General features: G+C 42.0%; 8 protein-coding genes and 1 long non-coding RNA gene across 9 annotated transcripts; 1 reads left to right on the forward strand and 8 right to left on the reverse strand.

Annotated features, from left to right (window-relative positions):
* Window positions 1-3,297: 3,297 nt before the first annotated feature.
* Window positions 3,298-5,098, forward strand: LOC115792383 (uncharacterized). Its single transcript, XR_004021022.1, has 3 exons — window positions 3,298-3,381; window positions 4,251-4,334; window positions 5,069-5,098. It is a non-coding gene; the product is annotated as an uncharacterized LOC115792383 (long non-coding RNA).
* Window positions 5,099-16,370: 11,272 nt separating this feature from the next.
* On the reverse strand, window positions 16,371-16,739 carry LOC115792380 (histone H4). The gene has a single exon (XM_030746892.1). It carries the CDS (start codon window positions 16,722-16,724, stop codon window positions 16,413-16,415), a length of 312 nt encoding a protein of 103 aa, XP_030602752.1. The 5' UTR covers window positions 16,725-16,739; the 3' UTR covers window positions 16,371-16,412.
* A 10,486-nt stretch (window positions 16,740-27,225) lies between these two features.
* On the reverse strand, window positions 27,226-27,736 carry LOC115792032 (histone H2B 1/2). The gene has a single exon (XM_030746385.1). It carries the CDS (start codon window positions 27,728-27,730, stop codon window positions 27,356-27,358), a length of 375 nt encoding a protein of 124 aa, XP_030602245.1. The 5' UTR covers window positions 27,731-27,736; the 3' UTR covers window positions 27,226-27,355.
* Window positions 27,737-30,759: 3,023 nt separating this feature from the next.
* On the reverse strand, window positions 30,760-31,649 carry LOC115792138 (histone H1-like). Its single transcript, XM_030746551.1, has one exon. It carries the CDS (start codon window positions 31,602-31,604, stop codon window positions 30,993-30,995), a length of 612 nt encoding a protein of 203 aa, XP_030602411.1. The 5' UTR covers window positions 31,605-31,649; the 3' UTR covers window positions 30,760-30,992.
* A 4,588-nt stretch (window positions 31,650-36,237) lies between these two features.
* On the reverse strand, window positions 36,238-36,709 carry LOC115791948 (histone H2B 1/2). Its single transcript, XM_030746257.1, has one exon. It carries the CDS (start codon window positions 36,679-36,681, stop codon window positions 36,307-36,309), a length of 375 nt encoding a protein of 124 aa, XP_030602117.1. The 5' UTR covers window positions 36,682-36,709; the 3' UTR covers window positions 36,238-36,306.
* Window positions 36,710-37,560: 851 nt separating this feature from the next.
* On the reverse strand, window positions 37,561-52,413 carry LOC115791868 (uncharacterized). The gene is made up of 4 exons (XM_030746156.1): window positions 52,090-52,413; window positions 51,008-51,356; window positions 48,606-48,956; window positions 37,561-38,397 (listed from the first exon to the last, which is right to left on the reverse strand). The coding sequence occupies exons 1-4, from the start codon at window positions 52,394-52,396 to the stop codon at window positions 38,070-38,072; spliced, it is 1,335 nt and encodes a 444-aa protein (XP_030602016.1). The 5' UTR covers window positions 52,397-52,413; the 3' UTR covers window positions 37,561-38,069.
* LOC115791745 (histone H2A-like) lies at window positions 38,694-39,255 on the reverse strand. Its single transcript, XM_030745975.1, has one exon. The coding sequence runs from the start codon at window positions 39,236-39,238 to the stop codon at window positions 38,864-38,866; it is 375 nt and encodes a 124-aa protein (XP_030601835.1). The 5' UTR covers window positions 39,239-39,255; the 3' UTR covers window positions 38,694-38,863.
* Window positions 50,161-51,386, reverse strand: LOC115791746 (histone H2B 1/2). Its single transcript, XM_030745976.1, has one exon. The coding sequence runs from the start codon at window positions 51,376-51,378 to the stop codon at window positions 51,004-51,006; it is 375 nt and encodes a 124-aa protein (XP_030601836.1). The 5' UTR covers window positions 51,379-51,386; the 3' UTR covers window positions 50,161-51,003.
* A 3,212-nt stretch (window positions 52,414-55,625) lies between the features above and the next one.
* LOC115792065 (histone H2B 1/2) lies at window positions 55,626-56,000 on the reverse strand. Its single transcript, XM_030746437.1, has one exon. It carries the CDS (start codon window positions 55,998-56,000, stop codon window positions 55,626-55,628), a length of 375 nt encoding a protein of 124 aa, XP_030602297.1.
* Between the last annotated feature and the right edge of the window lie 3,900 nt (window positions 56,001-59,900).

The following is a 59,900-nucleotide window of genomic DNA, read 5'->3' on the forward strand; positions in this document are numbered from 1 at the left end:
TTCATGATGTGGTTGTGTCTGCGTGTGTCTTGAATATCATCAACAGGATTGTTTAAGGCATCATCTGCTCCATCTGAAACAGATTTGGCCTGGTACAACCTGCCTTCTCTCTCCAATGACTGTCTCATTATAATTTTCACTGTCTGAGGCCTGATTGGCCAAAGAATTGTCAAGTGCATTGCCTACCAAAAACATTTCAACCCTTGTCTGTGCAGTTTCTCAGTCATTCAGTTCTTTGGAGCTTGAATAAGGGCGACTGGACTTCCGTTTGTTTCTTCAAGACGTTCCTCCTCTCATCCCAAAGGCTTCTTCAGTTCTCAAACCAAAAGGTAGAGACCCAGGTATTTAAACCCCAGTGGGTGTAGTCCCCCGGAGGTGGTTATGACCCTCTATTGTTTATGTGCATAATCACATGTACCAAAGTGTGAAAGGAGGTGTGGGTCATTACAATCAGTGGGTTTGGGTGAAACCAATTTGGGACTTTGCCCCATTGTATCATGTGACCTATTGAGATCACCTGAACAAAGGTGTAAATGTGGGTTGAGGCACCTGGGGAGGGAGCTCAGAACAGCACTGTAAGCAGGTGTAAGTTGGTGACGTAATCCACCTCGTCTGTTCAATGAAGGTTGTTCACAGTGATGCTTCTTTTACTCCTTCCAGCCCTTTTAGGTATATATTCACATATGTGGGATCATTTTGAAAAATATTCATTGCCTTGTGGTCCCTTGTATTATGCTACATCAGGAATTCCCAAAGTATTGTGCATACATGTACCCCTAAGGGTGCACAAGCTGCCTCTAGACACTGCACAAGAGATATACTACAATAACGCATTATTCATGAGTAATTAATTACAGGGAAAATAACGAATAAAAAAATTTAACGCATTTTAATCGCACTTTGCACCGTGGAACGTTTCTCACTACAGGAGTTCCAGGCATACAGATTATATCGACGCACAATGTGATGAGCGTGATGAGCTGTGTCCAAATTCATGTCGGTTATTTGCAAAAAGTGCTCTGCCGTTTTCGGAGCTGTCCGTTGCCGCTGTTCTACCAGCAGCTCGCCTCGCTAGCTGTCAGCTGACCGGGCTATCGAGGTTCGCTTTAGCCGGAGAGAACGTCCGACTGCTGTCACATCATTTTCAACCTCCCGCTGGTTTTCGCCGCTGAGTGGAAGTTAAACACAGATATAACTCATTCAGACAGGGGCGTGGTGGCCATCGGGACGTTTCCCGAACGGCCAGTGATCAGAATTTATTTATTTTTTTACCCAATTAAGCACAGCAGCTGCAGCTCTCGTGTCCACAGGTGCAGTCCACACCTGCAAATAAAGTTCTCTTGTCTTAAAATTATGGTTTGTCGGTTTGCCTCTCCAAACCAAGATCCCGGGCTGAATTTTAACCCCAGCCAGCCCCTGGTTGTTTATGTATATTCATTCATTCATCAACCAAACTTAAATCAATATTTCTCATGTTAAATTCTGAAATGCGATTAAAATGCGATTAATTTCAATTAATTAATTACAAAGCTTCTAATTAAGTAGATTAATTTTTTTAATCGAGTCCCAGCCCTAATATAAACACAAAAGTATAATGGAATTTTTTGTTATACACAATGTCTAGCTATCAGATTACAATACAGTTTTCAAACTTTCCTTAATTAGATCATGTAAAGTAAAAAAAAGAGGCAAAACCTGTAGATGAAATATTGTTTGAAAAGGCAGAAAAGATTTAACAGATAGCCTGTCACTTGTAACAGCCAGATTGTCTTCATGGTTTTAGCTACTTTACTGACTAAAAAACTGCATAAAAAGATTCATGACTATGCAATATTTATAGCCTAGTCTATATTATACACTGCCTGGCCAAAAAAAAAGGTCACACAGTAACATTTTGTTGGAGCACCTTCAGCTTTGATTACAGCATGCATTTGCTGTGGCATTGTTTTGATAAGCTTCTGCAATGTCACAAGATTTATTTCCATCCAGTCTTGCATTCATTTTTCACCAAGATCTCTCAGTGATGATGGCAGATTCTGACCACTGTGCAAAGCCTTCTCCAACACAGCCCAAAGATTCTCAATGGGGTTGAGGTCTGGACTCTATGGTGGCCAATCCATGTGAGAAAATGATGTCTCATGCTCCCAGAACCACCCTTTCACAATTTGAGCCCGATGAATAATGGCATTGTCATCGTGGAATATGTCCGTGCCATCAGGGAAGAAAAAAATCCATTGATGAAATAACCTGGTCTTTCAGTATATTCAGCTGACCTCATCCTTCGAGCACATAATGTTGCTGAACCTAGAGCTGACCAACTGCAGCAACCCCAGGTCATAATAATATTTTATTCAAAATAAGCTGTTAAAACAAGCATGACACATTTCAACATCAAGGAATACAGCTGAGTGAAAGATTAATTTCCAAGTGAGTTATATCTGTGTTTAACTTCCACTCAGCGGCGAAAACCAGAGGGGAGTTGAAAATGATGTGACGGCAGTCGGGCGTTCTCTCCGGCTAAAGCGAGCCTCGATAGCCCGGACAGCTGACAGCTAGCGAGGCGATTCCCTATATTTAAATGGCTGTAAATGACTTGATGACCTATAATCTGTGAAGCATATATCAAATATATCTCTCATGAATGATATCAGGTAATTTTGAGTGAGAAACAGCATTTCTGTCACAAGGTAGAAGCTGTCATCAACTTTTTGCCAAAGTGACTTTTATATATTAATTTTTTAATGAAGGTAAAAACTGTCTGAAATTAAAATGTCTTTTTAAATATAAACCTGGATCAGAAAGCTGCAGAACTCACAACAAATATAACATCACAGATGTATGAAGATATTTGAAGTGGCCAAAAAGCTCTGATTTGATTATAATGTAGGTACAATAACACAGACTCCTAAAGATTGTTGAAAAACAGGTTATTTCTGCATTTTATATATAAGCCCATCATAAATCATGCTGACTGCACTCTGTTTACCAATATAAACAAAGACATTACACATAAAAACACACAGAAACATCAGGATCACTTTACACTCAAAAAAATGAATTTAGGTTGTCATTACATTAAAAAAAATAGTAACATGTTCTTTTAACAAAATAATTTCATGTTTCAAAGGCAAACGTGATAAAATCATGTCAGATAAGCATGAAATTTAACAACCTAACGTTCATGAAATTCAGTCATGTTGAGATAACATGATTCAATGGAGTCAGAATGATCTTGCGCCGAAGACGGAGCAGCGAGATCACGGGAGATCACGCGAGATCACGCGAGATCATACCATTTGACATACCATTTGGTGTGCCCGGGAAATTTCGAATGGCAGTTATCAAGCGAAGAAGGAAGTTTGCTGGCGTGCATCATAAAAGGTAAGATTCAGTCTTTTTTTTTCTCGTCCGTCTAAATGCAAATGATAATATGTGAATCAAATCATCAGCAGACTTTTAATCATTTTTCGTAATATTTGGTCGCGTAACATGTTTGTTAGCTAAAGTGACGATAGTTAGCTGGCAATTATTCGTGCTTCTCTACCATTTGCGCCAATGTTTTGCCTGTTCCATGCTTGTATGTGGCACATTATTTTATGTTGTGTGGATTAAATAGGTTAATTTTAGGCACAAACAATGCTTCGTTTTAACTCTGCAGCTCCTGGAGCGATGTCGCTCGCGCTCCATTCATTTTTTCCTATAGAACTTGTGTGATGAGGCCACCGTGGCTTCACACAAGTTCCATAGGAAATGAATGGAGAGGGAGCGACGGATTTCCATCATTTGGACAAAACGACCCTTTAACACGAGTGGATCATCGCGTACAAGTTTTTCCACGCCTCCACAGCTCTGTGCTGTGAGCGTGCATGCGTGTGTTGTGCTCGCTGTGCAGAGGTCAGCTGTTATTTTTTCTTTACGTCAGCTGAAGCCACCGTTAGCAGCCATCGTTCAGTGCCGGTCTTGTGCGAAATTCTGTTCCCGTGTGAAAATCTGTTCCCCCTGTGTTGGGAGCACGCACTGCAGCCAGAGAGGTGGATCGAACTGTCTTCAGCAAACCTCATTTGGTATTTTCCCCAGTGATTTATGTACAACCTTCCCTACCACCCCTAACGTGCCCTATATTTCCAGTTGTTATTATCATGTTGCATTCCAGAGACCTATACCAAAAGTTTGAATACATGTATAGATGCACCTCTGCTCAGGATGAATTAAATATTTTAATGGTTGAAAATTTATCTGATCTCTTTCAGAACATCACTTGTCTGTTGTTCATCTGCATGAGTACCAGTGAAGGGGGTCATCGGCCATCAAGTTTTTGATTTCAGTGGTTAATAGTAAGTTTTACCAGATCTGAAGTGACTGATTCTAATGTTGGAGTGCTTATAAAGCTAAACCTGCATGTGAAGAAGCCAAAAAAAGCAGAAGTAAATTACTGCCCCAGCTATCCAGCCGGTGAAACAGCAGAGACACTGGAAGAGTTGAGAGTGACGCTCCTCTCAGAAGTAAAAAAGAGAAACAATCATCAGAAATGATGGACAAGACCTTTGCACTCAGAAGGCAAGAATGTATTTGGAGAGGCCCCCATGATAGCAACAAGGTGGCGAGCTCTCTTCCATGTTTGTGACATAAGTGGATGAATGCATAAAAGAACAAGCCCCACTGCATGCAATGTGTCACAATACATATTGGCAGACTCCGAGAAGTTACTCATACTGATGTGGATTTACTGAAGGCCAGCAACTGTAGCCTAAGGCTACATTCACACTGCAGCCTGAAGTGACCCAAATCTTTTTTCTTTTTTTTTTTTTGCCCTTATGTGACCTGTATCTGATCTTTTCATGTCAGTCTGAACAACATTGGATTTCACAAAAAAATCGGAATTGAGCATTAAGGCCTGCACTGTGAATGTAGCTTTAGTTGGCCTTCTGACAAAGAAAGTTCATGTATAGATAAATACATTTATTATGCATTTACATTTCTTAAACAGAACTGCTATCTCAAACGTTTACCAAAGGTGACGGTACAGTGCCAAACTAAGTTTTGTCTACTTTTTTGGTTTTTTTTGTAGGTGAGTGCAGAGTTCGAGAGAATCACAACAATACATTTGCAGTCAACATTCTTCTCCAGGCTTGATGTTCAATCTGCAAACCTAATGAAGGCGTATGCCAAGAAAGGAGGCGTTCAAGGGAGAAAAATCAAGACCATCCTGGCACCCATAACCCAGGTATGATACCAGTGTAAAAGTGACATTACTGAAAACTTGTCTATTGTAGAAATGACTGAACACCACATCCTTTGTTAAACTAGAAGGATGTAAACTGTTTTGGAGTGGTCTACTTTTCACATATTTCAGGCATAAATATTTCTTAGATGACATCTTCAACTAGGTGGTAAAATAAAATGTTAAAATAATTCATTTTAATCATGGCGTGATGAAAGGAAAACACAAAGTAGTAAAAATAGTTAAGTAATAGATTCTTAAAGATCTTTTAAACAGACTATCCCTGATCAAACAATCTAAGCTGTATAAAATGTTAGCCACTGATCACTTTTATATTATGACTTCCTTTGAATTTAGTTAAGTTTCCAAGTGTGTGAACCTACACTGCTGGATTGTTGAAATTGTGTTTTCACTGCTTTCTTCTTTTTCTGATCTGCATATTAAGAATGAAACTATTGAAGTCAGAAGAGAATACATCCTCAAAGGTCTCTGCATGTACCTGAATGAAGACCCAGAGAAGCTGGTGAAGGAATACCTGGTATGTTAATTTACCTATGTGTTTATGATAGGGATGATCAGAGTTGGAGTTAATTGGGCTTCCTGTGTATTCCTATTAGATTTAAAATTATGTTAAGAGAAGGTCATTAAAACTCTTCTTTTTCTTCTTTCTCTTGGTTAAATTTCCAGTTTCCAATTTATTTATAATGCACATTTAAAAATAACAAAGATTTGACCAGACATTTAAAAACATGCACCATACTTTGGCACAATCACAAACCGCCCTTACCTACTAGACATTTACAACCCATTGTTACTCTAAATTGAATCACTTGCTGTCGTTGAGGGTCACTTGAAGAAGGGGGAAGGTATAAGCACTGACTTGTGGGACGTCTTTACTAGGGCTGGGTGATATATCGAGTTTTTAAGAAATCTCGATATATATTTTTATATGTGATATAAGATGAGACAATATCATTTATATCGATATAGTCATGTTACAGTCATACTTGTTTGTCTCTGAAAAACTTCACACTGCCTCGCCTTTCTCCCTCACCGCTTCACCCATAAATAATGCAGGAAGCGACAGCATGGCAGTGTTGCCAACTTAGCGAATTTGTCACTAGATTCAGTGGCTTTTCAGACCCCGCTGGTGACTTTTTTTTTTAACCAAAAAAGCACCTCGCGACCAATGTAGCGACTTTTCCCGGTGATGTCGCCGATTTTTGGAGAGTTTTGGAAACCTGAAATCCTCCGCTGTCGCTGTGTTTTGTGTACATACAGCCTTCATACTGTGTCCGTTTATATGCTTTGGCATTGCCTGGACCCCCAAGAGTCCCTGGCCATACCACAACTAGATAGCATAATTTGGTTTGTACTGTAAGTCATGTGACCTTAAAAGTGGAGGTGGGTCTTTTTTGTGTGCATGCATTGTCATGGCATTTACTCCATCATGGGAACAAGACAGGTTCTGCACATGGAAAATGTTTGGTTTGTATACAGAGTTGCTATGGAGGGCTTTGTACTCGCCCATAAGTATGACTGGTTTGGAATGACAGGCAATGTGGCAGACCCTCCAAGCAAACTTGCAAATTGAGGGTGACTGGCCATGAAATACTGGGCCTGTTTGGGATTCACCCTCTGTCCTTGTCTTTCTGACAATAACAAACACACATACCCTACTTTAGCTCCTAGGTTTTCCTGTAATGAGACAATATACCTTTTCCAAATTGGAAAATCTAACGCTGGACTCACGATTACCACAGACAGGCCTATGGTGGAGCTTAGTTGTTGGAAGTATTTCACCATGACTCAGTCAAATTTTTATGTTAATTGGTTATTTGATTACATGTGTTTTGTTATGAATATGGATTAGGGTAGTGAAAGCTGTTTTACATACTGTAAAGATTGTGTACTGTAAATATGAATGCAGTGCAAATCAATTTAAGAAATCTTTATTCTTTTTTGCAGGATGTCAATGAAGGTGCTCAAACGGCCATAGCAGAGACTGCGTTTGAAATCTTTGTCCTTCAAGCAGAAGGTGCAGAGCCTGGTGATGACCCCATGGATGTTGGGAGTGGAAGTGATGAGTAACTTGGACAGTGTATCTTTTGCTGTAGAGATGTTGCTGGGTCTTGTCTATGTGCTAAGAGAGGCAAGAGAGTTTATTCCTTGTTTAGTAGTCAGCAAGCATCTGCACTGCCCATGTAAAAGTAAATGCATTACATTTTTGGAAATACATTTTTTAGAAATACAATTCTATTGTATTTTTTCCTAATTTGTTGTGTATTCTTTCCACCCTTTCAACCAGTACTGTTAAAACACTTAATTTATTAACACTAAAAAACTATTCTTTAAGGTAACGTAATTCAATCATGGAAAGTATTTCCACAAGATTAAATTGCTTTCTTTCAGCATAAAGCAAATTTGTTAGGCTAACTTAATTTCCATGAATTGGATCAACTTAATTAAGTAGTGTAGTTATACCACTGTAAAATAAGTTGAATTCAACTAAATTTGAATTCATCTGAAACAAGTAAATTCATTTAGTTGGTCCAAAACATTACAAATTAGTTGGGCTGGCTCTATTAAATTAAATTGGGCCCAACTATAGTAAATAGGTTGAATCAACCTTAATAAATTAAGTTGAACCAACACAGGTGCTTTAAATTGGAGCAACAGAATTACATAATGCTGAAATAAAGTAAAGTAATCATGTGGAAATCTTTTCCATGATTTTTTTATGTTAATCCAAAGAGTTATTTTTTTGAGTGTATGACAGACGATCACTTTTTGGCACAACACCGGCCGCTGTTGAAAGTAACTAATAAAGTAACTTGTAATCTAACTTAGTTACTTCTAAAATTAAGTAATCAGTAAAGTAACTAAGTTACTTTTTAAAGGAGTAATCAGTAATCAGTAGTCGGACTACTTTTCCAAGGTAACTATACCATCACTGGGTATATCCTGGACACTTGGCTGAAGACAGGACCTGAGCTGTCAGCTGCTGCAGGATACTGGACAGACCTGGGAGACCTACCTGCATTTCATTGCACTGTGCTTGTGACGTTTGCAATGACAATAAACATATTATGAGGGTGTGCTGGGACCACCTGGCAGAGGCCCCTGTCTTCAGTTTCTATGCCATATGTCAGAACAAGATCCAGAGTATGATTAAAGTGGTGGGTGGGCTCCTTTACATTTTTAGAGAAGCCAATTGAATCTAACAATAGATTAAATGCAGTGTTGAGGCTGTCATTCTCAGCATCTACATGGATGTCAAAATCACCCACTATAATTATTTTATCTGAACTGAGCACTAAATCAGATAAAAAGTCTGAGAAATCAGACAGAAACTCTGAGTAAGGACCAGGTGGACGATAGATAATAACAAATAAAACAGGTTTTTGATTTTCCCAATTAGGATGGACCAGACTAAGAGTCAGGCTTTCAAAAGAATTAAAACTCTGTCTGGGTCTTTGATTAATTAATAAGCTGGAATTGAAGATTGCAGCTAATCCTCCTCCTCGACCTGTGCTTCGAGCATTCTGACAGTTACTGTGACTCGGGGGTGTTGATTCATTTAAACTAACATATTCACCCTGCTGTAACCAGGTTTCTGTAAGGCAGAAAAAATCAATACGTTGATCAATTATTAAATCATTTACTAATAGGGACTTGGAAGAGAGAGACCTAATGTTTAACAATCCACATTTAATTGTTTTATTTTTTGGTGCAGTTGATGAAGCTGTATTATTTATTGTTTTTGAATTTTTATGCTTAAATAGCTTTTTGCTGATTTTAGCTTTGGTTTTTGGTGGTCTGGGAGCAGGCACCGACTCTATGGGGATGGGGTTTTGGGGGGATGGCAGGAGGAGAGAAGCTGCAGAGAGGCGTGTAAGACTGCAACTCTGCTTCCTGGTCTCAACCCTGGGTAGTCAGGTTTTAGGAGGGTTCATAAATTTGGCCATATTTCTAGAAATGTGAGCTGCTCCATCCAAAGTGGGATGGATGCCGTCTCTCCTAACAAGACCAGGTTTTCCCCAGAAACTTTGCCAATTATCTATGAAGCCCACGTCATTTTTTGGACACCACTCAGACAGCCAGCGATTCAAGGAGAACATGCGGCTAAACATGTCGCTCCTGGTCTGATTGGGGAGGGGCCCAGAGAAAACTACAGTCCGACATTGTTTTTGCAAAGTTACACACCGAGTCAATATTAATTTTAGTGACCTCCGATTGGCGTAACCGGGTGTCATTACTGCCGACGTGAATAACGATCTTACCAAATCTACGATTAGCCTTAGCCAGCAGTTTCAAATTTCCATGAATGTCGCCTGCTCTGGCCCCTGGAAGACATTTGACTGTGGTCGCCGGTGTCTCTAGCTTCACGTTTCTCAAAACAGAGTCACCAATAATCAGAGTTTGTTCCTCGGCGGGTGTGTCGCTGAGAGGAAATAATGCAAATAATGATGAAATCTCTCAAATTATCAGAAATGTAAGTGAAAAAAAATTTTCAGAAAACTTAAGAGATCCTGTTTGGCTCATTTCTGTTGGCAGACTTCCTGTTAGAGCAGTTGTACAGTGGAGCTGTTATGTCACCACAAAGAAATGTCCTATGGATAATTGTGATGAAGATGAAACCCTGCAACATTTCCTCCTGGATGTTACCGAACAACAGAAATAAGAACTAAAATGGTCGATGTCGGGTTTGAAGTAGATATTAATGAGAGATCTGTAATGTATGGATTATTTAAAGAAAGAAGGATCGATAGTAAAAAAAAGTTGTTTTGGTTAATTATGTGCATTATCAATACTCACATTTTTAAAACAAGCATCAAGACAGTTAATGAACAAAAAAAATGATCAACAGTGATGTTTTTAGAAATATTATCGTGGATCTGAGGAGGAGGAAAACTATTGGACAGATGAATAACAGCCCCCTCCCTTGGAATATTTTAAAGATATAAAAAGGAATTTAATGATGGATATGTAATGTGAATTCATGTTGTGATGTAACTATTTAAGTTATTTGCCAAATAATCTGAATAAATGCTTTAAAAGAAGGAAAGAAAGAAAGAAAGAAAGAAAGAAAGAAAGAAAGAAAGAAAGACTGGCTGCATTCGGGGCGGGCTTCAGTTCCCTGTTGGCCGTGTCCACAGGCCACTGAGGAAGGGGAACTACGCCAAGCGCGCTGGTGCCGGAGCCCCAGTGTACCTGCCGGCTGTGGTGGAGTTATTGATGGTGCGATGAAGTATTGAAGCTCCAGCCAATCAGTGAACCCATGGGTTGAAGCTTCACAGTGCTTCATTTGCTCTGCTGTGCCATCAAGTGGACAGTCAATGTAAAACAGACAGTGATTATAACACAATGTAACAATTTAAAAAAAAAATTTTGTTCCCAGTTGTTAACTGTGTTTTCCTAATTGTTTGTGCCTTAAATGAACAGAAAAAAGTTATTATTCCCTGTAAACATTGCTTTTGTGGTCAGCACAATGATATTTTGAAATTTATCTATTTTTAAGGATATTCGCGATATTTCAAGAGACTTCAAGAAGCTTCTGGAATTGTGAGAACTATCAAGAAGTTTCTAGAACTGTCCAGAATTATGTAGAACTTTCTGGGACTGTACAGAATTGTACGTAGCTTGTACGTACACTTGTACGTACACTTCACCCCACACCCATTACAGGAGGAGCTTAGGAAGGACCACTACTTTCAAATGTATATATTGTGTGTTATTCTGGTACCAGGTGATCAGTCTTGCTCCGCTGAATCCTCAGTACACTCTTGTACTTTGATACTGCATGGAATAAAGATTGACCATTTTTATCAAGTTTGGAGAGACGTCCTTTTTCGTTACAGTACACAGCAACTCAGTCAATTTAGATGGCATCAAGAGGTTGCATACATCCAGCAGACGCATGTTGCTACGTATGTGGCCAATTTATAAAGACAAGAGCGAAAAAGTACTCTGTGAAAGCATATGCTAAGATGTGTGAGGCCTACAAAGCATACTTCGGCATGCCTGTTGGTGACCAAGACAAACCATGGGCTCCTCGTTTCTCATGTGAGCACTGCAAGAAAACTCTTGAAGGTAAGTGGATAAATGCTACTCTCTTAAATAGCAGATTTTAATTTTAATTTTGCAAAATTCTGAAATCAGTTATAGTTTAAAAGAGCTTTAATTAACACCTTTTCACAAATTTCAATGTTGTAGTTAAATATATCAAACACTACAATATATACGGATGTATTGTATTGTTTGATATATAACACAGATTTCAAATTGTGTTAATATCGTACATATCACTAGTCATTAGTGTGAAATAGGCCTAAATCAAATTCTCAATCCAAATCTTATTTTGTTTTTTGCTTATAGGTTGGTACAGGGGAGAGAAGAGAGCCATGCATTTTGCTATCCCAAGAATTTGGCGTGAACCGACTGATCACTCAACAAATTGCTACTTCTGCATGGTGGACCCTTCCAAACGTCGCACTGGCAAAAATGCACTGCCTGTAACGTATCCTGACATTCCTTCATCTATCGCCCCAGTACCACACTGCCCTGAACTTCCTGTACCAACTCCTCCAGACAGAGCTCAACCACCTTCAGGAGAAAGCAGCAGGTCAGACACTGAGGAAGACGCTGGAGATCCTGATTTCTCTTCATATGCAGCTGAGGAGCGGAAGCCATACTACCCTAACCAAAAAGACCTCAACGATCTGATCAGAGACCTTGGTCTCACCAAGTCCAGCGCTGAGCTTCTGACCTCAAGGCTCAAGCAATGGAACTTAATAGATGAAAGCGTCCAAGTCACAGATCAGAGGAAGCGTCACCAAGTTTTTTCCAGCTTCTTCAGTCATCAAGATGGACTGTGCTTCTGCAACAATGTGGCCGGTCTATTCGAGGCTATAGGTATCACCTGTAACCCGAAGGAGTGGCGCCTCTTCATAGACAGTTCATGCAAGAGCCTCAAAGCCGTGCTGCTTCACAATGGGAACAAGTATCCGTCTCTTCCTGTAGCTCACTCGGTGCACCTGAAAGAGGAATATACCAGTGTCAAGATGTTGCTAGGTGCCTTGAAGTATGATGAGTACGGCTGGGAAGTTATCGGAGATTTCAAAATGGTGTCATTCCTGATGGGCCTCCAAGGGGGTTTTACAAAGTATCCTTGCTTTATTTGCCTTTGGGACAGCCGGGATACTGAAGCGCACTACCACAGGCAGGACTGACCTCAGTGGACAGAGAACAACGTAAAGTGGGAGCCACTGGTGGACCCACGCAAGGTGCTGATGCCACCACTACACATCAAGTTGGGGCTCAAAAACAATTTGTCAGGGCTCTAGATAAGGAGTCGAGAGCTTTCAATTACCTCCAAGATCTTTTCCTTAAGCTGTCTGAAGCAAAGATCAAAGCTGGTGTCTTCGTCGGACCACAAATCAAGAAGATCATAGAGTGCAGTGAATTTCCCACGAAGCTGAATAGGAAGGAGAGAGCGGCTTGGAACAGTTTCGTCACAGTGGTTCACGGCTTCCTAGGCAATCATAAAGATGAAAACTATGCACAACTGGTTCAGACTCTGATAAAGAACTATGCTGCAATAGGCTGCAGGATGTCACTCAAAATCCATATCCTTGATGCTCATCTTGATAAGTTCAAAGAGAACATGGGAGCTTATTCAGAGGAGCAAGGCGAGCGCTTTCACCAGGACATTATGAACTTTGAACGCCGTTACCAAGGACAATATAATGAGAACATGATGGGTGACTATATTTGGGGATTGATTCGTGAAACTGATTTGCAGTATAGTCGTAAATCTCGGAAAACCACACACTTCTGAACAGTTTTTGTAATCTGTGTAAATTTGCAATGCATATAGTGTTCTTAGTCTGACTGTATGAATGAGAAGATGCAAAATTGACTGTTTCTATAGTGAAAATGCATAGCTTTCGTTGTCGTGGTCACAGAAGCGAAGTTTATGATGAATGTAAGCAATTTTGCATTTGTGTTAGACATAAGCAATTGGAATATAACACTAAAAGGCTGGGAACAAAAATTGTGTTACGTTGTGTAATCACAATGTGGTTTTGCTGTGTGAAGCTTTGAACAGAATAAATAAATTATTTTTTGGACCGACTCTGATAAACTTAACGCCTCTTTCAAGCCGAAGTCTCAGACACGAAGTCTCAGAGCAGATACTTCCTGGGTTTAACATGCAAAACCTCAAAACGTTTTTAAAATTCACTTGAGCATTTAAAAAGCAAAATTGCTTTCATGATCCCTGAAAACTGCTTGTGTAACAGTCAAATTTCAGTGGCTTGTCACCACCTTTACTATCCGGTTGTTAAGTGATGACGTAGAATTCCATTTCCGGGTCCAAACTGTCACATGATCAATATGCTGTGTCCCTGGTTGTTTTAACCAATCTGACTCGAAAAAAAACACACTCAGCTGTCATTTTACCGATGAGAAAGAGAAGCAGGAATGGCTGCAGTTGATAAGGTATGTTACAATCATCTTTAATAGTGAACAGTCATTGTGTGTTGTTATCGTGCATGTCTGATGCAAAGGCTGTTTAATACCTTTTTCATATCACAACTCTGAAGACTGAAGACCATTGTCAGCAGGTTTAATGACATTCAAAAGGATGAAACTGAAAACGAGATAAACAGTATCATAAAAATTTGAATATATGCAGCATAAAATGCAATTTATAATGAATTTCCGCTGAGTGCCATCCTAAATACTTCTATATGTATAAACCTACACTACCGGCACCATCTTGGACAACCTCGTAAATCGCAGGTAAGTTGCATAACAAAGGGACTAATTTTACTGTCAAATAATGCATACATGAACTATAGCTAACACAAAAACAATGTTACAAAATTATTCCTTTGGTACGCACCGGCAATGCAACCTTGAACAAAGATATATGCAGTAATTTCCTCCAACCGGACATCATGAACTGGGAGCTGCCGCCATTACTGTTTTGCTTGACTGCTGTTGAATAACGTTTCGGTTCAAATAAAATAAAGTTTCAATACCTGTAGGGGAGATCGCTTATCTCTCAGCGGACTGTAAGGTGCTGGACGTGTTTGGATCCCACCTTCAACCTGGAGTGTCGGCCAGAACACTACTTTTAGGCTAGGATGATAACTGCTGACTGATGTGACTAATCTAGTTGACTTCACTCATAGAAGGCAGCAATCAGGGAGACAGAAGTGCAGCTTCACATATGGGCTTTATTAGTTAGCCCTGGTTCTTACAAGGTGCAGACCTAGCTCCGAATACACTGGGCTAGGTGAAGATCCACATCTATACATGAAGGTGTGTGTGTATGTGTGGTTCTGCAACACAGAAAAATAAATAATAAGTATGACTCAACACAATTAGGTGTACCAATAAACATCCAAGAATACAGTATGAGCTATATATGTTTGTTAATCTGGGACTAACATAGCTACATAAGTAGCACACAGCTAACTCAGACTGCATAGAACAGGAGCTAGCCTCCATTTGCTTAGCTTATACCGATCACACCACTAACAAGCTTAACTTATAAACAGAGGAATATAACCATCTCTAATAACATGTACTTACTTTGGTCATAAACGCACACTTGTCTTATGAACAAAAACTCGCTAAGTGGCACAGAACATCCCCAGCTCGCATCTGTCTGATCTGACGTTCGGCTAGTGTAAAAATGCGAGACTACTTCAAGGAACACAGAACTGTGGGAAATCTCAACTCTCCACACACTAGTAACATAACTAAATATGAAGACAAACTATGGGGCCTTTTGTACAATACCAGAATAGAACACATGAGGGCAGGCTTTTCACTTTTTGTCCTACATGGCTGAAATTAGTACCTGAACGCATAACATTAGCAACTTCATAACAGAACACAGTGGTTATGCCATTACTCTTTATTTAGGAGCATTTGGACCCGGAAATGACGTCAGACTTAAAGACCGGATATTATACACTATCTAGAACAGGGGTGTCCGATACGTCGATTGCGATCTACTGGTCGATCGCAAGAGGCGTGCAGGTAGATCGCATGGCACCCCCAGTGGAGTTGGGGGGAAAACGAAGTAGAAGATGATTGATGAACTGTCATCCATCCGTTTCGTTACCACCCTACACACGTGCATTTAACCATGCTAGCTTTGCGTGTAGCTCGCGAGCTGAAAAAGTGTGGGCACCCCTGATCTAGAATCAATTCTACAAAAATTTTTTACAGTAAAGTCAGATTTCCAGTACTTTTATTTCAGCATTCAAATCAGAGAATTTAAATGCTAATTAATGCTAATGATTATAAAACCAGCAGCAAAATGAACACAAACTGCTGAATTTAACTTGCAGAAGTTTTTTTTTAATATCAAATCAAATCAGAGCCTGCAATCTGAAATACAGTTAAGGTGCTTTTGACTCACCTTATTTGAAGTGGAAGATCATCTTCTCTTCTATGCTGATGAAGCTCTTCACAATCACCAATCACCCTGAAGCCTTTGTCCTCACAGTTTCACTTTAGCTGCCAGAGAGTCACTGTGCTAGCCCACATCCTTTTAAAGCAAACTGACTGTCAATCATTTGGTGTCATATGGAGTTTGTTTGATGCTGACCTGCCATCAGAGTCTAAGATCCTGCTGAAGTTTCAGTTTATAATTGTTTAGAATAAAAAAAACTCCAATCTTCAGTCACATTCAGTTCAGTTACAGGAATCAACTGTCATCCTGTTAACATGTTATGATTCATGACATCAAAGGATGGCTGAACAGGGCACACTCCCGGTTACTATGTATAATGCCCCCAGAAACAAATACGCTTCCACCTTTGATTTTTATGACCAGTGTGTACAATTTAATAAAAAAATAAATAAAAGGACCTGTGAGTATTTCCATCAAGATAAATTGATGTAATCATGATAAATAGATGTGATTTATTTAAAATAGTTTGATGTATTGGTTTTGTTTCTCATTTACCTTACATTGTTTCTTTCATTTTAATTTTTAAACCTTAAGCTGTTCTTTCATAGAGAACATGAATGAGTTGAGTTCAACATTAATTACGATCAGCAGTTTTCACCAGAAATAAACTATGAGACACCATTAAGAACAGAGCTCTTTATCTGAGATGTGTGGCTCTTAAAAGAGCCGTTGTTGTCTCGGTTGCTGGGAGTGAGTTTAGCCGCCGAAGCCGTACAGAGTGCGGCCCTGCCTCTTCAGAGCGTACACCACGTCCATGGCGGTCACGGTCTTCCTCTTGGCGTGCTCGGTGTAGGTGACGGCGTCACGGATCACGTTCTCCAGGAACACCTTCAGCACACCGCGGGTCTCCTCGTAGATCAGACCCGAGATACGCTTGACTCCGCCACGGCGAGCCAGACGGCGGATGGCGGGCTTGGTGATGCCCTGGATGTTGTCGCGGAGAACTTTACGGTGACGCTTGGCGCCTCCTTTTCCGAGTCCCTTGCCTCCTTTGCCCCTTCCACTCATGGTTACAGTTTCTTCTTTGAACGATCAAATTCGAATGAAAGTCACGCTGCAGCCTCTGTGTGCTTATGGCTGCTCTGCGGACGTAATAGAGAACAGGCGGTGTGACGGTCGCTGGGCGGATCGAAGCTCACTGGCTCCGCCCACTCTTTTCTGGCCTGAATGTGGAACCTGATGATTTTTTGCCTTATTTTTTTAATGATAGATGATGTTAATACTAGGGGTGGGATTCTTTAAAAAAAATTAATCTAATTAATTAGGAGCTTTGTAATTAATTAATCGAAATTAATCGCATTTTAATCACATTTCAATATTTAACATGAGAAATATTAATTTAAGTTTGGTTGATGAATGAATCAATATGCATAATCTTAAACTTCAAAATTTTGTTTATTTTCCCACCAGTCTACTACCCAGACCAATGAAGGGTGGAAGTGCTCCTGTGATAAGCAAACACCTGAAATTAAAGTTAAGCATCATAACTGGATAGTTTTATTCTACATTAATGTCTCACTTAATATAGTTGGTAATTAATCATTCACTCAGCTGTATTCCTTGATGTTGAAATGTGTTATGCTTATTTTAACAGCTTATTTTGAATAAAGAATTAAAATTAAACCACAAAAAGGAGAAAAAGTTCGTTCCCAGTTTAACCAGCTGCTTTTCCACAGCTGTGCCTGGCACTCAAGGTTGCTAGGCGACATAAGCTACGCAGAGGTGAGGGCAGGTGATATGAAGGCTAGCCGCTCACTTCCGGCCTTTGTGGTGTTCGTGGGCTGCGAAGGACGTGGGCCGGGTCCTTCGAAGGATGCGGCCGCTGAATTTTTGACATCGTGTGTCGATATAATCTGTATGCCTGGAACTCGTGCACTGAGAAACGTTCCACGGTGCAAAGTGCGATTAAAATGCGTTAAAATTTTTAATTCGTTATTTTCCCCGTAATTAATTAATCGAAATTAACACGTTAAAGTCCCACCCCTAGTTAATACACATCGAAGCCCCTTCATGACAGTTTGCATTTTTATTACACATAATAACTTAAATTTAAACCAAAGTGTGCTCATGAGTCACAAAGTGCATAAAAAGTCTTTCCTGATGGCTTTACTACTGCAGGCTCCAAATTTGAGTAAAATGTATTCATGTACAATGGTGGGTGGCTGTAGCTGAGGAGGCAGAGCAGGTCACCTACTGAGTGGAAGGTCAGCGGCTCAATTCCTGGCTGCTCCAGGCTGCATATCAATGTATCCTTAACCCCAAGTTGCTCTCTGCCTCAAGTGTTGGAGTGTGAATGTTAGATAATAAGAAGCACTCAGCTTAGTTACTCATGGAAGTGCTTATATCAGTGGGTAAATGTAAACATGTGTAAGCGCTCAGACAGAGTAGAAAAGCGCTATATAAGAACTAGTCCGTTTACCATACAATAACAAATGTAGACAAACCCACAGGTATTTTTAATGCAGTTCATACTCTCTAAAAAAAAAAAAAAACACCTGTATGTCATGCAATTAATACAATGTAAATGTTTCTGTTACATAAATATGCAGGATGACACAAATATAGAGCAAGTGAGGTCACTGTCTCTAATTTATAATATGAAATTTAATTAAAAGGGACAAAAGCATCAGAGAATGAGAAAAATAAGCATATAATAAATCAGGGTGCTGGATTTATTCTCATTTCACAGGTCGGATAATAAAACGCACCAGTGTTGGTGCCTTCAGTAAGTCAGAAAAGACTTCATGCAGTTCATTCATTTAACCGGTCATGATGCTGTTTAGAAGTGGTGGGCGGATCGATCCAAGTATCGATAATATCGATACCAACATCGGTATTGATATTGATCAATACCAGTGTAATGAGATCAATACTTTAGCTTCAGTTTCTCTCCTGCATGCAGCGCTGCGGTTTCATCAAAGATGCGAGCCGACTGCTCCGCCCCTCCTCACAGTGCCCGGCCGGCAGCAGTTTTTACAGCACGAGCAGCGCTGAGAGGCAGCAGAGAAATGGCAGAGAGGCTGTGTGGCTATATTTTCAGGCTGAAAATGAAACAACAGCAAGCTGTTTAATTTGTAAAAAGGCTGTAAGATACACTGGTAACACAACAAATTTATATAAGCATATGAAAAATCAAGTGGAAGAAAACGCAGAGTTACAGAAACGGAGAGAGGACAGAAATGCCCCGCCCCCTGACCCCGGCAGACCCAAATCCTAGACCCAGAAGCAGAGGTCACTGGCAAAGGTCATTCAGGTGGGCAGAGAATATCCAGGTAGATAATAGTGGTGAAATTAAGATATTAGTAATCTTTGCATTACTAGATATTAATTTTCAAAGTTCAGCTGGTCATTTGTTACTTTTAGCCCACTCAAAAAGTGTAAATGATGCTAAGACTCAGATATAATACATTTATCCCACTGAAATGTGTTATTTAAATGAATATATTTACTAAAACTTATAAAAAAAATATACTAAATATAATCTGGCTCAGATTTGATTAAAAGTAATTACCCTTTTGTGTTAATTGTGGAAGGGATACTGAATGATTACTGTATTTAAACTAAAAGTGCTACAGATTTAATTCTTCCCCAAGAGCAGTGGAGATGACGAGGAGCCGGGCAGAAATGATTGTGAAGGACCTGCAGCCTCTTTCCATGATGGCTTCAGGAATTTTGTGAGGATACTTGACCCACGGTACAAAATTCCAAGTAGAAAATCTTTAATGGAGGGAAAACTACCAGCTCTTTATGAAGACTGCTGCTCCAAGGTCAGAAAGGCACTGAGTGGTGTGGACAATGTTGTGCTTACAACTGACATGTGGACATCATGAGCATCCTGCAACTACTTCAAGCTGGAGGGGCTGCTGCATCCACACCTGCAGCAAAAGGTAGGATATGGACAGAATTTGACTCTTGCATCTCAGCAGCATCAGACAACTGGCACTGATGCCGTTATTGAAATGCGCAGGTACTCAGAAGAGAGCTCGATTCCTCGGGACCAGGATCCACTGCTTTGGTGGAAACACAATGCACCAGCGTTCCCCGCTCTGAGCAACCTTGATTGACAAAAAACACCTGGGAGTGGTTGCAACATCAGTGCCAGCCGAGAGGATGTTTTCAAAGGCAGGACAGTTACTGAGTCACAGGCGAAGTGCAATAAAAGTGAAAAACAGGATACTGTTCCTGAACAGGAACCTCTAACCAGAGCTCCTGTTCTGCAAAGGCAGGCCGGCCCACAGAAGCCTTTCTTTGAACTCAAGGCTTTGGAGGTTGTTTAGTTATTTGCACTTTATTTATTACATTTTAACAAATTACCTTTGATTTGTAATTATTTTTTCAAAGCCAGAAAAGAAGTTCATTTAAAAGGAGAAATTGTGTTTTATTCCTGTATACCGTATTTTCCGGACTATAAGTCGCACTTTTTTTCATAGTTTGGCCGGGGGTGCGGCCTATACTCCGGAGCGACTTACAGTCCCAAAAATACGGTACTCTAAACATGATTTACTTGGAGAAAAAAGGAATTTGCTTTAACTGTTTAATAACATTTGTTGCAGTGTGATAACTTTATACAGTTTAAGAAAAAAAATCCAAAAAGTGCAATAATACATTTAATTTTTGTATCATAGTTTCTGAACACAATATTTTAATTTGTTGAGTGATCATTTTGTGTACTTTAAGGAAAAAAAAGTTATTGTTCTATTGTTTCAGGAAAAATAAAATTATATATGTGACCAATGTCTGTCTGGTCATATCTCTTTGCTGCTCAGTCATCCACTCCACATCTGTTGGTTGTGACAGCAGTTTATTATCTGCACAAAATACCACAGAAATTCAGTTGTGGATAGAGATCGTGTGGACACTTAGCAAGAGCTCTGTTTTGCCTGGAAAACAGCGCCACCACTAGCTGCTAGCTCAGTTGAACGCATGGATATAAAATCATGGCAGATACAAAAAAATCCAACAATATCTAGCAGCAAAACATGGTGAAAACAAAACAAGGAGCATAGTACACAACATAAAATAGTTAGCTTAGAGTACCCAGAGTACTTGAGAGCTAAAATTTTAGCTCTCAAGTACTCTGGGATGACTCAAATATTATGTTTTGTCCACACACTCGCAGCCCTGTTAGCTCGTCTCGAGCAGTTCTGTGCAGTGAGGCCGATCCACAATTCCCACGACTGCTATACAGTGCAGATACGAGTAGCGACAGCAGATGGCGCTGTTTCATGCCCAATTTAGTGTGATTTAACAAAAGCTCATTTTACCTGTTATATATATATATTTTAGGGCTGCAACTAAAGATTATTTTGATAGGCAAATCTGTCATTTTTGTTATCGATTAGTAGATTAGTCAATGATTATTTCAATCTTAACTCACCTGTTATCACCTTGTTCTCTTCTCACAATTAAAATAATGATCCATAAAAATACGAGTTTGAAACTAATCAAATGTATTTTTAACATTAATGTGCCCGTCACAATAAAATGCATATTTAAGTAAATGCAATTTTTATTTTTAAATGAAAATGTGCAAATAAATAAAAATGACCTCTGTCCAAAAGTTCAAATAAGGCTTCAAATTTAATCAAAAAGATTTTTCCATCCAAAACAGCTGAAAAGTTTACAGACGATTCAGTTCATACAGAGGTTTATTATTCAGAATGAACGCTGATATTAATATGAGGAAACAAAAATAGGAGCCAGCATAGCTGCTCTTATTGTCCTTCACTTGTTAGCTAACATCACTGAAATGAGGGTGCTCAGCAAACATCATCCATGAGAGCTTGTTTCCGACAGGTAAGCTAACAGAAACATACCTGTACAAACATTAACAGGTATCATCGACGCACTAACGTACCATCCAGAGCTGACGTCACAGCTCCAGGGTGCCGGCGTTTTAAACACTCAGCACTGCAGCTGGAAGGAAAGCTCTGCTCTGCATTCAGCTTTATTTTAGGTTTCTGTCACATGCTGCCACACCTTTGACAGTCTGTCTGCGTTTTCTTTCATTTTCTCCACCGTCCTCTATGCTCCACTAGCATTACGCTGTTCTGTTTCTTCTTCGTTGGTATTGTTGTTGCTGGCAGACAATAGAGGCAATACTGCCCCCGTATCTTCTTGTAGTGTATTGCAATTACACAAAAAAAGTCACCATAAGCAGAACAAAATAGATGAATGGGTTTAATAGTACTGTAATGATCCATGATGGACGTTATTGCTAAATGTGTGTCACAGTTATTGTTCTCTTTAAGTTAGGTTGTTTTGGGGTTGAACCGGAAGGAGATGTGGGGGGTCGCTCTTGGGAGGGAGGTCTCTTTTTTTTCTTGTGTGAGTTAGAGTTGGCTGTATCCGGCGAGAGCTGTTCTGTGTGTGTCCGGCCTGATTAAATGGTGTTAGTAACGAAACCTCTGCCTGGTGCTTGGGTGACATAACGGAACGTTACACTGGTGTCAGAAGCTTAAACTACGAACTACCACGCCTGGATCTATTACCAGCGGCTCTGCTCACGGCTCAGGGACACAACTCCCGATTATGCGGAGGAACACTGTTAAGAAGGAGGAGCAGGAGATGGATATCCGACCCGCTCGCAGCGTGAGGGAAGCGGTGCTCCAGCTGGCTGCTGAGGCTGGGTTCTCCCCAGGTTTGTCTCGGCTGGAGGGCCGTTCGCGCCATGATCGCCATTTCGGCGGGACGGAGCGGAGGTCATGTGATGTAAACAATGATGGCAGCGCCCATGCACAGCCGGCTACGGTAAACATAAAGACACCCAAGTTCAGCGGTAAGACGCCGTGGGAAGTGTTTATTGCTCAGTTTGAACTATTAGCTGCTGCAGCTGGCTGGTCTGTCGAACATAAAGCATTGCAATTAGCTCTGTGCCTGTGTGAGGATGCAGCAGCATGCCTGCTGCTGCTGAGTGAAAGAGAGAGGGGAGACTATACTGCTCTAGTTGGGGCACTCCAGAGACGGTTTGGGCAGTATAACCAGCCTGTGCTACTGAGGTCAGAGTTTCACAACAGACGGAGACTGCCTGGAGAACCGCTGCGTATCCTGGCCCATGACATTGAGTGCCTCTGCAGGCGGGCCTATGACAACATGCCCCTTGCAGTGCAGACAGAGCTCGCCCGTGATCAGTTCCTACAGGCCCTCAGTCCCAAAGAGCTCCGTATTCAGACACAGCTTGCTCGTCCAACCACACTCAGTGCAGCTCTGGAGTTGGCGTTGGAGAGGGAGATGCTGACAGGACCTCCTGGAGGGGCTGAGGATTCACCAGTGGTCAGAGCAACATCTGCACCTGCTGAGCGGACGGAGAGGCAGGGGGGACCACACAGCATGACCCAGGCGGCTGCTCTTCAGTCACCTTCTCCCCGTGCTGGCACACGCCGCCGACCACAAAGCTGCTGGGGATGTGGACAAGCTGGACATCTCATCAGGCAGTGCCCCAGGTTTGCAGCGGCGCAGGGAAACGGTCAGGGGCCCGTGTAGGTGGGAGTACACGGGCCGTCGTGACCAACACCCCCACACCACCCACATTGTCACCTGGCATGGTCATTACTGTAGGCTGGACCCAAGTTGGTGACTTTTGCCACATTCCGGTGGTGGTTGATGGGGTATCCTGCACAGCACTCCTCGACACAGGGTCCAACACAACACTGGTCCGACCTGACATCATTCCAGCTGGGACTGCCATGCAAACAACCAATGTGCAGCTTAAGACAGTGACTGGTGACCTGGCCCCCATAAAAGGGAGGGGGATGTTTCAGTTTAAGGTTGGAGACCTAACCATGCCTTTTGCTGCCTGGGTGGCTGACGTCCAGGATGCCTGCATCCTGGGGCTGGACTTTTTACGAGCCATTGATGGTGTGCTGGACCTCGGGGAAGGCTGTCTGTTACTCCCGGGAGGAGAGAGGGTGCAGCTTAAACCCCCACCTTTAAACCCATCCCCTGCTGTAATAGCGGCTTGCACCTCGGAGTCCCCTGTATTACCACTAGTTGAACAGCGAACTGATGAAGAGGAGAGGCTGTCAGCAGTGAGAAACGTCTGGTCCAGGAACTGTGAGGGCCTGACTCAGCAGCAGCAAGGAAGTCTATGGCAGGTGCTCTTGGACTTTAAAGACATTTTTGCCCTCACAGAGTGTGATGTAGGCCTGACACACTTGGTGGAACACGTTATTGACACTGGGGATGCTCGCCCTGTTAAAATGCGTCCTCGTCGCCTTCCTCTGGCTCATCAGGAGGCGGCTGACCAAGAACTGCGTGAGATGCTAAAGATGGGCATCATAGAGCCATCTGAAAGTCCCTGGGCATCTGCTGTGGTGATGGTGCCCAAGAAGAACAGTCCACGAATGCGCTTCTGCGTGGACTACAGGCCACTTAATAAAGTTACTAAAAAGGACTCTTATCCCCTTCCCAGAATCGATGAGTCTCTCGACCTGGTGGCAGGGTCTTCCTGGTTCTCCACCCTGGACCTGCGAAGTGGTTACTGGCAGGTGCCTCTGTCCCCAGATTCTAGACCAAAGACGGCCTTTTGCACGAACAGGGGACTGTGGCAGTTCAGAGTCCTGAGCTTTGGCCTGTGCAACGCCCCAGCCACCTTTGAGAGACTTATGGACGGTGTGCTGGCTGGTGTCCCAAGACAGCAGTGTCTGGTCTACCTGGACGACCTCCTGGTGCATGGGACCTCTTTTGAAACCACCATGGATACCCTGAGACAGGTAATGGAGAGAGTAAGGGCCGCAGGCCTTAAGCTGCACCCGGACAAGTGTCACTTCATGAGGAGGGAGGTGGAGTTCCTTGGTCACAAGTTGGGTCGGGAGGGCATCAGCACTTTGGAGGAAAAAGTGCAGACCATTAGGGACTGGCCAACTCCCGCAGACCAGGTGCAACTAAAAAGCTTCCTGGGACTGGCGTCATATTACAGGAGGTTTGTAAAAGGCTTCTCCTCCATAGCTGCACCACTCTTTCGCCTGCTGCAGAAGGATCACGACTTCAGCTGGACCCAAGACTGTCAGCAGGCATTCGACACCCTGCGCAGATCCCTGACGGAGTCTCCGATCCTTGCCCCACCTGACCCCGCACTACCATTTGTCCTGGACACAGATGCAAGTAGTGTGGGACTGGGAGCCGTGCTGTCGCAGGTCGGACCTGAAGGTGAGAAGGTGGTGGCATACTTCAGCCGGGTCCTGAATAAGAGTGAGCGACGCTATTGTGTCACACGGCGAGAGCTCCTGGCTGTGGTGATGGCAGTGAGACACTTTAAGTACTACCTATGTGGCATGCCTTTTATCATCAGGACTGATCATGCCGCCCTCCAGTGGCTTATGTCTTTCAGAGAACCAGAGGGGCAGGTGGCTCGTTGGCTGGAGGAGCTCCAGGCCTTTAATTTCACTGTGGAGCACAGAGCAGGGGCACACCACTCCAATGCGGATGCACTATCCCGCCGCCCATGTGCCGCGACAGGCTGCCGCTATTGTGGGAAGCGGGAGGAGAAGGAGAGGGAACTCACAGCAACAGATAATCCTGCACAGCTCTCCTGCAGGGCACTCCTAGTGGTGGACATGGCAGAATGGAGGGCCCAGCAGGAGCAAGACACCGACCTGCTACCAGTACTACGATGGCTTGAGAACGAGCAGCGACCTAACTGGGATGAGGTTACCGGGCTCTCTATCGCCACCAAAGGGCTGTGGGCCAAGTTCAATGCTCTAAGGTTGGACAAGGGAGTGCTGCAGCGCGGCTGGAAAGATCCTGCTACAGGTGAGGAAAGGTGGCAAGTTGTGGTACCCAAGTCGCTAAGGCCAGCGGTGCTGGAAGCCTGCCATGGGAGTAGAGGCGCTGGCCACTTTGGCGTGTCAAAGACCCTTCGCCGCCTGCGCCAGGGTTACTATTGGGGCCAGCAGCGTAGAGATGTGGAGGGCTTCTGCCGAAGCTGTGACTCCTGTGCCGCCCACAAAGGTCCGCTGGACCAGTCCCGTGCTCAACTTCAACAGCAACCAGCAGGTGCACCGATGGAGCGAGTGGCTGTGGACATCATGGGGCCATTTCCCCGGACTGATAGGGGAAACCGCTATGTGGTTGCTGCTATGGACTATTTTACCAAATGGCCGGAAGCATACGCCATCCCGGACCAGGAGGCGGAGACAGTGGCTGACACATTAGTGGAGGGAATGCTCAGCAGATTTGGAACGGCAGGGGTTCTTCACAGTGACCAAGGCCGTAACTTTGAGTCCAGGGTGTTTGCTGCCATGTGCGAACGCCTTGGAATTCAGAAGACCCGCACCACGCCACTCCACCCCCAGAGTGATGGCCTGGTGGAAAGGTTTAATAGGACACTGGCCCAGCAGTTAGCCATCATCACGTCCTGATGCTCCGGATGCGCCACCGGGTCAAAGCTATGCCAGGAAGCTGCAGGACCGACTGGAGTCGGCGCATTCCTATGCTCGGGACCAGCTGGCAAAGGCGGGACTGCGGCAAAAGAGAAACTACGACCTGACTACTAAAGGGAGGCACTTCCGTGCTGGAGAGCTGGTGTGGGTCTACAGCCCGAAGAGAAAAAAAGGACGGTGTCCTAAACTGGACAGCAACTGGGTTGGACCCTGCAGTGTCCTGGAACGAGTTGGGGAAGTGGTTTATAGAGTACAGTTACCACCTAGAGGCAGGAAAGTGGTCCTGCACAGAGACAGGATGGCCCCTTATAAGGGTCGTTCTCCTTCCCCTTTCTCTGAGGGATGCGTGCAAATCCCCCACACTCCAGCTCAGCTGGACTCCCAGCTGGACATGGCTCCCTCCCCATCCCCTTGTTCTCCCCCTCAGTTTCCTGTAGTTCATGCCACCCCTCGGAAGCCAAAGAGGCGACGTCAACTGCCTCCCCGCCTCAGAGACTGTGTTTTTCCCTCGAGGACGAGGAACTTTTTGTTGGGGGAGCAGTGTAATGATCCATGATGGACGTTATTGCTAAATGTGTGTCACAGTTATTGTTCTCTTTAAGTTAGGTTGTTTTGGGGTTGAACCGGAAGGAGATGTGGGGGGGTCGCTCTTGGGAGGGAGGTCTCTTTTTTTTCTTGTGTGAGTTAGAGTTGGCTGTATCCGGCGAGAGCTGTTCTGTGTGTGTCCGGCCTGATTAAATGGTGTTAGTAACGAAACCTCTGCCTGGTGCTTGGGTGACATAACGGAATGTTACAGTACGATGCTTCAACGATGAAATTTCACGTCGACATGGATAAATCACTGCAGCTCATACAGAAAATTTTCTATTTACCTAGAAACTGGGTTTTAACTATCAAGAGAAAAAAAAATCCCAAATTCACTTAAAGTTCATCAAAATTCACCTCAATTATTAAAAGGTATGTGATATTGATCCTGTGGTTACTTGTATCAGTAACAAACAAAACTGTTCAGTGCTGCTGACCGTTATTAAATACAGAAGAATTTCTCTTCACTACCCGAGGAGATAAAAACACAAAGATCACATAAACTCAGCCGTGCTGAGAACAAAAACCAAGAGAAACGGTGGAGCATTCGCTACTGGAGGAGAAAACTAAGACTGCATAAAGACAGTCGTAAAATAAACGGTGGAGAATCTGCTCTGAGCAGAGGTGTGTGGCTCTGAAAAGAGCCGTTGGGTTGCTGCTTGACAGCAGGATAGTTTACTTGGAGCTGGTGTACTTGGTGACGGCCTTGGTGCCCTCGGACACGGCGTGCTTGGCCAGCTCACCGGGCAGCAGGAGGCGCACGGCGGTCTGGATCTCCCTCGACGTGATGGTCGAGCGCTTGTTGTAGTGAGCCAGGCGGGACGCCTCACCGGCGATGCGCTCGAAGATGTCGTTGACGAACGAGTTCATGATGCTCATGGCCTTGGAAGAGATGCCCGTGTCGGGGTGCACCTGCTTCAGCACCTTGTACACGTAGATGGCGTAGCTCTCCTTCCTGGTCTTTCGCTTCTTCTTGCCGCCCTTGCCGGCGGTCTTAGTCACGGCTTTCTTCGAGCCCTTCTTGGGCGCTGACTTGGCGGGTTCAGGCATTTTCTTTCTTCGCTACTTCACAGCAGAGAATGAGCTGTGCTGACGACAGAGCGGCTCTTCTTATTCTCCCTGTATGCAAATGACGCTGTGCGATTCCCCGCCTGTGATTGGTCGAGTTTTTGAACGCGTTGCTGGATCAGTCTAAAGGAAAAAGGAAACCTGGTGTTTGTTCCACTGTTCCTTATTGAATCTGTAAAAAGTGGCGCCCTGTCATAAATACTTTATCCTAAACATTTTTAAAAGCTTACAGAGTTCATAAACGTATATATACAAGTGTAAACTCTTGAATAAGTGTTCAGTTTTGACTGATTAAAGGGACATTTGACCTCTTTATGTGGATGGAAATGTAAAGGGTGAAAACAACCTTTTAATATAAATATAAAACAAATGTAGGCCCGTGGCACTGACAGAGTTAGCAGCTGCACATGAAGGGCATGAAGAAGTGAACAATAAACAGGACCAGGTCTAGCCTGCTTTGTTAGGGTGGCCACTTTGGTGAGACTAAGGTTTGATTCCCTGTTCAGACGCTACCATCTCTGAGATGATTGTTTTTGCATGTGATCCCTGAAAAACATAAAAATAACCATCTTAAACATCCATCCATCCGCTTCCGCTTATCCTGGTCAGGGTCGCGGGGGGGCTGGAGCCTATCCCAGCTGTCATAGGGCGAGAGGCAGGGTACACCCTGAACAGGTTGCCGGCCTGTCACAGGGCCAACACAGAAAGACGAACAACCTTTCACGCTCACATTCACACCTATGGGCAATTTAGAGTAGCCAATTAACCTAACCCCAGTAAGTGCATGTCTTTGGAATGTGGGAGGAAACTGGAGTACCCGGAGGAAACCCACGCAAGCACGGGGAGAACATGCAAACTCCACACAGAGAGAGGGAGAGGCCTGGGCCAAGGTGGAATCGAACCCAGGCCTTCCAGATGGTATTCTATCTGTGAGGCAGCAGTGCTAACCACTACGCCACCGTGCTGCCCACCATCTTAAACAACTTGACTAAACATGTTACAAATACATATTAGTTCTAATGTATCTGTAGCAGCACCCTGAGACAGACTGATGCTCTGTCCAGCAGTGTGTGAGGAAGAGGAGGAGAAAGAGGAGCCAGCACCAGGGGGAGAACAGATGGGCTCTTCTCTCTGGTTGAGGGACTGGTAGAAAAGTTTTGAATGATTAGATAACTGTTCATAATTCAACTTTTTATTTCATATTGAGATAATGTTGTCATCAAAGCCGGTTTGTGGCTGTTTCTGTGGTAGAAAAGCTCTCAGGTCCTTCAAGAGACATTTTAGCTTATATTTACTGTCCTGGATTTGTTATAGAGAACAAAACCTCATTCAAAGCTTATAACACTGACCAGGTAGTTCATTTCTGGGTTTTCTTTAGGTCTCCAGATGGTTTTTGTTTTATTTTTTCTCCCTTCATTACAAATCCTGAACAGCAGCACACGTTCACCAGCACCAGACAGGTTACTTATTATTTACAACCCTTTCATTGCAGCTATTACTGCTATCTAATCGAAAATCTTACTGAAACTATTTTCCTGCTCACTAACAGGATGAGTAATATCAGTTAACCATCAGGTCCTGTCACAGCCTTATAAATGAGTGGCAGTATTCATTCTTGTGACCTTTATTGAATAAGTCAAAAGTTTGGACACGTTCATATGAGTGAGTCCAAACTTTTGACTGCACTGCATAACAAAATCTTGTTTAACAGACAGAAATATAAAAATCTTGTCCAACAATAAAACATGACGAGATGGCACATTATTGATTCCTTGTAGTGTAGCAGGTCTCCCACACGGCTCAGTCTTCAGACTGACAAATAAGATCTCCCTTCTTCAAAGATTTTTAGAAGTGAATGTTTGTGTCTGTTGCATCTCTGCTGATGTTTATGGTTTCCAGACAGCTCAAACTTTCAGGCATCAATCAAAATGATGAAAACAACTTCACACACACACATTGAAGCTGAATACCAGCCACAGCAGTACAAACAGGTTCAGTGTGTGTTTAGTATTTTTAACTCAAATTAAATTTTAGCAGCATCATTTTTTTTAATTATTTTCTGTCTCCTGCATGATTCCTTTGACAGTCCCATGCAGCCTCTTTGCAATGCAGACGTGAGCACATCAATCACATCATTATAGTCCAAATGATGAAGCTCTGTGGGCACACCGACAGGGTTTTACCCACATTTAACTGATAGCATGAATCACTTCATCATGTCTGATTTCATCAAGTAGGTGGTGAAGCTACATGAGCTGCTCGCTGGGGAGGAAAAAAAAACATCTTTTTAGAAATTAGCACTCAGTGTTTTGATTTTTAAGGACCTTAGTGATTGTTTTGATCCAATCCCAACAGTTTAAACAAAATTCTTTAAGGCCATCTTAAACTATGTAACAAATTATTTTCATCTCCAGCTCATCCATTTTAAAGATATTATGTATTTTAAAATTTATTTTGCTCTTTAACCATCTTTACGCTTTGCCCATAACTTAAACTTAGTTTATTAGTAAGTTTATTAATGTCAAATCTGTGTTTAGCTTCCAGGTGCCTCTTCCACTCAGATCGTTTCAGCATCGAAGTCAAATAAAGGTCGGAAGCTCTCTGTAGCGGGTGTGCCTCAGCTGCGGACGTAGTAGAGAACAGCCGGCTCTAATTTTTGCTGGGCGGAGCCAAAGACCTGAGGTCCGCCAATGATGTTAATGGATCTTTGTACTGTTTGATAGTACGGTCTGACAGCACTAAAGATAATGTGACTATTTTGTTTTGTGGTCAATCTAAAGCACGTTCCACAGCTCTAAGATAACCTTTGAGTTTAGAGTATTTTGATACTATGATAAGGTTTGTCATTTACTTACAAGGGAATATCAGCCCTTCCTCCAAATTATTTAAGTCAACATATCCTCTTACGCCTTACTAAAACTGAGATGAGCCAAAACTTTTTCTCTAGACACTCAGCTTTAAAAAAAAAAAAAAAACACTGATCAAAGCTTTGAGTGTCAGTCGGTTTTGTTCAGTCTTGAAGATGCAGGCAAGCTTACAGTTTAGGAATCACTCAGAAGTGTAAACAAGTTTTAACTGCCTACTTTATAAGTTAAATTACAGAAAGGTTTATAATAGCAGTGAATTAACATTATCCATATTGTTTCTCAGTGGATATCCACCAGATTGAGAAAAGTGCCCTTTGTGTACTGTGGTGGCTCTTAAAAGAGCCTTTGAGTTTATTAAATACGGCAGAGCTGACCGCTTACTTCTTCTTGGCTGCAGTCTTCTTAGCTTTGGGCTTAGCTGCCTTCTTTGCTGGTGCCTTCTTGGCAGCAGGTGCCTTCTTAACCACCTTCTTTGGGCTCTTGGCAACCTTCTTGGGGCTCTTTGCGGGTTTCTTGGTGGGCTTCTTGGCCGCTGCGGGCTTCTTAGCCTTCTTCGGAGACTTCTTGGCGGTGGATACCGGCTTCTTTGCTGCTTTGGCCTTTTTAGCCGCTGCTGGTTTCTTTGCGGCGGGTTTCTTGGCCTTAGGAGCGGCTTTCTTTGCTGGCTTCTTGACCTTTGGTTCGGGAGCTTTCTTACCTAGCTTAAAAGAACCGGAAGCTCCGATGCCCTTGAGCTGGACCAAAGTGCCCTTCGATACCAAGCTTTTGATGGCGATCTTGCCGCGGGCATTGTTCTTCTCCACATCGTATCCCCCGGCAGCCAGAGCCTTCTTGAGAGCTGCGAGCGAAACGCCTTTACGCTCTTTAGAAGCAGTGACGACTTTAACGATGAGGTCGCTCACGCTGGGCCCGGTCTTCTTTACCTTGGTGGACTTTTTCTTTGCTGGTTTTGCCGGAGCAGCGGCTGGAGCAGGAGCTACTTCTGCCATGTTTCCTTCTTGTCAGTTCTCTGCGGCTTTTGTAATCCAACTGGAGTGAGAGCGGCGAGGTATGGAAACTCGCAGCAGGACTCTGCCTTTCAATACAACATGAGAACCGTGGAGAGTCAACCCCGCGCGGCGCTGCCCGCTGCAGCCTGAGCGCCTTCTTTGTGTTTTCTCTTCCAGATAAACGCGTGATAAAATAAATGAAGGGTAACGCTGCGGGCTGACAGTAAACCAGCCGACAAGCGGACATTTGTGTCTTCATATTTAGCTCATGTTGAGCTCTGCTGTTTTCCCCAGTTTGTCCCTGAAGCCCCGAAACCTCGGCGACTCACAGCGGAGCTCGGCGGCTTCTCCCCTTCTTTTACCTCCTAAAAGGATTTTAGAAGCAGCAAAGTTGCACCAAAATCCGTTTTGTTGTTGAGCCACATGTTCGTTCACACACTCAAAGTGAAATCATCCACCTGCTGACGGTCAGTTTGGGATAAAGTGGCGATAATGTGGCCGCAGCAAACACACTGATGAAGGAGGAGGCTTGTGGCAGCCAGGCTTCCTACCGGAGCTTCTTGCTTTAACAGTTTGTCTTGCTGAGGGTCTTTAACATTAATAAATATAATAACTGGACATTAGAGCTGATTTATAACATTTCTTTTTATTACCAAGAGCCCCTGAGAGCCCTGTTGGAGTCCATGATTTAAAGGAACGGATTAGCCTATAGGAAGCTGTGACAGCTCAGACTGGACAGACCGGTTTGTGGGCGCTCTTCTAACTTTCTGCTTCAGTGTTTGTTGTTTTCTCTGGCTGTAGATGGAAATGTGTGGAGAGATAAAATAAAAGAAAGAAATGGCCCAAAAATGCTGATAAATAAGTGCCAGCTATGGTGCAGGTCAGTCCCTGTTGAGCTGTTCTGGCTTCTGTTCAGTTTCACTGCTGTTATGAATGCCTGACCTTGAAGATAAGCATGTGAAAACTTGCTGGATCTCACTGTTTGGAAAGCTTAGATAATTATTTTGAGTGTGTCTAGTTTGGCACCAGGTTTGTGTTTGTGCTCTCATTCCTGGAGGGTTTCTAAAGGTGTGCCTGCACCTGCTTTCAGGACACTGTCAGTTTCAGGACTGCGTTCATAACTGAGATCATATTAATCCCAGATGATGACAGTGTGAGAGGTGTTGCTTTATACCTGCTATTAGTGGAAGTGACTGTGATATTTATATTTTATTTTGTGATATTTGGTATTTAAAAGTGAAAAATCATGTTAATATATTATATCCCAAAGACAGCATAGGCAAACTACTGTTTTTCTATTCAGTTTTTCCAGGGTTATGGATATAGATCCTCTCTGAAATTACTTGAATCATGTTCTTTGGTGAAGAATTTTTGAAGTATTTGGTGAAGTATTTTCTATTCTGAAATGCCTTTAATATCACTGTGGACCTCTGGTGTCTATAGAGATTTCTGTTAAAGAAATCCAGCTATGAGGTGATATGAGCTATTTCATTGTTGCTGATCTATGTCTCTCATTGTAAAATAATTTGTATTCATCTAGCAATGATACTATTATTAAAGCAAAAAGATACATTAAAACTAAATGTCTCACCTGGATTTGGCTGTTATAAAGGCCTGAATGGGTGAGATGAATATAAAACACTTTTAACCTTCATCAGAGGATGTTCTTTATACTCAAACATGATACAAATATTACACATTTGCACTTCTAGAAGGAAGTCGAGCCACTCGGTGACCTTTGTTTCACTGCGCCTGAAGTAGTTTTTTTATTAAAAAAAACTGATGTATGGATAGGATGACCAATCAAATCTGGTAGAAATAACTTAGAAATTGTGCTGACTTGAACCCAAAATAAGGTTCTGATAGTTATGCCCTCTGATATTTAAAGTGAAATAAATGTACCGAGGCGACCAACACAGCAGAGTGTGGCCTTCAGGAGATTTAGGAAGAAACTGTCCTTTTAATTTATACCCCTAATCTGATCAAGTGGACCCAGGCCAAGAAAAAAACACTGCACAGTATTTAGACACCTTTGCTTTTATTTTTTTCCTTTTAAGAAAATATTACCACCACCGAGAAAATCACTGGTCACCTCCTTCCCTCCCTGAAGGACCTCCACAGCATACGCTGCACATCCCCAGGACATCCAGGGCACTGAGGTCATGCACTCTGGAACAGCTTTTATAACAGGACAATAACCCTAATCAGTGCAAATATCTGACCTTATCAGCTCCCAATTTTGTTCATATACACACACTGTATACATATTTATTGTGACCACCTTTATTTTAGCACCGGTGTGGGACACATTGATGTTAGAGGTGGGCGGATCGATCCTAATATCGATAATATCGATACCAACGCTGGTATTGATATTGAGCAATACTCGTGTAAAAAGATCGATACTCAAGCTTTTTTTCTCTCCCGCACACACCGACTGCTGCGCATGCGGATTCATCAAAGTCTACTCTCTGTAAGAGTAGCGCTGAGCTGTCTCACACAGCACAGAGCAGCGCGCGCCCCCCCCGCCTCGTCTTTTGTTGTTGCACCGTCACGTGGCTCAGCGGCGCCAGCCAAACAGCCCTGCAGGTAGGCTCAGCCTGGCCCACCCACTCAGCGCTCTCCTCGAGTTGACACGTCACAGTACAGAGAGAGACGCCACTGGAGAATCGAAATGTCTCAGGGGAAGAGAAGCGCCGTTTGGCTTTATTTTATTGCAGAAAATGAAACTACAGCAAGCTGTATAGTTTGCAACAGGGCTGTTAAATACAGTGGAAACACAACAAACCTCTGCAAGCACATGAAAAACCAGGCAGCAGAAAACGGAGAGCTGCAGAAACGGAGAGGAGAGACATCCCCCATTCCCTGGCCCTGACAGACCCAGACCCTCGACCCAGAGACAGACGTCACTGGCAGAGGCCTTTCAGTCTAGCAGCAGAGAATATCCAGGTAGATAAGAGTGTTCATCTTCAGCATCAGTTCATATCAACTTTCAAAGTGTATGTTACTTAAGTCATACGTCACTGGAGCCAACTCAAAAATATATAATTTAAGACATTGAAATAACCTAGTACATTTATTCCATTATCTTATCTAAGATAAGATAACATTAGATAAAGCTTTAATTATCCCACAACAGGGAATTTTATAGAATTAAAGCAACATGCAAGTGCACACAATGCAAACCAAATTACATAAGGATTGAAAGATATAATATCATAAGAGGTGGACTAGAAAAAACATTATGAACAGAACAATTTATCTCCAAGGAATATTTACACAGCAAAACAAGTATGAAATTTATAGACTGTAAACATAACAGAGGTTAAAAAAAACCCAAAAACATTAAATTAATGATTTTCTGAAATTGAAACAAATATACTAAATATGGTACAGCTCAGACTTACTTTACACTCTTTATTTAAGAAAAAATGTAGAGAAGTGCACTGAAGGGAAGAAATTCCTTATTTTTGTATTATTTTATTGTATTGTTCGACTTGAAAAACTGAATAAGTTTGAAACTGTTTACAGTATTTGTTGTGTGATTTTTTTTTTTTTTTTACACTCTGTTTAAGAAAAAACAGGATTACACTAAAAGGAAGAAAATTCCTTATTTTTTATTGTTTTTCCTAAAGAACAATTCTATTTGAAAAAATAAACAAAGAATCAGAATCAGAATCAGAATCAGAAGTTTTTTATTGCCATATGGGTGAACAGGTTCACAGCATTAGGAAATTGCTGCGGTACTTCGTGCTTACAGAAAAAAACAAATAAGTAAGTATAAAAACTATAAGACAATATACAAGTATACAAATTGCAAATATACAGAGATATTAGAGCTATAACTATAGCACAATATTACAAAATTACAAAATATACAGTGCAGCACCGGTGCAGCACCAAAGAAAGAAGGAACTAGAAAAGATTTCTAGTGAGGGGAGAATTTTTATTTTATTTTTATATTTTCTACCTCAAAGATTTATTTTCCTAATGTTAAGGCAAACTTTGTTTTGTTACTGTTCCATTGTTTCTAAACAAAGATGTTGACTGTGATAGTAAAGTATATTGTTGTCACGTACAATGTTTGGTGAAATTCTATCCTAGGTCTTTTGGAGCTTTTGGATCTATGAAGCTTAAATATGAAAAAGTATCGGTGTCGAGATCGGCAATACTGGGCCTGCATTTACTTGGTATCGGATCAACACCAAAGGGTGTCCTAGGGACTAACTACAGATGCAAATTAGCAAATATGCTATAATCTGGCTCATTTACAATCTGTACAAAGTATTGATTGTTTTATTAATGTGCATTGTCCCAAATAAATAAAATGAAATTGAAAAAATAAAAGAATTCCCAGTATCGCCCACCTCTAATTGATGTGTTACCAATATTCCTCCATGGAGTCAGATGCTTTGTACATCTGCATTTTAAAGACCCCCCAACCTAGTGGCTCGATGCAGGTATGCTGCATTGTTGCTTTCATTCAGCCGTACTTATTGATGCATTATGTCTGATAGCTCAGCTTGACAATGAACAAACTAAAATATAAGGACGTATTCTGAATGACAGGCAGTTGCATAGCTTAAAGGTCTAATGTACTCGACATACAGTCAGAAAATTTAACTATTATCAGAATCTGCTCTGAGAAGAGGTGTGTGGCTCTGAAAAGAGCCGTTGGGTTGCTGCTTGACAGCAGGACAGTTTACTTGGAGCTGGTGTACTTGGTGACGGCCTTGGTGCCCTCGGACACGGCGTGCTTGGCCAGCTCACCGGGAAGCAGGAGGCGCACGGCGGTCTGGATCTCCCTCGACGTGATGGTCGAGCGCTTGTTGTAGTGAGCCAGGCGGGACGCCTCACCGGCGATGCGCTCGAAGATGTCGTTGACGAACGAGTTCATGATGCTCATGGCCTTGGAAGAGATGCCCGTGTCGGGGTGCACCTGCTTCAGCACCTTGTACACGTAGATGGCGTAGCTCTCCTTCCTGGTCTTTCTCTTCTTCTTGCCGCCCTTGCCGGCGGTCTTAGTCACGGCTTTCTTCGAGCCCTTCTTGGGCGCTGACTTGGCGGGTTCAGGCATTTTCTTTCTTCGCTACTTCACAGCAGAGAATGAGCTGTGCTGGCGACAGAGCGGCTCCTCTTATTCTCTGCACATGCAAATGAGGCTGTGCTGTTCCCCGCCCGTCATTGGTCGAGCTATTGCTCACCGTCTTCAGAGTAAGTCGTTACTGCGCAGTCTCACAATGGAGAGAAGCAAACGCTCCAACGGCGCCTCTGCTTTATGTAACCTGCACAATGCGGCTCAGTGTGAGATCACCTTCAGAGAGCAGATTTTACGACAGCTGCGCAGTGTTTACGGGGAACAGAGAGCGCATTTGGGACATGTGAGAATTTAAAAGAATTTGTGCTGCTTCGTTGTTATTTCTTTACTGACTGCTGCTTCAAATCAAATCCACCTGTTCCCAGCTTATTTTATACATTTAGAATTTATCGATATGGTTCCTGAAATCAAACTGAAAACGTTTAGCTTTAAAGCTTTTCAGTGTTTCTTATGCATTCTAATAAAATTGTTCTACTAAAATGTCCCACATAATTTCAGACAAACAAATCCTTCATTTCACAATCGAGCAGTCACCGGAACATAAGAAACTCCTTTATTAGTCCCACGATGGGGAAATATAAGAAACAATAGTAAAAACAGAAAGAACGACACGTAAACAGAATAAACAAAACGTAAATAATGGAGGACTGTGCTGTTCCCGTCCGGTGATTGGCTGAACGTTTCAGCGTAGTCAAGGGGGGAGTGTACTGCGCAGTCTCTCAACGGAAGCGCTGGAAATCCCCTAAAGCGCCTCTGCATGTCTCGCTTCTTCTCCACGCCATATTGAATCTGTAAAACGGGCTGCAGCTGTTATGTGAAAGTTAAAAAGCGGAGTTTAGTGTGCATATAGTAGTTCCAGTCACCTCACAAGGAAATGCTCCCCGGGAGGCTCCATAAATCCGTTTGCAGTGAAGAGCATCGGATGTAAAAAAACGCCAAAACATACAGCCAGTAATCATTCTTTTCACTAATCTAACATACTGACAAACTGTAGTTATATTTGCTTCCTTTAATTAGAACAATAGTATTTTGGCCAGATTCCCTCGACATTCAGAAGAAACACCTTATAAGTTATTTACAAATCATTTTATCCACACTTTTGAACAAACGACACCAGAACTCTTTAAAGTCAGATGTGTGGCTCTTAAAGGAGCCGTTGTGATTTTTTTTCGCAATGAAATACATACAAGGCAGAAACGAAGTATTAGTAAAGCTTTAGTGTTGTAAAGATTAAAGGTAACATGAATGGCAATAAAATGTTTACTTCTATGAGAAAATAGAATTACTAATAAGTATGGACAGAGCTCTTTATCTGAGGTGTGTGGCTCTTAAAAGAGCCGTTGTGTTCGCGGTTGCTGGGAGTGAGTTTAGCCGCCGAAGCCGTACAGAGTGCGGCCCTGCCTCTTCAGAGCGTACACCACGTCCATGGCGGTCACGGTCTTCCTCTTGGCGTGCTCGGTGTAGGTGACGGCGTCACGGATCACGTTCTCCAGGAACACCTTCAGCACACCGCGGGTCTCCTCGTAGATCAGACCCGAGATACGCTTGACTCCGCCACGGCGAGCCAGACGGCGGATGGCGGGCTTGGTGATGCCCTGGATGTTATCGCGGAGAACTTTACGGTGACGCTTGGCGCCTCCTTTTCCGAGTCCCTTGCCTCCTTTGCCCCTTCCACTCATGGTTACAGTTTCTTCTCTGAACGATCAAAGTCGAATGAAAAAGATGGTAGGGGACTCTTTATGTTACATCTATGGACGTAATAGAGAACACGCGGGTGGTGACTCGCGGCTCCTCCCACTTTGTCAGGGAGTGTTCAGTGATCCGTAAGCGATTAAGACACTGGCCCAAGCAAGTTATTGTGATACTGACGCAGAAACATTCACAGTTTCAGTAACACTTGTACTGTCATGTTAGTTCATGGTTTGTTTTATTAAAGTCTGCATCAGGAATATTTGAATTCAGTTTAGTACATGGTTAACCGTAGTCCACAATATAAAGCGGTCAAATTCTGAAAAGCTTTTTATTCTTATATTTATTTAAAAAAAGATTAAAAATCATTTTAGTATTAAATATAAGTTAAGGTATCTGCTCTGAGGAGTTGTGTTTGGCTCTTAAAAGAGCCGTTGGTTTTTTGTTTGTTTTTTTATAGTCAGCCCGAGCCTTACTTTGCCTTCTCGGTCTTCTTGGGTAGTAGAACCGCCTGGATGTTAGGCAGCACACCGCCCTGAGCGATGGTCACTCCACCCAGCAGCTTGTTGAGCTCCTCATCATTACGAACGGCCAACTGAAGGTGGCGGGGGATGATTCTGGTCTTCTTGTTGTCACGGGCAGCGTTTCCAGCCAGCTCCAGGATCTCAGCGGTCAGATACTCCAGCACAGCCGCTAGATACACCGGGGCTCCTGCACCAACGCGCTCGGCGTAGTTACCCTTCCTGAGCAGTCTGTGGACACGGCCGACAGGGAACTGGAGACCAGCTCGGCTGGAGCGAGTCTTGGGCTTCGCTTTAGCTTTTCCGGTCTTTCCACGTCCAGACATCTTCAGTATTTCTTCTGTTTCCGACAGGAGAAAAATGTAACTCACGCAGCGCGAATTACAGCCTTATGTACCGCTTAAGCCGCTCTCTCATTGGTTAGCAACACCGTGAGAAGAATTGTCCAATCAGAAATGAGATGATGTCAGGCTTCCGCGTTAACTGTAGATGCCGCATTGAGCAGGTTGGGCCGTTGCTGTGATATGTCAGCGCGTCCGCCACATTGGATGTGGCAGATCTACGCTGTGAATTAATACACGTAAATGGGCTGGATTTCGTAAAGCGCCTTTCTACACAGTTCTTTCAGTTAATACGTCTCCTTCACACATGCACTAATATATACTGGGAAACTAAAAGGCACCAAAAACAACGTATCTAACATTCTCTGATAATTCTAAATGTTAAATACTCCATGTGTTTAGGCTGCAAGCATCAAACCAGCGAATTTATGTTTGTAACACTGTTACTGTGATGATAAATGTCTACAATAACCAGATCCTGACATGTAGATGTAACATCTGCAGGTTTATGAATTTAAAAAAAACATTTTTATATTCAGTGATTTTTATCAATTTAAGTATTATTAATGGAAATCTTTAATACAAAAAATTAAAGTTTGCAAATCAAAATAATTCACTGCAGTAGACACTGATCTACTTCACTTTCTTTTAGCAATGAAACTGTACACTAAAATTATAGATCCATGTTTTATTGCATTTATTAAAACTTTATGTCAAAAAGGTAAAACGAAAAAGCTATTGCCAACTTTTGTGAAGTGTTATTATTATTATTATTATTATTATTATTATTATTATTATTATTATTATTATTATTATTATTATTACACAAAAACCAGGGGCCAAGAAGCACAAATGCAAACATAGAGTGATGAACAGACGGTGGGCAGAAGGTTTGGAAGATCTTTGATTGTTTGGCCGATCAGGCACAGATCATCAGAGAGGGATCACTGATCTCCTTTACTTTTTTTTTTAAATAAAGCCTTTATTCAAAATTATTTGGCAAACAAACAGCCACATCACAACAAAACACAACAACATGAATTCACATTACATATTCATCATTTTTATATACCTTTAAAATATTCCAAGGCAGGGGGCTGTTATTCATCTGTCCAATAGTTTTCCTCCTCCTCAGATCCACGATAATATTCCTAAAAACATCACTGTTAATCATTTTTTGTTCAGTAACTGTCTTGGTTCTTGTTTTCCGAATGTGGGTATTGATTATGCACATAATTAACCAAAACAACTTTCTTTTACTATCGATCATTCTTTCTTTAAATAATCCATACATTACAGACCTCTCATTAATATCTACATCAAACCCAACATCGACCATTTTACTTCTTATTTCTGTTGTTCGGTAACATCCAGGAGGAAATGCTGCAGGGTTTCATCTTCATCACAATTATTAGGACATTTCTTTGTGGTGACATAACAGCTCCACTGTACAACTGCTCTAACAGGAAGTCTGCCAACAGAAATGAGCCAAACAGGATCTCTTAGGTTTTCTGAAATAGTTTTTTCATTTACATTTCTAATAATTTGAGAGATTTCATCATTATTCACATATTTATATTTTATCGGTTCCCCATTGTTTTTTTCATTAATTATGTCATAGATTTGCTTTGTACTTAAAGTATTCCAGTTTATATTTAAAATAATCCCAATTTGTAATAAAATTTCCAAACAGAAGTTTATAAAAGGGAGCACCAGATCTTTGCTCTTCCTCTCAGTTTCATCCACTGATTTTCAGTTCCTTTAATCCAAAATGCTCTTCTGTTCATTGCAGATGTTTTTAATAAATGGGATTTTAATGCTCAGATCTGTTGCTCCCAAACCACCATTTCTTTTATTTTTATACTTCAATATTCTTTGTGTTACCTCACGGTTTGTTCCCCATATCAGTTTTACACACAATTTACTAAGTGTCATAATGACTTTGTGTGGGGGAGGAAACACAGTGGCAAGAAAAAGAAGTTTAGAAACGATGTGAGTTTTAACAATTTTAATGAGTGCTTTATAATTAGTGTTTTTATTTTCCCATTTTAAGACTTCTTCTTTAACCAATTTATGTGGCAACTATCGTTTCCAGTAATCCATATTCCTAAGACTTTGATTTCATTCCTAACCTGGATGTCTATGATGGGCCTGTTTAAGCTTCTATCCACACACCTTCAGTTTTGTCCTTGTTCAGCATGGCTCCAGATGCTGATTCGTACTGTTTGAGGTATCATTTAATCTCTCTAGTTCTTCTTGATTTTTTATAATTACAGTGACATCATGTGCATAAGCCATGGCAATCCCTTTATGTGTCTCATCAAGCATACAGCCTTTAAAATGAGGATCTTTATTAATTATTTTTAATAAAGGACTGATGGCTAATACATATAATGCTGCACTTAAAGGACACCCTTGCTTCACTCCACGGGAAATCTCAAATGGTTCACTCAAGGTCCCGTTAACCTTTATTTGCACTATAGATCTTTTATATAACAGTTGGAGCATTTTAACAAACTCTTCATGGATCCCATATTTCCTCATCACTGCCCACAGACAGGTGTGTGAGACAAAGTCAAAGGTTTTCCTCTGATCCAGACCGAGAATGTAGAAATCTGTATCTTTACCGGCATATACAACCTCTCTCAAGGTGCACAAGTTATCCCACATTTGACGACCTCTAATGCCACAAGTTTGCTCTTTATTAGAAAGAGCTTTATTTGTCACATACATTTACATGCAGTGAGATTCATTCTCTGCATTTAACCCATCACACACATGGAGTATGTAGTACACACAGCACAGCATGGAGCAGGGGGCAGCCAAAGGGCGCCCGGGGAGCAACCTGGGGGGGTGGGCTTGCTCAGGGACCCACAGTGATGCCAGCCCAAGGATTTGAACCAGGGTCCTCTCAGTGATGAACCCTCTTCTTCTCTCCTAGGCCACCTGGGGATTATTAGATTATTTAATCTAATATATCATTAAATCTATTCATCATAATTTTTGCCAATATTTTATAATCTACATTCATTAAAATTGTCTCTAATTATTTAAATCACATTTATCCCCTTTCTTATATAATAAACACATAATTCCTTGATAAAAGGAATCACTTAATTTTTCTTTTTGTACACCATCGTTCAGTGCTGAGGTTAAAAGTTTAATTACATCTTCTAAATATAGTTTATAAAATTCAGCAGGGAGGCCGTCAGGACCTGGGGATTTATTAATATTTAATTGATTAATGGCTGCTATAACTTCATCCTTCTTAATTTCTCCTATCAGTGAAGAAAAGGTTGTATCATTGAAGGGGGAGACCACTTTAAGTAAGGATTCAACAGCTTCTTTATCTGAGGGTAAAAACATGGACACACAGCTCTGCCTAATAATTATTCTTTTATCATTTTCTTCATAAAGTATTTTATCTGTAAGATCTTTATTGCTGTGATAAAATTGCTGCTACGCCTCTTCTGACTAAAGGAAATTACATAATTGATGTTACAATTTTCATTACATCCAGTAGATTTTTGCATATTATATAATAATTCATTATTTATCAAATCTTTATTAGTCTTCAAATCATTCAAATCATGTTCCTCTGCTTCAGTTCTTGTTTTTATACATTTCAGTTTTCTATATTTATTAACATATTCATTATATTCTAAATTTTAAACATTTCCTGCGTCCTCAGGAGGAATCATCAGCCCTGCTTTGTTTTTTAGTGTCATCAAATGATGCAGCATCTGTCCATCACAGCACTCACAGCTTATTCAGGGCCTGGCAACCAACAAACCCTGAGATGTAAAAAGAGCGTCGTCCACACACGGCTGCAGGGATGGAGGCTCGTTAGTTTCCTCTGCAGCTGGAGAAAGGGGCGTGGTCTCACGTGGAAACACGCCGCACCATCAGACAGCTGATCGCAAACTGGCCTAATGGGAGGTTGTTATTCCAGACCCCTAAAAACACACACACACACACACAAACACACACACAAACAAACACACACACAGAAACACACACACACACACACACACACGCGTGCGCTTCAAGGTACCTGAAATGTTTTAGTGAGCTCAGTGATGTTCACCTCAGCTGTTGAAGCTCAGGGTCAAACCCATTTACCGCACACAAGCATCTGGACCAGACGTATTAACGTGTCCTGAAGACCTGCGCTGACCAGCTGACATCTGTGTTTTGAAGGAATATATTCATAGTATATGCCATATGTATATCTTATGTACATTTACTTGCCTGAGAAATTTGTCTTGGACTAGAAGATAAACATAGCTGATTAAAATACAGAAGTACATAATGTTTGGTTTCAGCCAAGAACAGCTGGTTCAGGGTTTGTCTCTAACACAGACACAAGTACTCTCTCTGCACAGCCCCTGATGGAGACGATAAAGGAAAGACTCCAAGGTCATCTGAACACCCAGCTGTTGAAATTCTCTGTTTTCCACATTTTGTTTTGTATATGATGTAAACAAGACTGATAAGCTGTGACTATGAAACTGTAAACTGAAAAAGAAGGTGCCAGCACTTCATGTTGGAGCAGCAGCTTGTCTACAGCTGAGAGGAAGAGGATAGACAAGCTCATCAGGAAAGCCAGCTCTGTCCTAGGATGTCCTCTCGACTCAGTGCAGGTGGTGGGAGACAGAAGGACTCTGACCAAAATAACATCACTGATGGACAAGGTCTCCCATCCCATGCATGAAACTGTTGCTGAGCTGGAGAGCTCCTTCAGTGACAGACTGCTGCATCCTAAATGCACAAAGGAGCGTTACCGCAGATCCTTCCTCCCAGCAGCTGTAAGACTTTATAACCATCACTGCTCCCAACAAAAACCACAATAGCCTACACAATGTAGGATAATATATAATATACTGTAAATAGTCCGGCCTGTTAAGGTTCAACACACAGGCACATCATGTACATTGTATATAGTGTTATTATTAGTAGTATTAAGGTTAATATTGTTTGTTGATTTTATATATATTCTTTTCCTAATAGTGTGAATTATTATATCTTTATTTATATTTATAATAACTGCGGCTGCTGTTACACCCAAATTTCCCCTCTGTGGGACAATAAAGGCTGTTTCTTCTTCTTCTTCTTCTTCTTCTTCATGTCATACCCGCGGGCATACAGTCTGACCCAGATTAATCTGTAAAACTGTTTGAAATGGCTTAATTAAATTTAATAATTGGACTCCTTATTCTGTTGTTTGAGTCTCATTCCTGTTCGAACACGCAGAAACCTGAAGGTTTAAGCAGCAACACTCTTATTATTTACATGTCTTCAGTTTACAGTGATATTCAGCCTCTCACTGAAACTGTGTGCGATTCCCACCTGCTTCAGAAAGTCCATCATAGTCCCTAAAGAACCACCCCAGCAGCCCCGATGACTTCAGGCCCATAGCGCTCACCTCTGTGGTGATGAAATGTTTTGAGAGACTCATCAAATCAGACAGATTACAGCTCAGCATTCAGCACCATGGTTCCCTCCAGGCTGGTCTCTAAGCTGCTGGACCTGGGCCTGGGCCCATCACTGTGCAGGTGGGTTCACAGCTTCCTGACCAGCAGACCACAGGTGGTATGAGTGGGTCACCTCACCTCATCCTCCCTCACCCTCAACACCGGATCCCCCCAAGGCTGTGTGCTCAGCCCTCTGCTGTACTCACTGTACACCCACTCTCTCCAACCTGCAGGACATTTACTCCAAGCAGTGCAGACTGAGGGCCATGAAGGTCCTCAAACAGCCCAGCCCCCCCGGACACTCTCCCTGCTCCCATCAGGCCGGCGTTCCCGCTGCCTGAGGACTGAGACTGAAAGGTTGAAGAAGAGTTTTTACTCGAGCCCTAAACTGGACTATTATTGCACAATGTAAATTGTAATATTATATTATATTATGTTATTCTGTGTATAGTGAATTACTTCTTTTTCTTTCTTTTTTTTTCAATCGTTGCTACGTTGTGTAAAAATCAGAGAGGAAAACAAGCTGAATGCCAACATTCATTTATTTATTGTTTCTTATTATTCATTGATGGTAATGTTAATAATGATGGGTGTAGCTATGTTCAGTTATATCGGGATCAAATAATCTGCACAGCTTTCACAGAAACAAAGACTAATATGGAGAGACTTCCTCAGACAGCTGCAGGCTTTCAGACCGTGTAGGTGGAGACTGACAGCAAACTGGTCTTTGCTGTGTTCATGCATCTGTTTGCACAGGAGGAAGATCTGAAACAATGAAGACTCAACACAGACGGGAACTGTCACGGCCTTCTAACCTTCAAACCCAAAACTATTCCAAACACAAGGCCGTCGGTGACAACAGGCCGTTTGCTTCTGGTACGCAATACAGACTTGATTGTTTGATTAAATAACTGTCATTTATTTACAGCAAAATACAGAGAAAAAATGGCAAAAATCACTTATGACTCGATGTAACAAAATGAACTTAATCTGAGTTCACAAGTGCTAAAAGTGGTTCAAAAATGATTTAACAACCTCCCGTCTACACTCCGGACATTTGACAAACAAAAGACTTCCAGCACGCCAGTGCTGACGTGTTTCAGCATGTGTGCATGTCTGAAAGCATGAAGGGGAGGTGGCTGAGGGGCTGACAGAGGTTTGAATATAACTGACGCTCAGTGTGGCTGAAGGAAACGGCTCCATCTGTGATCCTGACTCACCTGATATGTCCTCGGGTCTGAAAGCTGCACAGATGATGACTGCTTTCCATCTGAGAGCTGCTCCCGCTGCTTTCACCTACATACACCAGCAACAATCAGAGGAGTTAGTTCAGAGTAATGTAGTTAAGTAAGACTAACTCCATTGTTTAGAGGCTGGTTTCACTGCAGGACTGTACAGTATCATCTGCAACATCAGCAAATTCTGTTTTCAAAAAGTTACAATGGCCAAATACGATTAAAAAAATAATAATTATTCAGTCTTACAGCACAGTGGTGCCATGTTTGCACTGTTGCCTCAAATATTACACAGTTAACAGCAATGCAACAAATGGGTAGCACATTTATGTCTAATTATAGCATCTAACTAATTATGCAGCTTCATACAGCCTCATAAAGCAGGAATCATCCATATTTTTTTAAACAAACTCAATCCAACATCCACAAAACAAACAGGTTCCTCTTACACAAAGTCCTGAAATTCACAGAAAATAAGATAAACAGCTTCATGTAACACAAACAGTCATAAAAAAGTGCCATTAGACACACAACATTCAGACAGTAAGTATATTATTTGTTAATCAGTGTAATTTCCATTTGATTTTATATATAACATAAACTTATATAGACGTTTCTCACCTACTGGTTTATAATGTAGTTACATTTATAACATCTCACCTTCATATTCACGTTCTCTGCACTGTAAAAGCTAAAGTGCTTCTTGTTATCATCTCTCTGTTCTGTGTATGATTTGCTTCCCTTTAGGCGTCTGAGCCTCCTTTCTGCTCCAAATCACATTTGATAATCACGTCAACTAAACTGAGAAAACAGCCTTGAAGCTGATTTCAGCTCTTGCACATTTTTCATACATTTCTGTTTAAATTCAACAGAGTTCTGATCTGTTTGGCAGCTCGGGCCTCCATACATGTCATTCACATCAGTTCTGTAAGAGCAGCGAACACCGCGCAGCTCTGTTTTGACCTTCTTGTACTTTCTTTTGCAGTGGACTGATCACACTGTAATAATCCAGCTGTGACAGGAAGAAAATAACGGCTCCAAACAGCTACCTGGAGGCGCTCCACGTGTTACATGTCTTATCTTTGACAGAATAGGATAAAAATAAAATACTGTGCCTCTGGGTTTATAATTACAGACACCGTAGGACATCATGAATAAGATCATGGCTCAGGTAAAATCAGGTAACACTACAAACATACATTTATGTAAGTGGTCGACTGAGCGGCCAGCCGATCGTTTACATCCAGATAAAACTGATTAATGCTGCTGAAAGCTGGTTGCACCTGACAGTCGTACCGCCGGATTCTGGCAAAGTGGAATAATTTTTAATTCTGGTGTGCTCATCAACAAACATTTCTCAGTACACAAATTTATGAGAAAAAAACAGAATTTACAATTATTTTTTTAAATTATTCTAAATGACCTTCACATGGTGGACTCTCCTTAATAGTGTTAAGCAAACGCTTCACTTCTTCGACCGTTACTTTTTAAATGTAAAGTGACTATTTTTCAAGCTCAAATCTGTGAGGCGTCTCCGTCCTGTGATGAAAGCACTCACTAAAATAATCTGCACTTTATGAAGTTTTGGTCAAAAATCCCTCCAACTCTGAACACACTGCACATGATTTGCATCTCTAGCCTGTTTAACAATTTAATTATTTCTGTAACAGTTTCTTTGCATATTTATTATTTACACACCGATTCATTTCATTTATTGAAGTTACATAATTTCATATCCTTCTATTTATTAGCTAGTCAGACTCACCTGTGTCTTTTTTTTCCCCCATTATTAATTCTTGATCTATCCACAGTCTTCCTAAATGTTCGTCCCTGTTTTGTAAGTGGTGTGCACCTTCCAATCACATTCATAAATGAAGTATATTAATAGCACCAATAAATACGGCATTAAAATGTTTTCAACACCCTGTTGGAAACTTCACCTTCCTTACAAACAGACTTAAATTGTTACATCTATAAATTCATGCTGTTAATATAATTTGGGTAGTAGTAAAAGAAAATCTGAATGATGCTCTTGGGAGTATTCAGTTTCTTATTTATGAATGATTGAAGGGGTGCTCAGCTTAGAAAACAATGACTGTAAATAGATTTAAACTTTAATGAGGGGAGGGCCACTCGTGATTCCTTTTAAATGCAACTTTTAGCTCAAATAAATGAGCACATCAAATCTTATGAACTAAACATCAAAGGACTTCAGTATTCCAACACATTAGGGTCATAGAAACAGTCTATAGACTTGTAGACCATTGGTGCTTTGCTGCACTGACAAACTGCAGCTGTTTAATAAGCATTTGACCACCACATTGTAACGTGAGGCGGAGGTGTGCAGGTGGACAGTGAGCGTCAATTTCTATCCTTCCAAAAAGAAAAGCACAAGCTGGAACATGTTACGCAGAAATCTGCTATAGAATGAATACATGAGAAAAAAGGGTAACCTCACATGTTACTGGAATAGCCTTGAAAAACGGTTATAGGAATTTAGTCTTCCTGAAAGTGTGTGGCTCTTAAAAGAGCCGTTGTGTTAAGACTGTTACAGGATCAGTTTAAGCCCTCTCTCCGCGGATGCGGCGGGCCAGCTGGATGTCTTTGGGCATGATGGTGACCCTCTTGGCGTGGATGGCGCACAGGTTGGTGTCCTCGAACAGGCCGACCAAGTAAGCCTCGCTGGCCTCCTGCAGAGCCATGACGGCGGAGCTCTGGAAGCGCAGGTCGGTCTTGAAGTCCTGAGCGATCTCCCTGACCAGGCGCTGGAAGGGCAGCTTGCGGATCAGCAGCTCGGTGGATTTCTGGTAGCGACGGATCTCTCTGAGGGCCACGGTGCCGGGCCTGTAGCGGTGAGGCTTCTTCACTCCGCCGGTGGCCGGGGCGCTCTTACGGGCAGCTTTGGTAGCGAGCTGCTTCCTGGGAGCTTTTCCTCCGGTGGATTTACGGGCGGTCTGCTTGGTCCTGGCCATTTTAGCTTCTAGTTCAAGCTGTCTTTACAACAAAAGACGGAATGACGAACTACAGCGAGCAGCGGGCTTATATGCAAAATGCCGGCGCTACGGCAGCGTTGATTGGTCCAGAGACGCATGCCACGTGCGAGGAATCAGCCCGGCTATTGGACCAAAGGAATTTGAAAAGTTCAAGGAAACCACTCCCCCACGGCAGTCGAAGTGGGCGCCTTCAAAGAAAAAAGTAAATAAAAGTCATTTTTAATAAGATGAGAACAACAAATTACAGGGACTGGTATTTCAAATTAGTATACCTCACAATATATACGAAAATAAACACAACCTCTGTGTATCTTTGTTTAAGATCCTTTATTTTGCTTGTGTAGGCATGCTGTTATTGTCAGGATCTTTACCTTAAGTTTAATTTTATGGAATAACTTTGGGAGTTATATGACACAGAAAAGCTACCTTATTCAGTATTAATCTGCAAAGCAGTGCAAAAAAAAAACAAGCTCACAGGATAATTAACAGCGACTGAAGGACAGGTTTGCTTTGACAGAATCTTTATAGAGTAAATAACTTTTTAAATAAATAAGTGTTTTATAGTTTATTCAACTCTGCAGAACAGGATTACTTTTCAGATGAGGTGGGGGGGGACCTTGTAAATATAAGTCAGATCAAACCAGTTTAACTGCCAAAGTCATCATTTGATCATTCACAGCATCCCCACTTTTTTCTGTTATACTTTGACAGTGATACAGTTTAACATGATCACCTGTGAGACATCACAAAGGGGTTTAACTGACCGATACCACAAGGCTGGACAGGAAAGTTCTGTTGTGGTTAATCAAGTGCATCATGAACACGTGTGGAAAACAGGCAACAAAGTTGCTGAATGGAAAATGATCAACAATGAACCTTAAATGCTGTTGCTGACCTCAGGAAGAGGAAACAGCCTGAAGCCCAGCAGTCATCTCTGTTAGTTCTGATCGGCTGAAATTTTATATCATTGTGGAACCTCAAAGATTGCAGAACACCTCACACCGAGGCTTACAGGAAGTGATCCTGATCGTAGCTGTGTATGTGTGTGTGAAATGATGAGACAGAACTGGATCTGTGGTTCTTTTATTAACAGCCAGCTGGGATGCAGAAATCCTCGGGCCATGTTGGAAAGCCCTGTGACCGGAGCACACACGCACATACCAATGTCACCCACACACACCGACTCAAAACACACAGACGGGAGATTACAATCCAAAATAAACATTTAATAGAAAAGAGGAGTTCTGGTGAAAGTTTACACAAGTGACACAGTGAAACAGGAAACCAGCATCTAAAAGTCAGAAGGAAAAGTTGATTGTATAAGAGGAATATTATGACATGGAATAACAGCATAAAGCACTGAATACAATATTTTATATTAAACTTTTCAGTTTTAAAGTTAAACTTTTTTTAAATTGGTGGCAGTGCCATGAATTAAGAAAGTTATATATGCAAACATTTGTGTGTAATGGGCCAAATTTCAAATAAACTCCTGTTAAAGTATCTACTTACTGAGAAGCCAAATTTGAGTACAATAGAAATATTTAAATATAAACTGGTGGAGATCCAAATAAAAAGTGCATCTTTTCTGAAATTTTATGATTTACATTTTCTGGCAGCACTCTGCCATTTTATTCACTTCCTGTGTGTCAATGAGCTGCTATGGTACAAAAAAAAAACTGTTACCAAACAGCACAAATAAGACAAAACAGCCAGCAGGGCTGTTACATGTTCAACCTAAAAGGAAATCTGTCATGTACAGTCTGTTAGGAAACCATGTTAGAGAGCAAACATCTGTATTTTAGATCACTCTGAAAGCTTAATGAGAGCCACTGAACAAACATTTAAATTGTTGACAACATTATGTGCAACTTGGAAACATGTACGTGTAGTGATATACAGGCAGATATGTTCTATCAGTACATTTAAAACACACAAACTTCGTAAAGTCAGGATTTTGAAGTTTGTTAGTTTTTTTAAATCTGCTCTAAGAAGAGATGTGTGGCTCTGAAAAGAGCCGTTGGGTTGCTGCTTGACAGCAGGACAGTTTACTTGGAGCTGGTGTACTTGGTGACGGCCTTGGTGCCCTCGGACACGGCGTGCTTGGCCAGCTCACCGGGAAGCAGGAGGCGCACGGCGGTCTGGATCTCCCTCGACGTGATGGTCGAACGCTTGTTGTAGTGAGCCAGGCGGGACGCCTCACCGGCGATGCGCTCGAAGATGTCGTTGACGAACGAGTTCATGATGCTCATGGCCTTGGAAGAGATGCCCGTGTCGGGGTGCACCTGCTTCAGCACCTTGTACACGTAGATGGCGTAGCTCTCCTTCCTAGTCTTTCTCTTCTTCTTGCCGCCCTTGCCGGCGGTCTTAGTCACGGCTTTCTTCGAGCCCTTCTTGGGCGCTGACTTGGCGGGTTCAGGCATTTTCTTTCTTCGCTACTTCATAGCAGAGAATGAGCTGTGCTGGCGACAGAGCGGCTCCTCTTATTCTCCCTGTATGCAAATGAGGGTGTGCAATTCCCCGTCCGTCATTGGTCGAGCTCTTGCTCACAATCTTCAGAGTAAGGCGTTACTGCGCAGTCTCACAATGGAGAGAAACAAACGCTCCAACGGCGCCTCTGCTTTATGTAACCTGCACAATGCGGCTCAGTGTTCGTGAGATCACCTTCAGAAAGCAGATTTTACGACAGCTGCGCAGTGTTTACGGGGAACAGAGAGCGCATTTGGGACAAAAGAATATGTGTTGCTTCATTGTCTCAAGACACATTTGTCTCAGTTCCCATTCATGTTTAATAATTTGATATAGTTCTTAGGAGTTAAACTGAAACGTTTTATTTTAGATTTTGCTTCAGATTTAACTGACATTTAAAGCTATAATGTAACTTTATATACAGCCAAATAATTGAACAAAAAAAATTTTGTTTTACAATCAGGCATGTGAGCAGAACATGAGACCTAGAGAGCAGATTATGTACTTGGTAATTAATATCTAACCCGTAAGTTTTGTTGTTCTATATTGAGAACATTTCAACACAGCTCCAATAAGCGTAATGTTAACAGAACAGAGCTCTTTATCTGAGATGTGTGGCTCTTAAAAGAGCCGTTGTTGTCTCGGTTGCTGGGAGTGAGTTTAGCCGCCGAAGCCGTACAGAGTGCGGCCCTGCCTCTTCAGAGCGTACACCACGTCCATGGCGGTCACGGTCTTCCTCTTGGCGTGCTCGGTGTAGGTGACGGCGTCACGGATCACGTTCTCCAGGAACACCTTCAGCACACCGCGGGTCTCCTCGTAGATCAGACCCGAGATACGCTTGACTCCGCCACGGCGAGCCAGACGGCGGATGGCGGGCTTGGTGATGCCCTGGATGTTATCGCGGAGAACTTTACGGTGACGCTTGGCGCCTCCTTTTCCGAGTCCCTTGCCTCCTTTGCCCCTTCCACTCATGGTTACAGTTTCTTCTTTGAACGACCAAAGTCGAATGAAAGCCATGCTGCAGGCTCCCTGTAGTTATTGATCAACTGCGGACGTAATAGAGAACAGGCTGCTCGAGTTATTCTGGGGCGTCGAAATTCAGGGGCCCCACCCATTGTGACCACCTCATTGTGGAACTGAATTATTTATTTACTTATTTTTAATATACATAGTGTAGGGATTATAACTCATGTTGTTCTTTAAACACTTGCTGAACGTTAAAAACTAATCACAGCGTCCACATCAGCGACTAAATGCAGAAAATCTTTTTTTTTTTACATTTTACCTGATAACTTTACTGCTGTACCAAATGAAATGTAAGCAAAATGTTTTCACTAACTGTAAACATAAGCATGTCCATTTCATTCTGAAGAAATAAATTACACTTTTCTTTAATCCCATTAATTTAAAGTAATCTATTTATTAAAATATGTAGGAAGAAGCAGAAAGAAAATGGATTTTGCACATTATCTGGTATCTAGTTACTCAAGTCAGAATGAGCACAATGGAAATATTTAAATATAAACTGGCCTGGTTTATCCACCGAACAAACATATAATGAAAAGAAAATGGAGATCTATTTGAATACAAAGACAAACTACATTTCGCAGCTTTTCTGATCAGATTTGGATGAAGCCGTTACTTACCTGTTGCAGCGTGCTCACTCTCACCTGGAGGGTACAGCAGCATTGTGAGAGTTATGCTTTTCATTTTCCCAGAAGGGGATGAGCAGACTGAGGAAGCTCAGATCCTTTGATGCGTGCAGCAGATGTTGGAGATCTGATCTGATCAAATTGATTCACAAAGCTGGAACATCATTGACCAGAATTTGGAGGTGTTTGAATCAGTGAGGATCAGGTCACTGAACAAACTGCTCTCCATCATGGACCACATCTCACCTTCTTCCAGCTGTTTCTTGGGCCAAACACATGAAGCAGCTTTAGCTCCAACTCTGAGCCAGTCACCATGGTAACAGACTCTGTGTCCATAACCTGGCAGGTGTCTCTCTGACTCCGCCCCTCCTGCTGCACCTGAACCACCTGTCTGACCCTCCCATTCATTTCCTCCTTCATAAAGTGGCTGTCAGAGCGTCAGAGGAGCGAATTCATCTGCAGACGTTTATGTTTCTACGATCACTGAAATCCCAGTTAGACGTTAGTTTGTTATTTTTGTAACATGAAGCTTTTACAGTCGTTCACTCGTCAACAGGCTGTAAGGACGGAGACAGCGATGATGTCACAGCTGCAGCTGTCAGACTGTCAGTCAGTTCCTCTGAAACATTTACTGTAGTTACTGCAGCATCACTGTTACATCACACTGATCTGGATGAAGCTGCTGACACAGAACACACTGTGGATGGAAACATGTCCTGATCAGAAGATGTCTGAAATTCAGAGTATGAATCTTGACATATTTTCCAGTGAAAATCTCCTAAATCTGTGATCATCTGCTCTAAAACGGATCAGCAAACAGTGTCAGAGTCCACCTGCACAGCAGGAGGATCCAAACAGATCAGGATCAGGGATTCAGACCCAATAAGGTCCAGATCCAGTTCAGGCTCCGGTCATTTCCAGCTCATCCAGTCTGGATCTGTTCATAATGGATTTATTTCCCCGACATGATCTGCATTCTTCAATTAAAATGTCTCATCCTCCCAAACTGAACTGACATATTTAAAACTTTTAAAGCTGAGACATTCATTATGTTTGCCTTTACTGGTAAAACTTTACATCCATTACAGACTTGGGAAGCTGCTCTGAATGTTTTCAGCTAAATGTGAAACTATGACTGACCTCTGACCTTTAAGATAAATATCACGGTCAGCACCAGCACGTGTTCATAATCCGTGATCCAGCAGAGTTGATTGAGCTGAATCTGATCAGCTGTTCTACTACAGGAAACTCAGAATTTATCAACCATGTGTGTACGTAACTGAATAAACCTAAATATGTAGTGTTAGTGACAGCAGTGCAGCAGCATGAGTGCGCGTGTGCAGAGTTGTGCAGTGCAGCTCCACCAGAGCTCAACAGTCTTACAGCTTCAGGGAAGAAAAGTTCCTCAGTCTGGTGGTCCTGCTCCTGTAGCAGCTCTGAATCGGTCACTAATGAGACGAGGACACTTGCTCTGGTCACCACAGCTTTAATTTGAATCCCCCCTTTAAAATGGGGAACGAGGGGCATTAGTTTGGTGGACACAGCCAGGCTACACTCTCATCACAAGCTGCTTGTCTCCTCTGAGCGAGAAACGCAGCAGCCAACAGTGTACATAGAAAAACAAAACATGGGTAGTCCAATAAAAATATATACACTCAAAGAGAATTGACAACACAAAATTACTGAGTGACCAAATATGTTACAAAAATAAAATGAATAAAACAGATAATCAAAACGCACCTTTAAAATGGGGAATGAGGGGCATTAGTTTGGTGGACACAGCCAGGCTACACTCTCTGTAAGACGTGGATGAAAGAAACACAGATGATTTAAAATCTATTATTTCACATGCTGGAAATAGAAACAACCCTATTAACATCATCTTTATAACGCTTATTGCAGTAATCACATATTTTCAAAGTCTGTTAACAGTCTTTTCAGCTGCTAGCTAGTTTACCAGCAGTGAGTGGAGGAACACCTCTTACCATCACAAGCTGCTTGTCTCCTCTGAGCGAGAGACACTGTGACACATGTAGCTGGGGTGTGTCACGCCATTTAATGTCCCCAAGCAACAGGTGGCGATAAGGAACCACAATAAAAAGCCAAGACAACATTAACGGCTTGATACAAAGAAATATATTTACTTAAAAAAAAAACATATATATAAACATGAACTGACTTTCACTGTGGAGTTTTGAGAACGTTCATCTAAATTAACTTGCTACACTCCTAATGCCCTTGAGCCTCCTACCTGAAGTATCCTCAGGCAAGATATTGAACCCTTAGTTGCTGTAGATTTATTCCTACAGTGAAAATGTTACATATAAAGTACTTAGATGTACAAAGTACTTGTATGAATGTGTGTGAATACTAATTTATGATGCAGAGTGCTTAAGTATAATGTCACCATATACTCATTTATTTACAGCGAGGCTATTATAATGTGCATGATATTGAAACTTGTATTTGTATTGACATTGAAAACTCTGCTCTGAGAAGAGGTGTGTGGCTCTGAAAAGAGCCGTTGGGTTGCTGCTTGACAGGACAGTTTACTTGGAGCTGGTGTACTTGGTGACGGCCTTGGTGCCCTCGGACACGGCGTGCTTGGCCAGCTCACCGGGCAGCAGGAGGCGCACGGCGGTCTGGATCTCCCTCGACGTGATGGTCGAGCGCTTGTTGTAGTGAGCCAGGCGGGACGCCTCACCGGCGATGCGCTCGAAGATGTCGTTCACGAACGAGTTCATGATGCTCATGGCCTTGGAAGAGATGCCTGTGTCGGGGTGCACCTGCTTCAGCACCTTGTACACGTAGATAGCGTAGCTCTCCTTCCTGGTCTTTCTCTTCTTCTTGCCGCCCTTGCCGGCGGTCTTAGTCACGGCTTTCTTCGAGCCCTTCTTGGGCGCTGACTTGGCGGGTTCAGGCATTTCTTTCTCACTACTTCACAGCAGAGAATGAGCTGTGCTGGCGACAGAGCGGCTCCTCTTATTCTCCGTACATGCAAATGAGGCTGTGTGGTTCCCCGCCCGTCATTGGTCGAGCTGTTGCTCACAGTCTTCAGTGAGCAGATTGTTACTGCGCATGCTCACAGAGGAAAGAAAGACGCCTCTGCTTTATGTAAACCTGCACAATGCGGCTCAGTGTGAGATCACCTTCAGAAAGCAGATTTTAGGTCAGCTACGCATAAAATCATATGAACTTATACAAACGATATAAACTTTATATCAGGCCTATTCAATTACTTTTTCTTCTGGGCCAGATTTGAAAATTTTGAGATGCCACTGGGCCGAAGACCCCTACTTACATTATTTCTTGAGACTTAACTCTAAATATGCTAACACCTGAACTAAGTCATAAAAATAAATAAAAGAATTCACATTAAAGGTTTTATACTGCATCATTTATTGATGAGCAAAATAATTCAAGTGCATTGCCTTGACCAGAATATTTTTAACAAGGCAAATTTCACCACACATATGTTTAATAAAAAAAATGTAATAATAACAACCTTTTGCAACAGTAAAGTCTTCTATAACATTTTATATGTATTTGCAAAAGTGCATTTGTTGAACTAGAAAGACCAACTGATGCAGCGCATTAAATATTTCAACAAAAGAAACTGCACCAAGTGAACACTTAATAACTGTAAAATTAAAGCTTCTTCTGCATATTCAAAGTAATGCTGACTTAATGCGTTCAGTCTTAGAGTTCAGTCTTTGGGGTAAAATAAACACATTTATCAGTCCAAGCAGGGTTAAAACGGCGGTTTTCACTGTCAATTTTACGTTTTTGACCTGTCAGTGACATATTTTGGCGGTTGTCGTACTTGGAGAGAGTATTCTGGGCTGGCGTTGCTACGATACCGGAAGCGGTGCAAGTACAAGAGGAAGGGCGGGAAATTTTTAAAACTCTCACAACAAATATGATTTAATTGCGTTTTTGCAGCTTACGTTGGGTCAGTCGGGGGGTGGGCCAGTCAAAGGGGGTCCGCGGGCCGGATGTGGCCCCCGGGCCGCTAATTGAATAGCCCTGCTTTATATATATAAAATCAACTAGTGATGAGAAAATGAAGCTTTTGTGAAGCACTGAACCACTTGAACCAATTGTTTCGGAAATAGGTTCATTACTCGAAGCTTCAATTATAGCGCCCTCTCCTGGAAAAGTGCAATGTTTTCATCTACACACCTGCATGCACGCGCTCACACACCTCAATGATCTGAAGCAACTTTGCACTGTTTGAGGTACACACGTTATGACCAAATATCAGGATATCAGGTTCTATTTACAAATGAATATGGATGAATGTGTGTGTTGTGTTATTGAGCAGAGTGCTGGGAAAACATGGCATTAACTGGGTGTGCTTGTGTAACTACCGCTTTTGCGTTCATATTGATATGACAGCGTCCGTCATCACGTTGCAACGTGATATATAGACGACCTCCATTGTCGTACCAGGAAAGCAGCGTAGACAAAGAACGCCATTCAGTTTGAACGGAAGAGAACGACCGCACTGGTTTCCTTTGGTCTTGCAGACCTTCAGCGTGATCCCGCACGTGATCTGTATTGTCCAATCACAGGCGAGGAAGCTGCCACACGGAATTGAATTCATTTCATTTCAATTTAATTCAATTTTATTTATATAGCGCCAACTCACAACAAACAGTCGCCTCAAGGCGCTTTGTATTGTGGGTAAAGACCCTACAATAATACAGAGAAAACCCAACAGTCAAAAAACGACCCCCTATGAGCTGGAAGACACACATCCACTGTCTGTTTTGTTTTTTTTTTACATGTTTCTCATGAAGGTTTTGCTGATATCTCTTATGTACATCCATGTATAGCAAAATAAAAGTTTATATGTTTTATATGTTTATATGTTTTCTTATTCCATCTGCCTTGGTAGTCTTTAATGTCACTAATGCATGTGAACATTCACTGAACGTTTATAGCAGCGTTCATGCGATGTTGTCTGAATGTTCAATGCTAGCTGGGAAGCCACTGCACAGGAGAGGATGATGGTGTGACAGACTTTTAGTTACAGTGAATTAGACTGAAAACTGAGTTTGCTTTTCAATGAAAATAATGCTTGTAGTGTCACCAAAATCAAGATATAGCCTTTGTTTATCTCCCTCAGTCACTAAAGTTCAGGGTTCACAAAAAACTCCATGACAAAGGCTCACAGACAGAAGCTCACAGACAGAAGCTCACAGCCTTATTGGAAAAAGGGACAAAAGCTGAAAACGTCCAAAAATATATTTCTAACTAGATAATACTAATTTATAAAATAGAATGACTTCTTCTGAGTTTAGTCTTGTTTGAATGTTTCGCTGTATAATAATTTATGTGTAGTCACATTGTAATGGAAAAAGGCTTAAAAGAGGATAATGTAAATTTGATTACATATATCTCAAAATAAAAATATGCTGCTTACAACTGTTGGGAGGGGTAGACCGCTGGTGAGTACTGGTGACCGCTGGTGAGTACTGGTGACCACTGGTGAGTACTGGTGACCACTGGTGAGTACTTGCTTTGCATGTATGACTCACAGAAACCTCCTTTACATATGAAACCCTGCCCTAGACCTGAGGAGAGGGGGGGGGCTGAGGGAGCTCTGACACAGAGAGTCCAACCAAAGCCTCCTGCTGAGAGCCCTAAAGCTCAAGGCGCGCGGCAATATTACATACAAGAAACTGTCGAAAAACTCACTTTTCATGCAGTGTTGAAAGGACGAGCCAGCAAAGGTTGTCTTTAATTCATAACTCAGCAGTAACTGTTGGCCATAACAACGCTAAAACTGTGCGAGTATGAACCTGCTGACTGTCTCGCTTTCCTTCACTCGTAACCAGCGAATCACCTGAACCAGTCAGCTGATTCAGTCCGAGAACGAAGCAGTTGCTGCTTCATACGTCATTTGTCACGTGATTTTTTTCGTCCTGAAGCAAGCTTCGAAGCTTCGAACTCTGGAGTTGTAAGCCCAGGGTTCGAAGCGCATATCGAAGCTTCAGTTTCAAACTCTCATCACAAAAATCAACCACATTTTGTTTGTTGATATTAATAAATTCTGAAGCCTCGCTGGTTCAGGAAGTGATTCCCGAGTGTTCGTGTTGCTGTGACTCAGAGGAGCTGCTAACAGGTGAAGAGTTTCCCTGTATGAGAGCACTCTGAGGTGAGCTCTCCCAGTGGGATATTACACCTAATACACCTATAAATAATGAAATGAGTTACCATGATAATATTCACTAGTAATTTTTTTTTCTGCTCTTCTGCCCGGTGAGCTGGCCAAGCACGCCGTGTCCGAGGGCACCAAGGCCGTCACCAAGTACACCAGCTCCAAGTAAACTGTCCTGCTGTCAAGCAGCAACCCAACGGCTCTTTTCAGAGCCACACACCTCTGCTCAGAGCAGAGATTTTAAAATGGTTAAGCTTTTAACTTCCAGTGATGGGACTTCAGCTCTTTTGGCTCCCAAATGGGGTCCTTAGATTTTAATTTTAAAAAAAAAGTGTAAAATGAATTACTAAAGTAAAAACATACGTTAGGCGTATATCAAACGTCTCTTTATATACTCAACATATAATAAAGTGCTCCAAATACAAATTATAAAACAAAAGATTGGAAATCAGAAAAAACAAGCGCCTTTGAGGAGGTGATCCTGTTTCTCCTGCCTGATGATCTGCCCTGTTTTGTTCTAATTCCACTCAGGCATGAACAATTCGTATATACCTGTGTTGTGTTTGTGGAGCCTGCTGAATTTTAAATTTGCAGTCTACACTCTATCGCATTAATCCTTTAACGCTAAGCGATTGCTGCTGAATATCTGGTTTCCTGA

The sequence above is a fragment of the Archocentrus centrarchus genome, chromosome 14 (assembly GCF_007364275.1).
Source record: "Archocentrus centrarchus isolate MPI-CPG fArcCen1 chromosome 14, fArcCen1, whole genome shotgun sequence".
NCBI lineage: Eukaryota > Metazoa > Chordata > Actinopteri > Cichliformes > Cichlidae > Archocentrus > Archocentrus centrarchus.

What these genes read in the sequence shown, in the direction of transcription:
- LOC115792380 (XM_030746892.1), bottom strand. Translation starts at nt 16,724, where the DNA reads ATGAGTGGAAGGGGCAAAGGAGGCAAGGGACTCGGAAAAGGAGGCGCC.
- LOC115791745 (XM_030745975.1), bottom strand. Translation starts at nt 39,238, where the DNA reads ATGTCTGGACGTGGAAAGACCGGAAAAGCTAAAGCGAAGCCCAAGACT.
- LOC115792032 (XM_030746385.1), bottom strand. Translation starts at nt 27,730, where the DNA reads ATGCCTGAACCCGCCAAGTCAGCGCCCAAGAAGGGCTCGAAGAAAGCC.
- LOC115792138 (XM_030746551.1), bottom strand. Translation starts at nt 31,604, where the DNA reads ATGGCAGAAGTAGCTCCTGCTCCAGCCGCTGCTCCGGCAAAACCAGCA.
- LOC115791948 (XM_030746257.1), bottom strand. Translation starts at nt 36,681, where the DNA reads ATGCCTGAACCCGCCAAGTCAGCGCCCAAGAAGGGCTCGAAGAAAGCC.
- LOC115791868 (XM_030746156.1), bottom strand. Translation starts at nt 52,396, where the DNA reads ATGAGTGGAAGGGGCAAAGGAGGCAAGGGACTCGGAAAAGGAGGCGCC. An exon ending in ACCAAGTACACCAGCTCCAA is followed by an intron (nt 48,957 to 51,007) that starts GTAAACTGTCCT and finishes TTTGTTGTAAAG; the next exon opens with ACAGCTTGAACTAGAAGCTA. An exon ending in CTGTTCGAGGACACCAACCT is followed by an intron (nt 38,398 to 48,605) that starts GTGCGCCATCCA and finishes TTGATCGTTCAG; the next exon opens with AGAAGAAACTGTAACCATGA.
- LOC115791746 (XM_030745976.1), bottom strand. Translation starts at nt 51,378, where the DNA reads ATGCCTGAACCCGCCAAGTCAGCGCCCAAGAAGGGCTCGAAGAAAGCC.
- LOC115792065 (XM_030746437.1), bottom strand. Translation starts at nt 56,000, where the DNA reads ATGCCTGAACCCGCCAAGTCAGCGCCCAAGAAGGGCTCGAAGAAAGCC.